This window comes from Dunckerocampus dactyliophorus, chromosome 10, assembly GCF_027744805.1.
Source record: "Dunckerocampus dactyliophorus isolate RoL2022-P2 chromosome 10, RoL_Ddac_1.1, whole genome shotgun sequence".
Lineage (NCBI taxonomy): Eukaryota > Metazoa > Chordata > Actinopteri > Syngnathiformes > Syngnathidae > Dunckerocampus > Dunckerocampus dactyliophorus.
The window spans coordinates 2,038,975-2,089,821 of NC_072828.1; the positions used below are offsets into that span (position 1 = coordinate 2,038,975).

General features: G+C 41.9%; 2 protein-coding genes across 5 annotated transcripts; one reads left to right on the forward strand and one right to left on the reverse strand.

Annotated features, from left to right (window-relative positions):
- Positions 1-7,952: 7,952 nt before the first annotated feature.
- Positions 7,953-20,127, forward strand: mydgf (myeloid-derived growth factor). 2 transcript variants are annotated; one of them, XM_054789521.1, is made up of 6 exons: positions 7,970-8,303; positions 10,044-10,094; positions 10,411-10,472; positions 12,891-12,972; positions 17,523-17,598; positions 18,763-20,127. In XM_054789521.1, exons 1-6 carry the CDS (start codon positions 8,118-8,120, stop codon positions 18,840-18,842), a joined length of 537 nt encoding a protein of 178 aa, XP_054645496.1. In that variant the 5' UTR covers positions 7,970-8,117; the 3' UTR covers positions 18,843-20,127. The 2 variants fall into 2 exon arrangements, with proteins under 2 accessions (XP_054645497.1, XP_054645496.1); XM_054789522.1 differs by lacking the exon at positions 10,044-10,094 and having other exon boundaries at positions 7,953-8,303.
- LOC129188664 (arginine-glutamic acid dipeptide repeats protein) lies at positions 17,080-48,575 on the reverse strand. 3 transcript variants are annotated; one of them, XM_054789518.1, is made up of 5 exons: positions 44,252-48,575; positions 31,424-32,292; positions 31,257-31,337; positions 19,504-19,594; positions 17,080-17,344 (listed from the first exon to the last, which is right to left on the reverse strand). In XM_054789518.1, the coding sequence occupies exons 1-2, from the start codon at positions 45,173-45,175 to the stop codon at positions 31,513-31,515; spliced, it is 1,704 nt and encodes a 567-aa protein (XP_054645493.1). In that variant the 5' UTR covers positions 45,176-48,575; the 3' UTR covers positions 17,080-17,344; positions 19,504-19,594; positions 31,257-31,337; positions 31,424-31,512. The 3 variants fall into 3 exon arrangements, with proteins under 3 accessions (XP_054645493.1, XP_054645492.1, XP_054645494.1); XM_054789517.1 differs by lacking the exon at positions 31,257-31,337; XM_054789519.1 differs by lacking the exons at positions 17,080-17,344; positions 19,504-19,594; positions 31,257-31,337 and adding an exon at positions 23,783-24,406.
- Between the last annotated feature and the right edge of the window lie 2,272 nt (positions 48,576-50,847).

The window sequence follows — 50,847 nt, forward strand, 5'->3', positions numbered from 1 at the left end:
AGGCTGACACGCTACGGCAAACCTGTCGATCTGGAGTTCCTGCCGCTGCGCCACAGTTATTATTAAAAGATACATTTTTCCTGCAATTGGTTCCTGCTTTGTGCATGCTGGGGGCATCGCCACAATGCCAAAGCCAAGACGTGACAGAAAGAGCAAAAAACAAACCCTAAAGCAGGGGCGTCCATTACAGTGTTCCCTCGTTTATCATGGGGGATAGGTTCCCAAAATAGCCCGCAATAAGTGAAATCCACGTGATTATATATGGTGATATATGTTTTCAGGCTGTAAAAGCCCTCACCATACACTTTATACACTTTTCTCAGACAGGCATAAACATTTTCTCACATTTCTCTCTTGTTTAAACATTAAAAAAAGTTCAAACCTTCATTTGAATTTTAATTATCAATCTACAGCTCGGACACAAGAATTTATAAAGCGACTCACCCGTATTTCACTCATGTGACCGCGCCTTTTCGCCCTGGCGTTGTTCCGCAGTACTGTAGCATTTTTGTGTCCTTGTTAAAACACATTGCTGCAGCACTGCTCCTGTCGCAGTCCTCCTCTTCCTCCTCCAACCGAAGATTTGTTTATTCTGTTTATTCTGTAACTTCTACATTCCTTCAGCATGTCCAAAAGTCCAACCTTTTGTGTGATGGTTAGCATCCTGCTGTGCCTTTTGGGCGCAGACTATCTTGTCGACAGTGTGGGTTTTGTTGGGGAGAAATTTGCAAGCATACAAAGACTGCAAGCTAGCAAGCTAGCGATGACACAGGAGACACGCAGGGCGGCACGAAGGAGCCAATCAGGACGCAGAAGACAGTGGGAGGTGCAGACAGACAAGAGAGGGAGGAGTGAGACACTCCGCTTCCCACAATACCATTCTTCTTAAATACGCTGTAAAAAAAAAAAAAAAAGAAGCACTAAAAAAATTCAGTGAAAGGTGAACCGCGACAGAGCGAGGGAACACTGTACGTGGATCGCGAGCTTAGCTTGGGTCGATGGCGTAAACGTCACTTTGCAGATGTCATGTGACATCAGTCGGCTGACATTAAGCTCCCCTCCTGATTCGCTCTTGCTCCCCCGCGGCGTTTCAAGCTACACGCGGAGATGCAACTTTCATCTTTATTATTCTGCTTACTGAGCGGCATGATGCTTATGTCGATAACCAAAGTTATCTGTTCACCTGTAGCGGCTAGTTATGTAGAAACAAAAAGGGTATGGTTTGCTGGCTTGGCTTCGCATCCTGAAGTCCACTACAGAAATGGGTGTTTTCTACTCGTCCGCTTTTGAAAATATTATTTCATGATGAAATGGAAAATGCACCCGTTGCTGAAACCTTTTGAATATGTTGCCTTGACTTCGGCTGCATTGTCTTTTGCATCATCCTTTTCATTTCTTGCACATGGGTAATGTTTGCTAGCAAATGCTAATGCATGAACCGTGTGTCTAGTGGACGCTACGTAGCTATTTTGACTGAGATATTGCCAGGACTCAGGTTATGTAAACAACTGTTGAGGAATTATGTGTCATTATCTTTACTGCCATATTGAATAGAATGATGATAGCAACTACTTTGACTACCTGGAAAGTTTGAAAATGTGAATGTGGAATACTAATCATTCATATTCCTAAGTTTACTGGTTAGGTTTTAAATACGTTATGTGTCTTATAGACAGAAGCAGATCACTGAAAAAGTGCTTGCATCCCTGATATACATGTGTAACTTCTTTTTTATTTCATAAATAAAGTAAATATATGTATTTTTGAGGTAGATCTTTGGGACTTGGTCATTTTAAAAGTCACTCGCAGGCTGAAAAAGTGTGAGCACCCCTCCCCTAAAGTTAGGAAGGTCTTTACAGGAAGGACGCAAAACTGGACAAAAGCCACGTCATTTGTGGACTGTGAAGAGCGGCGCGGGCGATGCACCTTTCCCACTCAACCACGTATCCGTTGGGCCAAACGCGACAGGATAGCGCTTCCACGTTGCGGCGTAATATCCGTCCTAAATAGGATGATTAATCGCTGGCGTAAGAGAACTTTGAATGAAGAGCGCACGTTCTATGATGACAGTTCCCATGACAACACAAAACCAGACAAAGTATGAAGACCCCTTTAACATGTATTAGGGTTAGGATCGGGATTCAGGTTAGGAGTTCGGGTTAGGTTAGGGTTAGGATTACTTTTTTGTACTTATTTTGTACTGAAGTACCCCGTCCTTATGTTTCGGAGCGGTGTATTTTGCACCGCGGGTCACTGCTGGATTCCAGAGTTGGAACATCACACTCCCGTTGGGCATGCAAATGCAGTTTCCTCTCGCAGGATGTCAGGGAAATGTATTTGTCCAGTCACGCTGTGCTCGCACCAACACTAACTTCCTCTCTTGACGACAAACAAACCATTTCGGATAGGCAAATACACCACACCGCTCTTTTTTCTGACGTTCAGACAGAGCTCTTGACTAATGACGCTCATTTCCCAGACTTTGGGCACACACCGGGGACGTGAGGAACACGTCAGCGTGTCTGTGGTGATGTGTCAGCACGAGCACATACAGCAACACCTGTTTGCAAAGTCTTCAACGGCAGCAGACGGAGGAAACCTTCAATTTACTCACTCGACTTTGCCAACAAACACAGGAAAATAACTTCACTCTGCGTGTCAACACGCCAGGCCGAGGCAAATCATCATTGCTACTACACATCCGCAAATAGGACTACGGCTCCAAGTCGTTATCAGACCGAAAATACATCTTTCAATCACGTGATGCCACGTTCTTCATTCATAATGTGTGGAGAGCTTTATTTTCATCCACATTTATTTGGATTTTGCATATGTGTAAGCACACAAACAGCATAAAACGCACGCAGCAGGAAAATGCTGTCATCACTGCAGCAGGATCAAAAACAAACAAAAAAGGAAAATGCTGCAAATACCAAAAACACACACACAAACCTCCAAAACAGGCCAGCTGCGCTAGCAGAAAATTCCATCCCCAAATGTTCTTCATTGGATTTAAATGAGGGGAACACGCAGGATGGTCCAAAAGAGTGAGCTTATTCCTCTGGAAGAAGTCCTTTGTGAAGTGCAGCGTTGTCCTTCAGTCGTGGGGGATGCCCCCTGCGACATCTCCACATAGCCCGCTTCCGTTTGACGCCCCTGCACAACCTGAAGCTCCATTGTTCCATTGAAGGATCATGATGGCGCCCCCTCCACTGTGCTGTGTGAAGAACATCTCAGGTGGGATGTCCTTGTCATGCCAGTAACGTGCTTCAGCTGCGGCCCCCACGACCCAACCTCAGATAAGCGGTAGGAGGTGGGTGGAGATAAAACTTTCTTCCACCTTTCAATGTCCCATGTTTGGTGCTCTCCTCCGAATTCCAAACCTTGAAGGAGAGGAGGCCTTTGAAGACCTTTTTTGTTCTTGAAATCCTTGTCTGATGGTGAATGGACTGCACTCGGCACCAGCACAACCTTCATTTGGGCAGAGGATCGTCCCGTGTCTTGACAAACAACCAATGGGATCCTCCGGCTCATTTTTTTGGGTCTACCACTTCACTTTTTTGTTCCAAGATCCTCAGGATGTGTGAAGAAGGTTGAAATGACTGTCTAACTGCGTCCAGCCTCAGCAGCAATGGCGCGCTGCACAAAGCCTTGCTTATGCAGCTCAGGTCAAAGTCGAAGTCTTTCAAGACAGACAACTCTTTGCCTGGCTAACTTCGCTTTGTTTCGTCAAGTTATTGTCTTTATTTTTTGGTCCAAGATGTGCAATTGAACAGAAGTCGAGGAGTCCGAGACCCGAGTAACCCTATGCTCGTTTTTGTCTTTAAAAAAAATGTTAGCTTTCACATGTGACTGTCAGACAATGTTGAAGGTTCTCCGTTGGTGCCAAACATATGTTCACATGTCACACTTGGCCGGGGGGCTATTTTAGGGCTCCAGAGATATCCAGTATATGTACGTAGTCACACATGTATTAAAAGACATGGCAGGGGTTTGTGTCTCGACTGTGCAAGGAGGAATGCACATGTGGGCGCTAGGTGTTGTTAGTTAAAGCCAACATGTTATATCTACAGCATGTTACCGTTCTTGTTTTGGAGGAATCTTGTTTGCAGACTGTCTGCCAAGTCTGCCAAGTCACAGGTTACTGTGTGAAACATGTCGTCAGTTGAAGTCATTAAAGGAAGAAGACATTAACCCGAGGGCGAGGACGTACAAGTATGCAGGAGAGGTCCTTACCATCAGTCACGAAAACGTCTTTGAATGCATTCATGGGCAGCTCTCCTGCTTTTAAAAACATTTGTCAAAATATGACATCTTAAGTCTTTAAAGGCCGATATCCATATACGCACATGGATTTCCACCTTTAAATGATTTAAAATTATATATATATATATATATATATATTTTATATAATTATATAAAATAAAATGTATTTTAATATTCTATATTATAATATACTTTATTATTTATTATTTTATATGGAAGTCTATTGACAAGTGCCAGTAGTGTGATGGGAAGATGGAAAGAGTACTTTGAAGAGCTGATGAACGTGGAAAATTAGAGAGAACAAAGACTAGAAGAGGTGACTTTTGTGGACCAGGAAGTAGCAAAGATTAGTCAGGATGAAGTGAGGAGGGCATTGAAGAGGATGAAGAGTGGAAAGGCCGTCGGTCCTGATGATACACCTGTAGAGGTTTGGAAGTGTCTAGAAGAGGTGGCAGTAGAGTTCCTGACTGAGTTGTTCAACAGGATCTTAGATGATGAAAAGATGGCTGAGGAATGGAGGAGAATGCTGGTGGCCATTTTGAAGAACAAGGGAGATGTGCAGAGCTGTGGCAACTCCAGAGGAATAAAGCTGATGAGCCATACAATGAAGTTATGGGAAAGACTAGTTGAAGCTAGACTAAGGACACAAGTGAGCATTTGTGAGCAGCAGTATGGTTTCATGCCAAAAAGAGTACTACAGACGCAGTATTTGCTGTGAGGATGTTGATAGAGAAGTACAGAGAAGGCCAGACAGAGCTGCGTTGTGTTTTTGTAGATGTGGAGAAAGCTTATGACAGGGTGCCCAGAGAGGAACTGTGCTATTGTATGAGGAAGTCTGGAGTGGCAGAGAAGTATGTTAGAGCGGTGCAGGACATGTATGAGGACTGGAAGACAGTGGTGAGGTGTGCTGTAGGTGTGACAGAGGAGTTCAAGGTGGAGGTGGGACTGCATCAGGGATCAGCTCTGAGCCCCTTCTTGTTGGCTGTGGTGATGGACAGACTGACAGACGAGGTTAGACGGGAATCTCCATGGACTCTGATGTTTGCAGATGACATTGTCATGAAGGTTAGCGCAGTAAGACAGAGTACATGTGTGGGAATGAGAGGGACCCAAGTGGAAGACTGAGCTTACAGGGAGAAGAGATCCAGAAGGTGGAGGATTTGAAGTACTTAGGGTCAACAGTCCAGAGCGATGGAGAGTGTGGAAAAGAGGTGAAGAAGCGTGTACAGGCAGGATGGTACGGGTGGAGAAAAGTGTCAGGTGTGATGTGTGATAGAAGAGTTTCAGCTACAATGAAAGGAAAGGTGTAGAAAACTGTGGTGGTGTTTGGTCTAGAGACAGTGTCCATGAGGAAAAGACAGGAGACAGAGCTGGAGGTAGCAGAGATGAAGATGCTGAGGTTCTCTCTGGGAGTGACCAGGAAGGATAGGATCAGGAATGAGTACATCATAGGACAGCACATGTTAGAGGTTTTGGAGATAAAGCCAGAGAGGCCAGACTGAGATGGTTTGGACATGTCCAGAGGAGAGATAGGGAATATATAGGTAGAAGGATGCTGAGTTTGGAAGTGCCAGGCAGGAGGCCTAGAGGAAGACCAAAGAGGAGGTTTATGGATGTAGTGAAAGAGGACATGAAGGTAGTTGGTGTGAGAGAAGAGGATGCAGAAGACAGGCTTAGATGGAGGCAATTGATTGGCTGTGGCGACCCCTGAAGGGAAAAGCCCAAAGGAGAAGAAGAAGAAGATAATATATTTTATTATTATATAATTAATTAATAAATAATGTAAATATTATGAATAAAGTAATTAAACATAAATATAATATATACAATAAAATATATATTATTTATCATATAAAATGAAAATATAATTTAATATATAAAATAACATTATATATTATAAAATACATATACTGTATACGTGGAATCATGCCTCACAATCGTGTGAAAGTTGTTCCGTGAACTTGCAGCTTTTCTCTCTTGCAGTTTATTGGGAGTTTGTGTGTGTTTTTGGACATTTGTGGCTTTTTTTTCATTTTTTGGCATTTGCGTTCTGTCGTTTGTGGTTACGGATCATTTCTGTGTTTGGAGCGTTTGGACGTTGCTAAAAAAAAACAAAAAACGATGACACATGAAAGAATTACTCAGATGGCACTCGATGCTGTTGTTCACTGCAAAGGACACATTTTCTGACCAAAAAAGGTTTTATATTCTTTTCATCCTAGTCAATTACTTAAAGCAAAAAGAAAAAGTAACTTTTGTTTTTCTAGTTCTCAGACGCACACCTGTCAACATTTACATTATAAAATAAGGGAAAATAAGGAAAACATAACGTAAATTCTGATCTTCTACAAAAATGTCCACCAGCATGTAAGGCCGGACTTTACCGGCTACAGGATGTGTTACGCCGATCTTTCCCGAGTGTTGCCGAGTAGACCGGAAGCTGTGCTCCTTCAAGGGAGGATGCACTGATCTGTATTATATATCTGGATACATCATACGTCGCACGCGCCCGTGCAAGCCGCTGAAGCCACAGAGAGGCCATCTTAGCACTCACATGTCGTACGTAGCAGACTACATTGGCACAGCGTACATAGTGTACAAAGCACATGAAGAGGCTAACAGAACATCTATATTTGACATTAAAAAGCGGGGAGATTCTCCCATTCCTTCAAGTAACGCAACCTTGGTCCCTTAAAAACCATTTGATACGTTATTCTCTATCTTTTGGCTATATTAAATGTACTTTTTCTCTTCCAATTCTCATTGCCTTTGGGACAAAATTCTACTGTGCACCCTGGCTCAGCAGTCCCCTATAGCAATGATAGTTTTACTCCTCTAGAAAGAGATTTTCATTTGAACTGCATATCCTATCCTTTTTTACACTAAAATCCATGGTCATGATCCTTTACTTTTTATTCTTACTTTCATACAATTCACTATGCTCTCGTCTGTACAAAATATGAATCATAAAAGAGAGTGACTTTGGACAAGTTTTAAAATCATTTAACATTTAGCTGATTTTTATTTTTTGTTATGAAATACAAATAACCTCTTTTCTGATAAAGAAATATATTTTAACAAAAAACACAGGAATAATACGTGATAACCATAACGTGTAATAACCATAAACACGAACACACACACACACAGACACACACAGAAAAAACAACAATACTGAAACAAAACCAAGCTTGCTAACTGCACTGTATACAATGCCTGGTAAGCATCATGGAAGCACTGAGATTCTCATTCCTTCAAGTAACGCAACCTTCGTCCCTTAAGGAAATACATATATCCTGATATAACAAAAAAGTACGTACATTTCCTCTTAGCTATTATAGAGCTATATAAACCTATCAATTCTGGACATACATTTAATCAGAGGAATTTTACACGATCGAAGCTGCACATGCAGGCATCTTAAGTCGAAATTTGTGTCCAATCCGAATTAATAAAAGTTCACCACGAATGCGAAAGCTTGCCGGAGAAGTGTTTCTTGCGAGTAGCAATATGGCGGCCGTTTGCCTTCACAAGTCATAGCCAATGAGCTATACAGATATATTTTACAGATCAGTGGATCTTTCCCGAGTAGACCGGAAGCTGTGCTCCTTCAAGGCAGGATGTTTTCCCGGGAACAATAACAAATTATTTTAAAAAAGGAGGGAGGTGGGCAAAGATGGATAAAATACGATAGTTTTTGGTGAAAGCGGGACGATTGACGCGTATGCTCATAAGGATTAAAAAAAATGTAACTGCGTTGACATTTTTCGTCAGTAGATGGCGACATTGTACAAAACACAGTTTACGAGCCGCCAAGAACACACAACAGAAGAAGCCACTGATAACATGGGATGCTTCAGAGTCACACACTCACACAGTTAGGAAACATGGCAAACTTGTGTGCTCATAAAGTAGCATTTTCGCTCATCTTGTTGCTCATGTCAACTTTCCCGGCCCAAGCTACGGAGGAGCAGACGAGAACGACGGAGTTTGACGTGAGACCAGGTGGAATGGTGCAAACATTCACCGACTCTATTGTAAGTGTTTCTTTTAGTAATGCATTTTACACAGCATGCGACACAGCTAATGCATCTTTCATGCACTTAAACCGAAACAATACGGCTAAAAATACGTATCCTTATGGTTCTTTTTATGGCGATAAGCTTCTCAAATGATCAGTTTTCGGTTGTTGCGTTCTTGCGCTGTCCCGACAACAGCAATTTTATTGATGGATTTGGTTTATTCTTCAGTTAATTCGTTTGTAGATTTTGTGTATTCTTCAGTTAATTCGTTTGTTGATTTAAGTGGCGTGCTTTCCAAATAGCGTACATATTTTAGGGCAAACGAGTTTGACTCTTGGCAAGCATAAGTGTGAAGACTACATTCCGTCCCTCGTAGATGACGTCACAGCCAGTGAAGGGCTGACACGTCGCTGGCTGCCACAACGCCGCCATTGATTGGCGGAGGAACAGGAAGAGCAAATGTCTATTGGCGCTGTTATTACGTATTGTACAGTATTTAACGGTAATTTAGTTATGCTTTGATACATAATAACAATCCTATCATCCAGATTACTGGTATTATTGCTGGAATTTTTTTGTCTTATATTTTTTTAAATGTTGTTATGAAGTGTTTATTTAAATCTTTTGCAATTTTTTTTCACTGGATTTACAGCTGTGTTTTTGTTGATGGTGCAGTGCCAGAGTAATATGCACTGTTCATTTCATTTGAAATATTGGAGCCATTTTTCAAAAGACATCCCTTTCAGTAGCGGCCATTTTAGGCCATTTTGACAGATCTTTCAAGGCACACAGAATATTGTGTTGTATGGTTATATAAACATGGAACCTACCACCCACCTCTTGTGCAAAAAATATAAAAGAGTAAAAGTATAAATACATTTTTGGGATCGGGTGTTCAGGATTATAAAAACGTATAAATACTTCTTTGGTATTGAAAGAGTTAAGTCACGACCCACTTTTATTGAAGTAATCTTTAATTTTTATTTATTAGTATTCTTTTTTTTACACTTTTATTGAAGTTGTTTTTATGTTTATTTTAATCAAATTTACACTTTTTTATTTTTATATTTATTCTTGCATTTATTTATCTGTATTTCTTCTACTTTTTATTTAATTGTTTTTTGTTGTTTTTTTAATCGCCTGTCATCTTTTGTCTAAAGTGCCTTTTTACAGGAATTTATTAAGGCATTTTGCCAAGGAAATAAGGAAGAACATGATAACTGCATGCATACTAATAATAATAATAATAATAATAATAATACATTCCAATTAAATATGAAAAACAGCACAAAATCAGATGTTTCACTTGAAGTCAGGCATGAGTTGTATATTACCATTGTATATTTCTATGAGTATATTAAACATGGAAACAGATATGTGGGGAAAGCAGTGGTCCCTGCATGAATGCTATTTTTGTCTGCGACCCACCACTTTTGAGTCCTGACCCACCAGACCAGTTGAGGACCACAGCTTTGCATGATAGCTCTGAGGATTTGTTTTTTTGCACGTTTGCTGGATAAATTGCTGACTTTATCCGTGCAAGCAGCTGTTTGTCAGTAGTTGTATTAGTGTTGTTCTGTATGAAGTGTATTTTATCATTGTGTTTTGTATTTGATGATTTGTGCACTTTGTAACAGCTTTATGTCTTGATGATGTTGCGCTAATCTCTATGAATTTGAAGCATTGCATCCCGTGTAGTATACTGCTGAATGATTTATTTGCACATTTCATGGACAAAGTGCTGTGTTTCTACAGGGAGGGTATGCGTGCTCCTTCCTCTGCGCTGCGCAAGGGGGAACCAACGAGGTGAGCGCTGCACAGGTGTTGCCCGTCACAGGAAGTTGCAAGAATGTCTCTTCATTCGTCACACAGCCTCATTTTCTTTGCGTTGCTACGCGACGCTTTTCTTTGGCCAAGCAAAATACTTTGTCGTTTAACTCAGAGCTCAAACCTTCGTCCCATCGGGTCAGTTGGGATCAGGACCTGCATGGCCAGATTCCATGTTTCGTTCTGATCTAATGAGTGCATGGAAACAGATATGTGGGGAAAGCAGTGGTCCCTGCACTTGCAACATGTGATGGATTGTTCATTCACATCAACACTTTTATATGTCTGTTTGCAGAAATGGCTAATGAGTGTGGGCCTCAGCGATGACGACAAGCTGTTTTCTTGCTCTGTGTGGAGGTGAGGCTAAAATGCACACACGCACACACTTGAGGGGGGGGGGAATTCTGCTGTCCCTACAACTAGGAATGGCCATCTGTCTACATTTCATTGACTTGTCAGGGTTTCCGCTACATGTAATTGATTGTGGCGCGTCGCCACAACAAAATAAAAGCCGTCACACCTTTAAAAATGAGTTTTTTTTTTGTTTTTGTTTTTTTTTTTACTTTAAAACAATTTAAAGTAATATATTGTGTGAATGGATAAATATGTTATATACTGTAAATTCCGATGTATGAGCTGCTACTTTTTTCTCAAACTTCGGTGTGGCTAATTTTTGGCTAAAACGGCTAACAAATGAGCGGAATAACGCAGCCTGAAGGGCTTGTGGCATGGTGAGGGACGTCTACCCACAGCTGGTGTCATGCTCTTCTTCAGTCTGAATCAACAGCGCCTCTCCTGGTTGCAGCTAAGTAGCGCACTCCATTCTGATGTTGCGGTTTGTTTTTTGTATGACTGAAACATATCTGCTTGAGTCGATGTCGACATGTGCACTGTGCACCTCTTGCTTTGGATTTTGCGGCTTCACTCTATCACGGTTTTAAAGAAATATGTTAATTAGTAAATCATTGCTGTTTTGAGGTTGAATACGGCCTGTTACTGGATTAGTCAAAGGATATGCATATTTAAGCAGCCTAAATGTTTATATAACCATACAACACAATATTCTGTGTGCCTTGGAAGATCAGTCCAAATGGTCTAAAATGGCCGCTACTGGGGATTGTCTTTAGAAAAATTCATTTCCAACTATTTCAACGTTAAATTAGTAAGTTTTCTTCTCGTAATTACGACTTTATTCCCATAATATTTTGACTTTTTAGTGTTCTTGTTAAATTACATTCTTAGAATGTGCCGTAGGCCAATTAAAAAAAAAAAAAAAACCTGTGCCACAAATGTCCTCTGGGCCGCACTTTGGACAGCCCTGGTTTATGTTGACATGAGCCACCCAGTGATAATATAATGTGGTCCTATTTGTCAGATGGCCTGCAGTTTGTATCCATTAGTAATAAAGAATCCAGACACGTGAAGGTCAGTCATGGTATCCCACAGGGTTCTGTGCTAGGACCTGTATTGTTCAGCCTTCATATGTCCCCCTTAGGCAATATCATTAGAAAACACTCCATTAACATGCACTGCAACTGTACTTACCAATGAAACCTCACCAAACTGGTCTGCTGTCCAAACTCCAGGCGTGTCTTAACGACATAAAGAAGTGGATGACGTCAAACTTTTTATTGTTAAGCTCAGATAAGACTGAAATCATAGTCCTTGGTTCAGGGACAAGATGGCAAATGATATTTCCGCCCTAGATGGTCCTGCACTCACCCCCCACAATGCAGTCAGAAACCTTGGTGTCATGTTCCATCAGGACCTTCCCTTGAGTTCCCAAATAGGACAAGTGTCAAAAACAGCATTTTTCCATTGACCAAACGTGAAGAAAATCTACCAAATGCAGGAGAACTTGTTCATGCTTTGGTGACCTCCAGGTTGGATTGTTGTAAGTCTCTGTTAACTGGTTGCCCTAAGAAATCCTGAAAGACCCTTCACTCAGTCCAAAATACTGCTGCACGGTTCTTAACCGGAACTGGAAGAAGAGATCATATCTCACCCGTACTGTGTTAGCCTCACTGCCTCACTTTCTTCCATATAAAGCACTACACGGTCAGGCACCAGTATATCTGAAAGAGCTCCTAGAACCCTAGCAACCCAGGAGAACTGACAATCACTTGCCACTCTGAGAATTTCAGAAGTAGAACAGGAGGTAGAGCATTTAGTTATCAGGCTCCTCTGTTACGGAACCATCTCCCCGACTCAATCCGCTAAATGCCAGAGAAAACCCACGCACACACGTGGAGAACATGCAAACTCCACGCAGAGATGCCCAACGGAGATTCCAACCCAGATCTTCCCCACCTCCTGACTGACAACATGCTAACCAGTTAGCAAGGCCACCGTGCCGCCTGTTAGTCTTCTTATGTTACAATATTTGCTGGAGGAATAAAAACTTTGAAGCATCAACTGCATTAAAACACTTATTTTATTATAAAGGGGGGAAAAAAATTTAAAAAGTCTCCACAAAACATGTCACACGCAAAACACTGAACGCGCACTTTAGCACAGAGCGGAAAACCGGGCTTGCCAAAGTAAGTTGATAACCACCGTGGCGGGACCAAATAAGTCTGATAGTGGATGTCGGGTTTTGTCGAGTTGCATCTTCAGCACCAAACCCGGGTTTGTGGAGGCACTTTGGCCGTGCACCCCCCCCCCCATGTGTGAAGCGCCATGAGATAACTGCTGCTTGTCATTTGGCGCTACAGTATAAAAATAAATTGAACGGAATATACATGACAACTAATTCCTATGTTTTCCCCTCTCAAGGCCTACGGGGATATCATACCTGTTTTTCACTCAGTTCAAAATGGAGTTGGAAGGAACCAAAATTGAACATGCAGATGCTTTCGTAAGTATGAACAGCTCCTTGCGTGATGATGTATTATTGACACAAGTGTTTGGACTGGAGTAGAACGTGCGCTGCAAAAACAGCCGTACTTGAAAGAAGCCCAAATGATCTTAAAACGAGTCGTTTCTTATTTCAAGCAAACCATTCTGCCAATGGGGTAAGCAAATGTTGCTCGGCTAGAAGTCTTACAACTGGAATATTTTCTCTTGTGACTATGAAGAATATAATGAGTCCTACAATCACATAGCTAGATTGAAGTCCAATGTTCTCATTGCAAGGTAAGAAGTAAGCCAAATGCTCTTAGAAGATTCTTAAATGGAGATCAAACGTGCTTTTGTGAGGCTAGATTTTAGCAAAAATATGTTTCCATATTCTAGATGTAGGAGTGTTATTCTATTTTCTTACAATTTCTAGAGTCTGCAATGAACCTATCATGCATGTGGAAGGAAGCCAGGGGAGAGTGTGAGTGCCCCACTAACATACTAACCACTCGGCCACCATGCAGCTAACATCTTTTCTTGTCGTCAAGTTGGCTATGTTGGTTACTTGTGTTCAACGAGCAGGAAGCAAATGATATGGATGGAACTTTTTTTATTTAAAAAGAGCGTGATTGCATCTAAGATTCACTTCATTTCGGAAAACCTATTGTCATAAACAATATCACAACACTAATTGTCATAACACTACTTCTTTTTTGGCATGATTTGCATGTCAATTCATTTTTACGTTTATAAACTAGATAAAAAAAGAGAGGTAGCCTTTTCTTGGATCAAGTTTAATCATTTTACACAGATTTTATGACTACTGTAGATTGAATTGGTACGCTTTATGAAATTTGCTGTGCAGTCTTCACTTTGGTCCGAAGTCAGCCAATCTTTACATTTATTTTCTGTGTGCGAGTCCATAAATTTAGAAATTTTAAAAAACAGTTTTATTCTTAAATTAAGACAAATCATCCAAATACGGTTTTCAGCTCATTATTAGAAATAAGAACTGCTTTCTTGCAAAAAATGGCTAGCTATACTTTCTTAATATAAGATTATTCTTCAACAACAAATTAAGAAAATTTGTCTTAAATGAAGAATAAAACTGCTTTCTAAACTTGATGAATTTAAGAATGTACTCAGACTGAAAATATATCTGCACAAAGTAAAAACTACATTTGAAGAAAGTGGAAAACTCCCATTTTAAGCAACCATTTCTTCAACATTTGCTGATTTGGCACCAGTGTGAAGGCTGCGCAGCAAATTTCATAGAGCGTACCAAGATTTATTATATTCAGTCTCGTCGTAAAATCTGTGTATGCGTCACATGATTCAACTTGGTTGAAGAAAAGATGACTCTCTTTTTATCTAGTTTATAAACATAAAAACTAGTGACTTGACAAGCAAATCGTGCCAAAGAATTCTGGTAGTGTTTATGTGACAATAGGTTTGGAATCTTGGATAAAAAGTTCCATCCATATCATTTGCTTCCTGCTCGTTGAACAGAAGTAACCAACGTAACTAACATGCTGACAAGAAAAGATGTTAGCTGCATGGCGGCCGAGTGGTTAGTATGTTAACCCGTACAATCACGCAACCTGGGTTTAAATCCCCGTCGGAACACATCTGTGTGGAACTCACACGCTCCCCCTCCCGTACTGGCTTCCTTCCATATGCATGATCGGTTCATTAGAGAAATTGTAAGAAAATGATCTTGCATGTCTGGAAATATGGCAAGTGGCAAATAATTAGCAGTGCACATGTTGGCTGTTTGATGTCAAATGCACTGTGGTGGTGAATAGAGGCAGAAATCATACAAACTACACTCCTGGCCAAGTCTATCAGGCCATCAGAACAGAAGCCACAGTGCGCCCCCGCCTGGTGATCGTAGGTATTACCTTTTTAAAGTTGCACCTCCTCAGCCGCTTTTCTCCTGGCACACACACACACACACACACACACACACACACACAGACTCAGTCACCGCTTTAACAAAGATACAAGCCCTCGCACGTTTCCCCCCTCCCGCTCCCCGTCAAAGTGCTCGCTCTCGGAGGAGTCGAGGAAAGTACCGAGTCGGCACAAGTGTCACATAATCAAAGCGGAAAGTGCACCCGCGGATGAACATTTTTTCTTTTCTTGTGTAGCTTGCAAATAAACAGACTTCTGAGTTGGCCGCACAACAAGGCTGGGGATGTCTCTGCCCCCCACCGCCCACATTTGGCCACGTTTGCGGTTTGACGCGTGCACGCACACAATCCAGTCAATACAAGAAGAGCTTCAAAACGTCAATAATACTTTTTTTTGACAGTGAGAGAGACATGAACAGGTACAGTAGAGCCCTGTCCCTCCTTTGGCATGATGAGATAGCGGTCTGAATCCATGACCCTCAGGCTTTGACCCATGTGGCTGAGTGGGGGTAAGATTTCTACGTGCAAAAAAAGACAAGAAACGCACGGAGGGCGCGTATGCAACGTGCCGATTTTTGAGCGGCAGAGGTTCAAACAAACTCTACGGGCGCTTTCACTTTTTTCAGGTTGCACGTTTGTACGGTTTGTACGTCTCAAGCTAAGAAGTTTTATATATTCCAAGAAAAAAGTGCATCTCAGCTTTATCATGGAGACAAAAAAAGACTATGATTAATGTCAACTTCAATATTTACTCTGTTTTTTTTACCAATTTTTTAAAATGTTTTTTTATTATTTTTTTTTTCCATTTTCCAAATATTTGACTTTCTTCTTAAACAATCAAAAAACAATCCAAAAAAATTCCAAACTATTATGACTTTATTCCCATATAATTACAACTTAATTTTCCTAAAATTACAACTTAATTCTGTTTTCTTTGTTTCTCAGAATACAACAACTTAAAAAATATATTTATACGGTATATAACAAACTCTTCCCTCACCCTCACCCACCCCCCATCTCCCCGGGGAGGGTGGGTGGCTGTTCATCTCCAGCTCGGGTCCTCTACCAGAGGCCTGGGAGCTTGGGAGTCCTGCGCAGTATCTTAGCTGTTCCTAGGACTGCTCTTCTGGACGGAGATGTCTGATGTTTCTCCAGGTATCTGCTGGAGCCACTTCTCCGGTGTAGGGGAAATAGACGGCAATGGACACGATATCTATATCTATATAGATATATAGATATAGATAGATAACTCCATAATAATAATTACTATTATTATATAATATATATAATCTTAATATTTTTACTTTATTTTTGTAAAAAAAATCCATTTGTGCGGCAGTTTTTATGAACTATTTCAATTTTAAATTTGTACATTTTGTTGTTGCAAGTATGACGTTATTCCCATAATATTTTTACTTCTATCGTTTATTTTTCTGCAACCAAATTTTCCTTCATTAGTGTTTTTTTTTATCTGTCATATTATAATTTTAAAAAAGCATATTTGTCTTTAATATTTCATCTCTCTCTCATAATATTACAACTTTATTCTCACAAAATTGTGACTTTGTTCCTTCTTAGTATCCGACATTTTTCTCTTGATATTTTTAACTTTGTTTGTCAAATTACAGCTGTTTTTTTCCCCACTTCTGCTGAATTTTATTTTATTTTTTTACATGTTCAATTATTTAAAATTTAAATTTGTACATTTTCTTCTCATAATTATAACTTATTCCAATGTTTTGACTTTATTCTGTTATTTTCTGCAACCTAATTTTCCCCAAAATTGCAGCTTTATTTGTCATAATATTATGACTTCAAGAAAAAAAAGATGCTTTTTTAAAATTTATTTTAACATTTTGCTCTTGATATTTTGACATTATTCTTGTAAAATTACTGCTGAATATTCCATTTTGCTGTTTTTTGTATCAAAATGTGCTTGTTAAGTGTGCTGCGTGGCCACAAATGGCCCCTGGGGACACTTTGTTGGACGGCCCTGCCCTACGGAATGCCGCCCTGGGGCAATTCCATTCCCAGGTGGCCCGTAGCTGGTGTCAGCATGACTCACAGTAGAATGCATACAGTACGTGTCCGCTGTGCGTCTTATCTTTCTGCTTCCGTTGTGTTGAGTTTCATCCGAGAGCACTTTTGTACTGCTAAGAATCTATTTCACACATCACTAAAGAAAGACGCCACTTACCACCACTTTGCTTTCGTTCTTTTTATTTTGAATGCACATTTTCCACCCCGCCCTCTCTTTTTTTTATTTTCTATAAATGTTTTAATCCCCCTGCGTATGTCCCGGCCTTTAAGTGGCTACAACAAATGCAATCAGGCACAAGAGGGAAACAGTTGCGTTTCATGGAAGGAAGCTTTCTTTCTGCCTGAGCGATGGTTGTGGACACGCCTCCTTCCTCCGGCAAGGTGACACACACACACACACACACACACACACTGGTGGCATCGTGTGTGTGCGCTGTGCTGCAAACACAGAAAGAAATAAGCTTACTAATAATTGTGGCAAAAAGAACTACTCAAGCAACCCTTCACAGCATCCCCTTCATCTTGGCTCTCCACTTTCTTCCTCATCTTTTTCCATCATGCTTTTATGTACAAGGTGTGTGTGTGTGTGTGTGTGTGTGTGTGTGTGTGTGTCCAGTCTCAAGCAGCGGTGACACCAGGACAGGGTAACGTGGCTCTTGGTCCGGAAGAATACACCGTAGGAGAGTCCACAGGTGAGTTTAATCAACGTAAATTTAAATTCAAAATGAAAAAGACGCCACAGGCCGAACCACAAGGCAGCAGAAACGTGACATTTCTACTGGTTTCATCAAATCCAAACTGTATCATGTGATTTTTGGACTTTTTTTTCCCCCCAATTTGTTAAAAAGTCTGGAACTAATGTAATGTACTACTGTAGTCGTATGGGGTTACAGTTTTACATTTCCAAGTATTTCTATGAAGCAGGAGAAGCATGTGATTTCCCCCAGCCAATCAGCAAAGAAATCTTAGGATAATATAAAAATGAAAATATAACATTAAAAAAGTAGCGTACTGTACTGGTATGTCCTAAAAAGTATTTTTTAAGTATAATAATAATAATACTATAGTTTTCCGTGGTTACTCTGAGATAGCAACATTTCCAAATGTGATGCTAATATTTCATTGAGTGCTGTGTAAAAGTAGGAATGAACAGAAAGTTGTCCACAAGGTGACGCTGTTCAGTCATTGTCGGACTGCTCGTAGACGTGTGCCCTCTACAGGAACGCAAAGGAATTGCTCGCCAAAGCTAAACGCGATTACATGAATTCATAGGTCCTTTTTGTTATTTCCAGTAATAAATTTGTAAAAAAAAAAATTGTTTGAAAATGATTCAGTTTTTTAAGTTGTTTAATTTTCCCATTTTTAGTGGCAGCTTTTAGTTTCGGTGCTTTCCCAGCTATGTAACATTCAATATGAACTAAGTGCAAACGTGGTCGTTTAAAAAAAGATCCATCCATTTTCTATGCCGCTTATCCTCACTAGGGTCGCGGGTATGCGTCAGGCGAGAGGGGGGTACATCCTGGACTGGTCACCAGCCAAATGCAGGGCACATATAGACACACAGTTTAAAAAAAAAGTTATCTATGAAATTCTTTTAAATTAAAAACTTGTATTTATAATCTGCATGAGATGTTGTGACTCCCTTGCCTCCTTTTCGTGCGTAGTGACGTACAGTGGTGTGAAAAAGTGTTTGGCCCCTTCCTGATTCCTTTTTTTTAATTGTTTTTTTAAAACACATTTAAGTGTGACAAACGTGCAGAAAAATAAAATCAGGAAGTGGGGCAAACACTTGTGTTGACTGTTGAGCAACGATGCCAATGGTCCATTAAGCAACTCTTCCCCCTGCTGACCTCTAGTGACCCACACGGATGGAAGGTTCAAAGCTCAACTGGCCAAGCTGATGGTGGTCGGACGCACGCGGCACGAAGAGCTGTGAGCGAGCGAGTGAGCCATCTTTCCCGGCTGAACGCTTCTTCTGCATTTCAGCTCGCTCGTACACGGTGGATCCATCTTCAGAGAGAATTGCTGACATGACTTTAAATAATGGTGGTGATGATGACGGGATATTTGACCCTTCCAAACAATATCAATATCCTTTTTATTTCCTCCTCATGATGATGCTTTTTCATGAAAAGGCCGTTTGTGGATCTTCCGGTGTTGTAATCCACTGGGGCTGTTCCATAAGGGAATATAGTATAGAGATACACACTCTAGATTGCATATTTACAGGTCAGGGAGTACTGTAATTCTCAGCAGCATCACATTCCTCTATCTGACTTTATGCAAGCATATTAGGATGCATCACAAATCACCTCTACTTGCTTACTTTCTCGGGGGTGTTTTTAGCCGGAAGGGATACTTGGAACGGGGAACGGCTTGTTAAAAATGATATCTGAAGAGGAGTGGGTGTGTTTTTGATCAATCTTAACTGTGAAATTGATTGTTAAAGGTTCGGAAAACTAACAAATGGATCGCTTTCATCCTTGTCACGATGTGTCCAAGCCTGTTGCTGGCATCCTCCAGAGTCAATACAGAATTGAGCATCATTTCAGGTCCCTGTTGAGAGATAAAAAGCAAAACACATGTGATGTTTGTACCTTCTTGGCTTTGTTCTCATCCCGCCCAAGAGGCCCAAGTAGATGGGGAAACGGGGGTCCTAACAGGAAGTAAACCACATCCAGGTGATGGCTGAAAAAGAAACACACACACAAAGATACTCTTTAAGACGATTTTTTTGCCGGAGCTCGCACAACTATGTGAAGCTACGGGACACGCTTCCGGTCAAAGCTACCCGACACCGAGAAAAATTAGGTGGAAATTTGTCATTCGATTTCCATCTTTATACTGTAACTACAGGAGCAAGTTTTCAATTCCGTGATGGTTTATTCAGATCGTCTGGTGTTGCTGGAAACACAACTTTTTGTGTACTGGTACTGGAAAGGAAATCCATTGATTAGCCATACATCGCATGAGTATCAGAAACTCAACGAATGCGCTGCTCCTAATTTGAAGTTTCAACGCAAACATCCGCTCTGAACACGGAAGTACCACGCTCTTAATGTATTAGCAGGGTTGCGAGATCTCGGAAAAAAATCTTTTTTTAGCCATCAATTTTTTTCTCCATGTTCCCTCGGTTGCTCCGTAAAATATGTAAATGGTTGCTTTTTCTACAATTTCTGTTGTGATTCCTGAGAGGTGACTCAATAAAGTTGTTCTGAGAATTCCTGTATTTGTGTTTGTCAGTGAACGTATCACACCCATTATGATAGCTGTGCATCACTGATCAGTGGTGTGCATAGTGTGTCCATTTTAGTTTATGTGGGCTGGCCATAAAGTGTCCTGGTTTTACTTTACATTTTAAATTTCAGTCGGCTGTGTAAAGGGGCTAAACGGTCGACTAAATAATCTCTTTTTCGATCGTTGTTTTTAGCATTAGCACTGCGAGTCCACGGCCGTCGTCGTCTCGGTGACTTTTACAGTCGACAACACGCTTGAGGTGCTCAGTACCGACACCTACAGGAGGTAAGTGGAACAGCAAGAACCTTAACGTGTACTGTATTTCGTGACGTATATTATGAGCTAGTGATGTGTGACACCACCGATTTCATTTCCGATCCGATGCTGAGTAAAATTCAGTCTGGTATGGCGATACCGATACTAAATTTGCCTTAGGTGTCTGGTAAGCGTAAAATAGGAAACTAAAAATTCTTTATGCTAGCATAAAGTATACAAGACTATTAATGAAATTTATTAATTTAATGTCATATAAAGGATCTTTGACTAGTGTTTTTGCAGTAAGTCCTTTCAAACAGAGACACTCTCCTGTCGCATAGAGGATCTTTGCCTAGCGGTTTTGCATCACATAGAAGATCTTTGACTAATAGAGTAGGTCCTTCAGATCAGGCGCACTCCTGTCACATAGAGGACCTTCAAAACAGAGGTGGACTCCTGTAGCATGGAGGATCTTTGACTATCGTTTTTTGCAGTCGGTCGTGCAAAACAGAGGAGAATCCTTTCACATAGAGGATCTTTGACTAGCATTTTTGCAGGAGGCCCTTCAAAACAGAGGCGTACTCCTGTCGCATAGAGGATCTTTGACTCGGGTTTTTGCAGGAGGCCCTTCAAAACAGAGGCGTACTCCTGTCGCATAGAGGATCTTTGACTCGGGTTTTTGCAGCAGGTCATTCAAAACAGAGGTGCACTCATTTCATATAGGTCTTTGACTAGTGTTTTTGCATCACATAGAGGATCTTTGACTAGTGTTTTTGCCATAGTTCCTTCAAAACAGAGGCGCACTCCTGCCACATAGAGGATCTTTGACTAGGGTTTTTGCAGTAGGTCTCTCAAAACAGAGGAACATTCCTTTCACATAGTGGATCTTTGACAAGCATTTTTGCAGTAGGTCCTTCAAAACAGAGGTGCACTCAATTCATATAGAGGATCTTTGACTACGGTTTTTGCATCACATAGAGGATCTTTGACTAGCATTTTTACAGTAGGTCCTTCAAAGCAGAGGCGCACTCCTGTCGCACAGAGGATCTTTGACTAGCGTTCTTTGCTCAAGCTCCTTAAAAACAGCAGAGTCCTCCTATCAAATAGCGGACCTCTGACAAGTGATTTCTGCAGAAGGTACTGTACTTACAAACAAGAGTGCTCCTGTCATAAAGACAATCTTTGACTAATGTTTTTGCTAGCTCCTCTTCCTCTCGGTCCATTTTGGCAGTCGACACAAGGCGCACTAGCGACACCCTCAGGAGTAGCGTGGCACAGCAGTAACATGACTGCGAGGTTTGCTCCATGTGAGTTGGAATTAAAAAAAAAAAAAGGTAAGCATAAAAACAGAGCCAGTGAAGCGCTATTAAATATTCCCAACATGTCTGGAGAACATTTTCACATGTGCCTAAGATAAAGTGTCACGTTACGCTAATATATTCCTCATTTAGTCTGGGACGCAACAACAAGCGACAGTTACTGTGCCGTTCAAATAAATGTTTGACTCTATTAGCATACATTGTCCTGGGACGCTTAGTTTTTTTTCCATGAGATAAAAGGGCTTTCATTGTTGCTTTGCAGGGATGCACTCAATCCTAAGCAGTACATATGGGAACGTATAGGACGCTGATCTTTGCGGGCTTATGGAGATATCGGAGTCAGGGGGGGATTTATTCATTTTATGTTAAGCCAAGAGAAAGCAGCTCATCTTGATTGTCCTCCGAGCGCCACCAGTGGATGTTAAACACAACCTCATGAGCCAGCGGCGTCCAACGCTTTTTCCAGCGAGGGCCGCATTGTGGAAAATCAAAGGATGCGACTTTGCCACTTTCGTATTTTGTAAGATCTGCTGAGAAGTTATATCTTGTAGATGTTTCAAGAAGAAACTGAATCTCAGCTTGGTCATACAGGTGAAAAAGACTAATATGAACTCATTCAATCCCAGCCATTTTACAAAAGACAACCCCTTCAGTCGCGGCCATTTTAGACCATTTTGACTGATCTTTCAGGGCACACAGAATATTGTGTTGTATGGTTATATAAACCAAAAGACACATTAGACTCCCGTTTTTCGTCAGAAAAAAAAGTTTGTTTCTACCTTTTTCCGTTCTTTAGTAATCAGCAGTAGAACATAGGTAACTTTCAGGAAAATATCAGTTCCCAATTAAAAAAGGGAGAAAAAGCAGCTTTATGTGAAAAGATACATTTCAAGCAGAACTTCCACTTTGACACAAATATTTTTTGTTTTTGTGACATCTGTAGGATAATATCGTTTTACGATCTTGTTAGCTGAGTGGGTAAATAATTATTACAAGTAGATTTTAGAATAACTATTTGCATTGATGTTTATTGATTGAATTATTAATTGAGTGCCTTAAAATAGGTACAGTATAGATATAAATTATTTAATCAAGTAATCTATTAACCTAGTGAATGATTACAAGTAGTATAGAAATAATGCTTTATTAAATAATTAGCTGAGTAGATGAACAACTGTTTAAGTGTGTCAAAGGTAAAACAGAAATAAGTCAGTGCTCACACATAGTGAAGGCCAGCCGGGACCAGCAGCCAGATATGGAAACATGAACAAGTCAGTAAAGCTTGAGATAGATGGGGAAGAGTGTGATGTTTATGCTACATAAGTGTTAACAACTCAGCGACTACCACCTGCTGGCGTCACACAACTTCGTCAACGAATCCGTGAGAAAGTTATCTTTGGAGATCTTATAAGTTATCTTTTTGTTTCTGCTGTTTTTCCCCAACTGTTTTAACTTTCTTCTTATAGATTTTTGTCTTGTAATTCTGACTTTATTTCTGTAATATTATGACTTTAATCTTGTAATATTCTAACTTTTTCAACAACCTAATTTTCCAAAAACGAAAACTTTTTGTTGTTTTTTTTTCAAATAATATTCTGACTTAAAAAAAACATATTTTTTCTTTAATATTTCAACCACATGTTAATAAAATTACATAATTTCTCTTCATGAGTTTATTCTTGTAAAATTGCAGCTTTTTTTCTCGTAATATTTTGAATTTATTCTCATAAAATTACAGCTGTTTTTTAGTTTCTGCTGTTTTCTTTCCCCCCAACTATTTTAACTTTCTTCCTGTAGATTTTCATCTTGTGATGATGACTTTATTTCCGTAATATTATGACTTTAATCTTGTAACATTCCAACGTTTTCCACAACCTAATTACAACTTTTTGTCATTTTTTAAAATGATATTCTGACTTAACATTTCAAAAAAATTATACTTCAACCACATGTTAATAAAATTACATAATTTCTCTTCATGAGTTTATTCTTGTAAAATTGCAGCTTTTTTCTTGTAATATTTTGACTTTGTTCTCATAAAATTACAGCGGTTTTTTTTCCTTTCTGTTGTTTTTTTTTAACTATTTCAACTTTATGTTCTTATTATTCCTATTATTATTATTATTATTTCATCTTGTAATTAGGACTTTATTCCCATAATATTTTGACTTTATTCTTGTCACATTCTAACTTTTTCCGCCACTTAATTTTCCAAAAATTGCAACTCTATTCGTTGTCTTGTAATTTTTTTGATATTATGACTTTTCTAAAAAAAATATATTCTTTAAATATTTCAACCCTATGCTCTTCCTCATAATATTACGTTATTCTCATAAAATTATGACTTTATGACCGTAATCTTTGAAAATGTTCTTCTTGCAATATTTTGACTTTATTCACATAATATTATAACTTTTTCCGCAACCTAATTTTCCCCTTTTTTCTGTTTTAGTTTTCTTGTTAATTTATACTCTTAGAATGTGCCTTTGGCCGATAAAAAAGCAGCCGTGGGACGCCAAAGTTCCCCCGGGCTGCACTTTGGAACACCCCCGACATGGCCAGTGTGATAGAAGTAACTTGCAGCCAAGGTGCGTTGGTCCTGCTGCGCTGGTGTGGTCTTTACGATGCTCCAGGCTGCCATGATGTTGTCATCCCCAGTTTGCCAACTGATGAAAGGTCCATACTTGCTCTACCAAGAGAATAAAGAGTCCATTTTTTTGTGTTTTGATCCGTTGGACGCTGGCAAGAATGGGGGGGGGGGCAGACGGCGATGGCGTGCAATAAAAGCGCGCTCATGATGTTGCTGCTGGGCAGACATGACTTTGTTTGCCAGCTGCTCCGCCTCGCTGCTCCTCTCCAAAATATCTCAAGCGGCCGCCATCTGATAAAGCGCCGTCGTGAGATGCCGTAAATACGCTCAAGCTCCACATTTGATGATTTTAGCTGTGAATCAAAGGTCACAACAGCAGATTGGTGGCACTAAAATGTCGAAAATAAAACATTTCCGATTCATTTGCCGCCATAGCAATGTCAGCCAAACACAGCAAGCAACGGCAATACCCCGGTTGGCCTCCGGTGGGCGCCATTCATACCTCCAAAAGTATTTACACCTCCTGTGGCACTCAGGAGTATTACAATATGCAAATGAGCTGCCAAGACTCTTTGACCCCGTGTCTGCGGCCTCCGCAGGCGCAGACTCATGTCGAAAGTGCAGACTTCATACTGGGCGCCCGCTTTGAAAGCGAAAGTAAACAGGAAATGAATCATGACACCACTTCCTGACTGGTGGCAACAAAGTTACTCATCAATCAAACAGAGCATGAACAGCTGGTCGGTTGCAAAGGGAGTGCGGGAAGGAAAGCCAACACTGCTCAGAGCAAAGAGGGGTCTACAAAGTGCGACCTGGGGGCCATTTACGGACGGCAGACAAATTAAAAAAATGTAATTTAACAACAAAACCAAAAATAAATAAATAAACCAGCAAAATTGGAAAAATCTGCAGTAATTGTATAAGAATAAAGGCAAAATATTCAGTTCTAATCTAATGTGAAAAGGTTGTAATTTTACAACGATAACATAAAATTATGACATCATTTTTAGTAGCATAGAATTCAAATGTTAAAGAAAAAACATTTTTTTTAGGTTGCGCAAAAAGTTTTAATGTTACAAGAATAAAGTCAAAATATTATGAGAATAAAGTCAAAATTCTGAGAAGAAAATGTACAAGAAAAAAGTAGAAATGGTTGGTGAAAAAAAACAACAGCAGAAATGGAAAAAACTGTCATCATTTTATGAGAATAAAGTCGTATTGTAACAAGACAAACCATTCACCATTTTACCAGAACAAACCCGTGATATTGTGGGGAAAAATAATGTCAATTTAGTAGAACAGAGTTGGAATAGTCAAGAAAAATTGTTTTATTTTTTTTTAAGTCGCAATATTATGGGAAACAAAGAATAAAGTTGTTATTTTTGGGAAATCAAGTTGTGGAAAAAGTCATAATATTACTGGAATAAAGTAAAAATATTCTGGGAATAAAGTCATGATATAGAAACAAACAAAAAAAAAGAATAAAGTTATAATTTTTATGAAATTAGCCTGGGGGGAAAGAAAGAAAGTTGAAATAGTTGAAAAATATAAAAAACAACAGCATCAGAAATGGATAAAAACAGCTGTAAATTTACAAGAATAATGTCAAAATACTAAGACAAAAAAGTCATATTCTAACGAGAAAAAAGTCACAATTTTACAAAAACAAACTTATAATATTATGAGGAAAAATAACATTTTAGTAGCATACAGTTGGAATATTCAAGAAAAAATGTTTTTTTTTTAAGTTGTAATGACAAGCAAACAAAACAAAGAATAAAGGTGTCATTTATAGGGAAGAAGTCACTTAACTGAGATGAATTGAGATCTATCAGTGTGGAAAAGGTTATAAAGCCATTTCTAAAGCTTTGGGACTCCAGCCAACCACAGTGAGAGCCATTATCCACAAATGGCCAAAACATGGAACAGTGGTGAACCTTCCCTGGAGTGGCTGGCTAACCAAAATGACCCCAAGAGCACAGCGATGACTCATCCTAGAGGTCACAAAAGACCCCACAACAACATCCAAAGAACTGCAGGCCTCACTTGCCTCAGTTAAGGTCAGTGTTCATGACTCCACCATAAGAAAGACACTGGGCAAAAACGACCTGCATGGCAGAGTTCCAAGACCAAAACCATTGCTGAACAAAAACAACATTAAGGCTCGTCTCCATTTTGTCAGAAAACATCTTGATGATCCCCAAGACCTTTGAAAAAAATACTCAAAAGTTGAACTTTTAGAAGGTGTGTGTCCCATTACATCTGGTGTAAAAGTAACGCCGCATTTCAGAAAAAGAACATGATATCAACAGTAAAATGTGGTGGTGGTAGTGTGATGGTCTTCAGGACCTGGAAGACTTGCTGTGATAAATGGAAGCATGAATTGTGCTGAAGGAGAATGTTGGTGACCTCAAGCTGAAAGCAACTTGGGTTCTGCAGCAGGACAATGATCCAAAACACACCAGCAAGTCCACCTCTGAATGGATGAAGACTTTGGAGTGGTCTAGTCCAAGTCCTGACCTGAATCCTATTGAGATGCTGTGGCATGACCTTCAAAAGGAAAAGCCTCCAATGTGGCTGAATGACAACAATTGTGCAAAATTCCTCCCCAGCGCTGGAAGAGACTCATTGCAAGTTATCACAAATGCTTGATTGCAGTTGTTGCTGCTAAGGGGGGCCAACCACTTATTAGCTTTAGGGGGCCATCACTCTTTCACACCACTGAATGTAGCTTGTTAGCATATCTACATGTGTTGCTTTCCAAAATATCAAAGTGGCAAAGTTGCGTCCCTTCATTTTTCATGATGTAAAAAGCTTTGAAGTGATGCTAAAGTCTCCTAAAGGCTGCTAGAAACAAAAAGGAGGTAGAATGTTAGCAATGAATGAATAAAACATTTGCTGTGCTGCATTCCAATCACCCTTTCTTGCCCTCACGCAAGTGACCCCCCCACCCCCCGGTTTTAGACAGGAACAGATGGAGCGTGTGGTCCGGGTCAGTCCGAGCGCAGGCAGCAAAGGAGCTAGGATTTCAAACACCAGGGCTCCTGTGAAGGACCAATGAGCAGCCGTGGCCGGAGTGACCCTGTCAGCTCTCAGGGACGTTGGACCTGCTTTACGTCGTATCTGGCCTGGATTTATCCACCACGACCTTTTTCTCCACTGCTGGGCTGAAAGCTGCAATTAGTTCCCATCAGAAGCCGATCCCCAGCAAGCATCATGTGCTCAAAGCTTCCCGTTTTGGAAATCATGACACCCCTTTACATTCTCTAATTGGATCTTTTCATTTACTCTCCATTGCTCTTTAAGACTGCAAGCTGTGAGCAGAGTGAGCATCTGCAGGGGGGTTCTCGTTACCAGAACATGAACCCAGACAGATGTTCTGATGGCCCGTGTATGTTCAGTCCAAGTACTCTGGAGATTTGCAGCGCCTTTTGGCGCCTTTTGTCATGTAGATGATCTTTGGCTGCTGTTTTTGCTCTACTTGCTTAAAACCACCAGAGAGTCACCATTGGAGGATCTTTGATGAGCATTTTTACTGTAGATCCTTAAAACCACCAGAGTGATTCTGTCATATAGAGGATCTGCGAGTATTTTTTTGTTTTGCGGTAGATTGTTAAAAACAGTCAAGCTCTTCTTCCGTCTCTTTGCCGTAGCGCCTAAAAACTCCTCCTGTCGTATAGAGGATCTTCGACTGATGTTTATGCTTAAAAACACCAGAGTGCTCCTTCAAATAAAGGATCTTTGACTAGTGTTGTTGCGGTAGATCCTTACAAACCTGTCATATAGAGGATCTGTAACCGTTTTTTTTCCGGTGGATTGTTAAAAACAGTCAAGCATCTTTTTGTCGTAGCTCCTTGAAGCTCCTCCTGTTATACAAAGGATCTTTGACTGCTGTTTTTGCTCACAAACACCAGAGTGCTTCTGATTTAGAGGGAGGATCCTTTGATTCGGGTTTTTGCGACACTTCCTTAAAACCACCAGTGTTCCTGTCAAATAGAGGATCTTTAATTAGTTTGGTTTTTTTTTTGTTTGCTGTAGTTCCTGAGTTCTCCCGTCACATTTCGAGGATCTTTGATCATTTTTGTTGTAGCTCCTTAAAACTGTGCTTATGTCAAAGAATGCAATTTTTTGTGGTACATTGTTAAATAAAATCAGTCAAGCTGTTCTTCCGTCTTTTTGCCGTAGCTTCTTAAAACTCCTCCTGTTGTATAGAGGATCTTTGACTGATGTTTTTGCTTATAAACACCAGAGTGCTTCTGTCACAGAGAGGATGCTTTGATTAGGGTTTTTGCTGTACTTCCTTAAAGCCAGCAGAGTGCCCCTGTTATATAAAGGATCTTTGACTAGTGTTGATCCTCAAAAATAAGTCCTTAAAAATAGAAAAGTGCACCTGTCACATTTAGAGGATCTTTGACAAGCATTTTCGCACAAGTCTTTAAAACTCAAGTGTTCTCTTGGCATATAGATGATCTTTGACTGGCCTTCTTCCTGTAGCTCCTTAAAACCACCAGAGTGCTTCTGTCATATAGAGGATCTTTGATTAGCTTTTTTGCTGTAGTTCCTGAGTGCTCATGTCACATTTAGAGGATTTTTGACGAGCATTTTTGCACGAAGTCCTTCCAAACAGAAGAGCACTCTTGGCATATGGATGATCTTTGGCCTTTTTGCTGCAGATGTGTAAAACCACTAGAATGCTTCTGTCGTATAGAGGATCTGTGACGACATGTTCTTGCTGTAGATTGTTAAAAACTGTCAGAGCTGTTCTTCCGTCGTTTTGCTGTAGCTCCTTAAAACTACTCCTGTCATATAGCGTTCTTCTTTCATGTATAGCAACGTTTTTCCTTGTGAGAGCTACTTTTAGAAAATGAAAATGGCCACGATCTACTCATTTTTGTAGAAATGATTTTCATAGCTTATTTCAACACAAACAGATCAAATATGCTTGTTTTACCAGAACATTCACAAAATGCTGGTGTCCACGACTCACATTTTATGTTTCACAATACTTTTCTTTCTACTGTTCTTTCATTATTAACTGAAAGCCTGAATGAAAAGCAGGCTTGTGGGCACCTCATGTGGTCGTGGAGGGGCCACCTGGTGCCCGCGGGCACCACGTTGGTGACCCCTGATGTAGAGGATCTTTGATTTTGCTGTACTTCATTAAAACCACCAGAGTGCTCCTGTTATACAAAGGATCTTTGACTACTGTTGTCCTTACAAACACTCCTGTCATATAAAGGATCTTTGATTATTATTATTATTTATTTATTTATTTATTTATGTTTTTGCTGTAGTTCCTTAAAACCATGAGACGCCTCTTGTCAAATGGAGAATCTTTGACTAGCTTTTTTGCAGCAGTTTCTTAAAACCATCAGAGTGCGCCTCTCATATAGAAGATCTTAGATTGGTGTTTTTGCTGTGGTTTCTTAAACCCAATAGAGTGCTCTTGTCAAACAGAGGATCTTTGATTAGTGTTTTTGCAGTAGGTTGTTCAAAACTCAATAGTGCGTCCATCATTTACAACAGGGGTGTCCAAAGTGTGGCCCAGGGGCCATTTGCGGCCCTGGGCTGTGATTTTATCGGCCCGCAGCACAGTCTAAAAAAGTAAATTAACAAGGAGACTTAAAAAAACACAACAGCAGCAAAAATTGAAAACTCAATCAAAAGTCTAAATATTAAAAAAAAAGAGTTGTAATCTAGCAATGAAAAAAACTGAATTTCACAAGAATAAAGTAAGTCAGGAAAAATGTCATTTTAGTAGCATGAAGTTGAAATATTAAAGAAAAAAGTAGTGTTTTTTTTAAATGAAAAAACAATGAATAACGTTGTAATTTTTTGCAAACTTAGGTTTGGGAAAATTTATAACATAGGAATAAAGTGAAAATATTAGGAGAAGAAAGTTAAAATATTCAGAAAATTATACATAAAAATCAACAGCAGAAATGGAAAACAGCACAAATTTTAAAGAGTAAAGTCAAAATATGAATAAAATATAGTTTCCCAATGAGAAAAAAATTGCAATTTTACGAGAACTTACAATAAACTTGTAATATGAGGAAAAATACCATTTTAGTTGAAATAAATAAAAAATACATTCTTTTTTTAAAAGATAAAAAATATGGGAATGAAGTTGTAATTACGAGAACAAAATTTCCAAGAGGAAAGCTGAAATGAAATAATTGTAAAGTTAAAAAAAAACAGCAGAAATGGAAAAAACAGCTGTAATTTTACGGGAATAAAGTCAAAAAGTCAATCAAATGAGGAACACAAGTTGCAATTTTACAAGAATAAACTCGTTTTATGATGGAAAAAAAGGTCATTTTTAGTAGCATTTCACCGATATTACAAAGGTGAAGTGCAGTTTTTTTCTTGAGCTACGTGTAGCTTCTTAGCATATCTCCATGTGTTGCTTCACAAAATATCAAAGTGGCGTTTGCATCCAAAGTTTGGGCACCCCTGATTTAGAGGACGTTTGCTCAGCATTTTTGCAAAAGTTCCTTCAAACCACGACTGTGGAGTGATCTGTCAAATAGAGAATCTTTGACTGGCTTTTTTGCAGTAGTTTCTTAAAACTTCAGTCATATAAAGCATCTGTTGTTTTTTTAAAAAATATCGTTATAAACAGCGGAACCAGAGCGCTTCTGTCAAAGAGAGAGGATCTTTGACGAGGGTTTTTGCAGTAGGTGCTTAAAAATAGAAAAGTGCTCCTGTCACATTTAGAAGATCTTTGAATTGTGTTTTTGTGGTACAATCAGCAGTGCTTCTGTCACATAGAGGAGCTTCGACAAGCTGTTTTCGCTGTTGGTCCATAAAACCACTAGAGTGCTCCTGTCACATAGAGGATCTGTGAGTACTTTTTTTTTGCGATACATTGTTAAAAATAGCACAGCGCTTCTGTCACATAGAGGATCTTTGATTATCGTGTTTGCTGTAGTTTTCTTAAACCCACCAGAGTGCTGCTGTCATATATCGTAGAGGATCTTTGATTAGTGTTCACACGGTGTAGAACGTGACAAACCTGAAAGTGCTCCTGTCAAATAGAGGATCTTTGTTTAACATTTTTGCAGTAGGTCTTTCAAAACAGAGGCGAGTCAAGCCGTTCTTCCGTCTACTCACCTCAAGTCCACATCTGTCACCTTGGAAACTTGCTCAGCTCAACTCGGCCGGCCTTTAAACGCTCCGATGTGTTTTGGAGCGGCGGCGTCTCACACCGTGGTTGACAACAGTCTTCTCTTCTCGGGGTATGGAGGAGCCTTCCGGGGCTCCTTGGCGGCCTGCGGGGGCTGTGAGAGTCTGTGGTGAGGGTAAGGCGGAGGCTTGCGACCTCTCCGGCCTTGCCCTGACGCCGCTTTGGCGGTCGCTGCGACAGGAAGCCCCGCCGAGGACGCTCGTCTCTCTCCGTCAGCGTGGGACGGCGTCTCTGAGTCTGTGGGGGGGCAGCTGGCAGACGGATGGCGGGATGTCACGGACGCACAGAAGCGCACGGTCGCAGGGTGGTCGATAACGACAGACGGGCAGAGGACAGCCGTCGGGTGAGGCTTGGGTGACACGGGGGAGATGGGGCTGACCATGACGGAGGACGAGCCGCCGCGGGAGGAGGGGCTGCCGGGCGGATGGATGTTCACCGTCAGAGGGGAGAGTCCGGGGGTGGGTGGCCGGACAGGGAGGCTTCTTTGAGGGGACGATGAATCGGGATTATTGACCAACGTTAGCAGCCCTCCTCGTTTGGGAGAACTTCCAAGACCAAAGCGAAGAGTCCGGGTGCAGAACTCATTTGGTGGAGACCTACTCCCATTGGGGGGATCTCTCCTGAGGGTGGCTCCTCGGTGGTCTTCAGACTGTGAGGCCCTCGGATGGGTGCTGATGACCGTCACCTCGTTGGAGCTGGAACCTGAAGAGGAACTGCTGTCGCCTCCTCCTGCCTGCTGCGGATCCTCTTCATCCAGGTCTATGCAGGAGGTCAGGTAGTCTATCTGCTGCACCACCTGGACACCAACAAACATTGCCGTAACTGTGCAGTAGTTAGTGGTACATCACAAATACTGTATAGACCACCTGAATATAAGACAGCAACGTGTGTGAGTGACGGGAAGAAATACTCGCTTGGGGTTAAATCCATTAATCTGTCGACCTCAAATGTAAGACTTTTTAAAGATAAAGATGCTCTTGTATTGTGTGTGTGGAAGGCACAGGTGGAAAAATGGCGGGTGTTCTGTTCAGGAAGGATCAGTATGGAAAAGAGCTTTATTTCTTCCAGTCCAAGGCACCTAATCATCACTTAAGCACAGATCATCCATGCAAAAAGTGGATTATGTGCTTTAAGGTCGCCAAACTAATGCTTCTATCTATTTACTCTTTGCTACTACTATGTAAAGCGTAGGTCACAACCGGTCGTACGCGCAAAAGAAGCTACAAGCGCGCGTTTGACGTCCTGACTGGTGAGCCGCAGACCGGCCGCAGAGGTTCTTTGTCTTGTCAAACAAACTCTACGGGCGCTTACATTTTTTTCAGGTTGCAAGACAAACTTACGCACTGTGCGTCTTCGTGTGTCGTCCGTACGCCAGCCGTGTGTCGTCTGTACACCAGCCGTGTATCTGTTGTACGTTTTGCTGGTGTCAGGTTCGGGCACCCCGCATACGTAATTAACGTGGCCAACGCTCGTTCATATATATTATATATTTCTTACGTTCTCTGTGTGTGTCAAGTAAGTCAGTCGTGCGTTGCCCGTACGGCGAGAGATAGAGTGGATTGGCTAAACCTCGTTGGCAGCTAATCGCTCTCTCCAGTGCTGGCATTGCAATTACTTGTGTCTCCTCCTGTTTGAATTCCATTGTAAACTGTCCTTGAGACTCCTAGACACAAAAACGTACACACTTTGAACGCCTTCGTGCGTCGTCCGTACAGCCAACGCATGCCTTTCGTATGATTTGTACGGCGAGAGTGCATCAATTTGAACGAAAGCTTTTATATGGTTTCTTGTATCTTTATTTGTATTTATTTATCAATGTATGTTTGTTTTTTCCTCTGTTTGCAATGTCTCTATTGTTATATGTTTATGTAAATATATATTTATATTTGATTCCTGTTGCAATGCGACTTGAGCAGATATGATGTATACGCCTGTGATGCATCTGCAGATGTGCTCAATGGACACCTCGCGCGTAGTTCTTGCAACCTTCATACGAGGCCCGAGTGGAACGCAAGGTCAGTACTTTTATGGCAAGTTTGACGGACGTTGGTCTTCCTGTAACAGTTGCCAACCAGTGCATGTTGGTAAAACCTCACTCCCTCGGCCTTAAGAGCTGCGCTGAACACGCGGTCAGCGCTCTCCGCCCCCATTACGAAGGGCCTGTGCTTGAGCCCCAGTGTGAAGCAGGCGGGTTACATTACAACTTCCTTGCTCTGGCCGCACAAATGAAGCGACAGCCATACATCCGAGCAGCCTCAGATTTCGTGAGTGGTACGCACGTTCCACTTAAAAATTATTTTGACAAAAATATTTACATATTTTTTCAACATTTATGAAGGAAATACCCTTGACGGCGTGCATGGAGTAGACCTTCCCACCTGTTTTTAACCTGAAATCGTGGACATCCGATTGTTGACACGCTTTAAGAGTGAAGACGCCTCCCAAACCTGCTAAAACGGCAAGGAAATCGGCCGCCGAAACCACCGCTACTAGCAAGTTAGTGCTAGTAGCTATTAGTAGTCGAGTCTCTTTACCAACGACTGGAACAGGTGGAAACCACCTGCGACGCGCTCCGGATCGACAAAGCTAAAAGCGTCATTATGCGTTACAGCGGAACAGCGCCGCAGTAAGTGACGCCAGCTTGCGCCTCCCCGTCCAAAACCTCCAGCGGAGCTTGACATGCACCTGCCAGAAATTCTAACCTTGGTTTTTGAGCCGTATGATCCGGTTGTCGACAGCAAAAAGTTTTTGTTCAACCAACTAGTCCGTTTGCCCTGTAGTGTTGTCATTCCGCCCACTGGAGTGACCAATCAAAGCAAGGTTGTCAGGTCTGCGAGATGATGGAACATAGACCAACGTGTTAGAGGGAGTGCAGTCTTCATCAATGTGTGCTGGACACCCTTTGATCTCCTTGAAAGTGGTGCTTGGAGTGCATTATTCTAACGTTAAATTAGCTGAAACCTCTCTATCCGTATGTGACAGGTGTAGGCTGGCGGGTGCAAGGTTGATCCACACGTCATGGCTTTGTCCTAGCTTCCCCATACCACGTATTAGAAATTCAAATCGCTCCAGATCCCCTGGTATTGACATTTCAGGAGGGATACGGTGGCCCGCTGGGGGGCACAGCATAGTCGCTTTTACTACACGGTTGGCACATCGCCTGATTCTCTTGCGGTGGAGGGACGCTGCCTCACACACGATCTCCCACTGGATCGGGGATGTGCTAGTGAACCTAAGGCTTGAGAGAATTCGCTACACGCTGCATGGAACCTAGGTTTTCGTACACCACGGCTTGCTTCGGGTCCGTTTTTGGACAAAAATTATTGACAAAAATATGCCTCGGTTTTTCTACGCTGTCTCTATTATCGTACGCTCAAACACAGCATCCACGTATTGGTGCCTTATTCTCCGTGAAGAATAGATAATAGTTCGTTTAGCGTTGGGACGCTATAGACAGATTCCAGCCAAGGAATCCTTTGATCATCTTTTTTATATGTGTGTGTGTCTGTGTGTGTCTGTGGTTTATTTGTTCATAGAACACACACAGAACGACAAACAACGATGTATCTGTGGAGAGTGGTTCTTTTTGAGTTGGGACACTATAGACAGATTCCAGTTAAGGAATTATTTAATCACCTTTATTATGTGTGTGTGTGTGTGTGTGTGTGGTTTATTTGTTTTTGGAACACACGCAGACTGATGGACAACTCTGTGTCTGTGGATAGTAGTTTGTTTAGAGTTGGGATGCTATAGACAAATTCCCAAGGAGGATTTGATCATCTTCGTCATGTGTGCGGTGTGTGTGTGGTTTACTGTATTTGTTCATGGAACACTCAGTGAACGATTAAACAACTCTCTATCTGTGGATTGTAGTTCTTTTACAGTTGGGGCACTATAGACAGATTCCCAGCAGCGAATCCTATGTTCATCTTGTGTGTCGGTGTGTGTTATTTCTTCATAGAATGTTCACAGAATGATGAACAACTCAGTTTCTGTCTCCTTGCTTCCTCCTAATAAGCACCGTGCGCCGTGTGCTGATGAAATGTTCAAGCGCACTGTTTATTCCTGAGTGTTCTGTGTGGTTTTTCTTTAATTACGGCTGCAAAATAACCAAAAAAAGTTGCCCGTTTCAGCACTTTTGAAGGTGAGAAAGGCTGTTGAATACTTGTACAAGACAGAACTTGTAGCAAAGTGGGAAGGTAGCATGTGTTAGAAGATTGTAATGTCCCTTAACACACAAGCAGGAAGGGTTTAAGGGACACACATTACACATTTTTGGCATGTTTTTGTGTATGCGGTGAAAATCAATGAAACGAACTTTGAAAGAACAAGTCAATATGTAATTATGAAAATGGACCCTTTTCTGTTGATTGTAGCCGTGCTGTTCTATTTGTTTGTGCTTGTGTGTTTTTATTATTCACACCACACGCACTGCCCTGACCTTTACATGCAAGTATGTCACGTAAGCTCGCAAGCACGAGTGATTACTCTCACGAGGAATGGGTTTTTTTTCCTCCTTTTAAGTGCATAGGCCAGTACAGTTTCATGTAAATGACTTGGATTAGAGGCCAGTGTTTGCAAAAGGGCACGTGTGTGTGTGTGTGTGTGTGTGTGTGTGTGTGTTTATAAGAGGCACGCAGACTCATAATAATGGCTGATGCAATGATTGGAGAAAATTACTCAGGGGAAAATATGTTTGACCATCTCCCTCTCCACCTGTGCACGGATACCAACCCTGATCCGGAACACAAGAATTATTTGGTTTTCTGTGTTTAAAAAAAACAACGACATCCTGGTTGATGTCAAAGGATGACCTGTTTTCTTTTTCCTCATCTCACGTCGTGGCGGAGGCAGTACTTTGAAGTGCAGAGTGCGTGCACGCGTGTGTGTGTGTGTGTGTGTGAGACACTGGGCTGGTGCAGCTTGTTAATGTCAGGAATCACCAGAGATAAAAGCGCACACAGGACCCCTGATTTGATGCTGCTTTCCCCAGGAGTGTTGATTAAAAACAATCATTGCTGACTCCTCCTGTCTTCAAGCTGATGAATGCTGAAATATGTTGGAGTTGGCAAGGAAACTTTTGGCTTCGTCTATACGGCGAACTAAGTTGCAGGAGTGGTGGGCTGCACTAATGTTGCCTTTTTCAGTGGTCGTCTAACACAGTCAGTGTTGTAATTGACACAGAATCAACTGCGAAGTAGCACAGTTATGGAAATTCACCAAAGTTTGAAAGGGCATCGGACCTGAAAAATGTTACGAACCCCCAAAATCCTCAAATTCACCTGGTAGCACCTCTATTATGACAGGATGCACGTAAAAGTCTTAAGAACCCATTTTGGTTTGGGAGAAAACCAGGGGTCGTACTTTGACGAACTATTCCTAGGGACTTTGACCAAGTGAGGCCAAATCCAAATCACGAATACTCGACAGATGGGCGCTGATATATTGCGAAGGATTTCAGCCTACGGCGTAGGATGTGGGCGGGGCATGGAGACAAACTTTGATGGTCAAGCTGATGATTGAAATATTAATAAACTCAAGAAAGTCAGATCTTCATCATAATTGATACGCATGAAGAAATAGCTCACTTGATGAAAAATTGCAAAAGATTGAACGATGGATGGAACGATGGATGGAACGCGAGATCGGCAAGCGAATTGGTGCGGCGTCTGCAGTGATGCGGACTCTATATCGGTCTATTGTGATAAGAGAGCTGAACTATGGTCATGAGATTTGGGTAGTGACCGAAAGGACAAGATCGCGGGTACAAGCAACCGAAATGAGTTTTCTCCGTAGGGTGGCTGGGCTCTCCCTTAGAGATAGGGTGAGAAGCACTGTCATCCGGGAGAGACTCTGAGGAGAACCGCTACTCCTCCGCATTGAGAGGCGCCAGATGAGGTGGCTCGGGCATCTGGTCAGGATGCCTCCCGGACGCCTCCCTGGGGAGGTGTTCAGGGCAAGTCCGACCGGTAGAAGGCCTCGGGGAAGACCCAGGACACGTTGGAGAGACTATGTCTCCCAACTGGCCTGGGAACATCTTGGGATCTGCCGGGAGGAGCTGGACGAAGTGGCCGGGGAGAGGAAAATCTGTGCCTCCTTGCTTAGGCTGCTGCCCCCGCGACCCGATCACGGATAAGCGGTAGAAGATGGATGGATGTTTTTTGTATTACAATTGTAACAAAATATATATTTTTTCCGTAATATTTCAACTCTGCGCTACTAAAATGCTATTTTTCCTCATATTACAAGTTTATTTTCTTTTTTCTTGTTAGAATATGACCTTTTTCTCTTTATGTTTTACTGTAAATGTTCTTCTGGTAATTTTGACTTCATTCCCATTATTATTATATAATATTATATAATATTTACATATAATAGTTATTATTATTATTTATTGGAATATTTATGATAAATTATTATAATATTTATTATTATATATTATTAAATATTATATAATATTATAACAACCTAATGTCTTAGAAATTACAAGTTTATTCATTTTGTTTGTTTTTCATAACATTATGACTTTAAAAAATGTAAGTTGTTCTTTAATATTTCAACTTTAAGCTACTGAAATGACGTTATTTTTCCTCATAATATGACAACGTTATTGTCATAAAATGATGACTTTTTCTCGAGAGAATACATTTTTTTCTCTTAATATTTTTACTTTATTCTCGCTACAGTTGTTTTTTGCTGTTGTTTTTTTTTCAACTATTTTTCCAAAGTTCTTCTTGTAAATTTCCTTCTCTGAATTATTTCCAATAATATTTTGACCTCATTCTTATAACTTTAAAACTTGTTGGCAACCTAATTTCCCAGGAATTGCTACTTTATTCATTGTTTTGTTTGTTTTTCATAATATTACAACTTAAAAAAATGTAAGTTGGTCTTTAATATTCCAACTTTAAGCTACTAAAATGATGTTATTTTTCCTCATAATATCACGACGACAACTATACCGCAGCATAAACAACACAGAAAAGGGTTGTTTTACATCAAAATAACAATTTATTTACAAATATAACACCATTAACTATTTACAATTTTCACATTTGGAACTGAGCTATGAGCGTGCATGTGTGTGCATATGCGCACACGCATGTAATTTTATTTACGCATGTAAATGAAAATGTCCCTACAGTGCTTAACCTTCTGACCCCTACACTCCTCCAAGCTCTCTCACTTCCTCCTTCCTGTCATGTGTGATTTTTTTTTTCCGTCTCCATTATCCATGCCAAGCTCTTATCAAATGCACTTCTGCCACCTTGTGGCCGTTTTTATGGCTTAAGTTTGCTCTGAAGTGAATCCGTCAGGGTGGAGTTGCGTCGTCACCTCTTTTTGCCTCTTGCGCCAAAAAACGTAAAAACGTATAAATACATCTTTGGTGTTGAATGATTTGAATATTTTGAGTGTATTCTCGTAAAATGTGTTTTTTCTCGTTATTATGACTTTATTCCCATCATATTTTGACCTGATTCTCGAAACATTCAACCTCATTTCCCAGAAATGACAACTTTATTTGGTGTTTTTTTTTGTTTTTGTTTTACTTGTCTGGTTAAATGACCATTTTAGAATGTGCCACTTTGGACACCCCTGCAACGACCTGTATAGTGCGTGCGGATTACCAACATCCTTTTGTGCAGCCACGCCGGCTATCGTCCGTTCCACGTATCCCAAGAACGGATTGCTCGCATTGGCAGGTTTTGTTTGGAGAGTTTCTGGAGTAGTTTCCACCAAATAACACGCACCTTTAACTCTGTTGTTTCTTTGCGCTGCTCTAAGCAAATGAGCAGACAGTAATCCAATAAAAGTCTTGGCAAAACATCGTCTTGCTACTTTTTGCTCGGTGGCTGTCAGAAGGGTTTAAGTTGAACGCGGCTGCAGGCGTCATTAGAATTCAGGCAGTAATTGCTTCTTAAATCAAACTGAGGGACAGGGTTCATGCAACAGAATGATAAAACAAGGCTTTGAAATGAAAAGAAGACGACAAAAAAGTCTTGGTCCTCGTGTGTCTTTGATGTGTCAACTCTTTGGGGAGCGTTTCTTTCAAAGTGTCAGCCTGTCGCCAACCGCCGCGCTCCCTCGTCAAAGCAACACAAGCACACGCAAAACTTCTCCACACGACATTACCCCGAGGTTAATGCGTGAGCTCCAGATGCGGATGAAACGCAGATAACGTGGACGTAGACGGGAGCGGCATCTGTGCAGGGGGAGGGGTGCGGGGATGATGAGGAGAAGCAGGTGGATGCTCGGCCTGACGTCGCTACGTATCATCACGCCAGGCCTGTGAGCGCGTGTGGCAAATGAGGCGTGACGCGCGTGTCGTTCACGTCCAGAACAAACACACACACACACACAAAAATACGCATGACTTGAGAGCAAACACGGCGCAGCGCCGGGTGATGGCGAGAGCGGAGTTGCAGGAATAATTTGCAGACTGTGGTGGATTCACGCGAGCCTCGATGCTGACTCGCTAATGCATATTTAATTTAGCTGAAGGCGGACGCTTCCACGATGAAAAGTCATATAAAAGTCTGACAAAATGCACCATTTTAGGCTGGGAGCCGGCCGAATCAAATCATGTTTGATGCCCGCTGTTATGCAATGCATCATAACGTGGATTCGCAGGGGTGACGGTGCGTGACCCTCGGTGAACGGCCGTAAAAATGTGAGATACTCTAACTCCAACTTTGACCAAAAGAAAGGAGAGCTGGAAAAGATAAGTGGTCTCATATGGTATGTATGGCTGTGTATATTACATATGGCTTTGTGTACATCACATGTGGCTTACATCGTCTTGAGCAGGAGCGCCTAAGCCAAAAGTCCAAAAACGTGATGCTTTGGTTTTCTTCACCTTTTACTACGGGTGTCACGAGACACTCAGTTCACGAGACGAGATTTTAACATTAATTTTACGAAAAGTACAGTACCATGAAAAACAAATATATATATGACAATATATTGCCATCTACTCATGTAATTTCTACTACGTTACACTCTTCTGCACTCTGTGTGTATGCTAGCAGCCCCGCCTCCACCCGCCAAGATAAAGAGACCGTATGACTGACAAAAGGGCTCACTCCGTTCATGCCGCTGTTCTATGGAACAAGCATGCCAAGGCGCAGAGTGAACTCTGAGACGAGGAAAACAGACACGCATGCACATGGCAGTGTACTGAGGCTGGCAAAATTATCCTTTTGATTTTCATTTATTTTGTGATTAATTAATTAATTTTTATTGTCCCAGGCCTGAATGGGAATTCTTGTCATGTTTTAATCTTGCGAGATCTTGTGACACCGCTACAATTTAGTGATTGACCCTGATTTATTTGTATTATTTTTGCGTCTACAAAGTGGAATACGGTTGAAGTACGAACATATTTTCATCAAATTTGAACCGTATCATGAAAATATTGATAACATTTTGGTCATAGTGATGTATGGAACATTTCAGCTCTGCGTTTCAGAAACCTAAACAAAACAAATATTGACATACAGTGGTGTGAAAAAGTGTTTGCCCCCTTCCTGATTTCGTATTGTTTTTTTGCATGTTTGTCACACTTCAATGTTTCAGATCATCAAACAAATGTAAATATTAGTCAATGACAACACAACTCAACACAAAATGCACTTTTTAAATGAAACTTTTTATTATTAAGGGAGAAAACAATCCAAAGCTACATGTCCCTGTGTGAAAAAGTGATGGCCCCCTAAAGCTAATAAGTGGTTGGCCCCCCTTAGCAGCAACAACTGCAATCAAGCGTTTGTGATAACTTGCAATGAGTCTCTTCCAGCGCTGGGGAGGAATTTTGCACAATTGTTGTCATTCAGCCACATTGGAGGCTTTTCCTTTTTAAGGTCATGCCACAGCATCTCAATAGGATTCAGGTCAGGACTTGGACTAGACCACTCCAAAGTCTTCATCCATTCAGAGGTGGACTTGCTGGTGTGTTTTGGATCATTGTCCTGCTGCAGAACCCAAGTTGCTTTCAGCTTGAGGTCACCAACGTTCTCCTTCAGCACAATTCATGCTTCCATTTATCACAGCAAGTCTTCCAGGTCCTGAAGACCATCACACTACCACCACCAGATTTTACTGTTGATATCATGTTCTTTTTCTGAAATGCAGCGTTACTTTTACGCCAGATGTAATGGGACACACACCTTCTAAAAGTTCAACTTTTGAGTATTTTCCCAAAGGTCTTTGGGATCATCAAGATGTTTTCTGGCAAAATGGAGACAAGCCTTGATGTTGTTTTTGTTCAGCAATGGTTTTGGTCTTGGAACTCTGCCATGCAGGCCGTTTGTGCCCAGTGTCTTTCTTATGGTGGAGTCATGAACACTGACCTTAACTGAGGCAAGTGAGGCCTGCACTTCTTTGGATGTTGTTGTGGGGTCTTTTGTGACCTCTCGGATGAGTCGTTTCTGTGCTCTTGGGTGATTTTGGTTGGCCGGCCACTCCTGGGAAGGTTCACCACTGTTCCATGTTTTGGCCATTTGTGGATAATGGCTCTCACTGTGGTTGGCTGGAGTCCCAAAGCTTTAGAAATGGCTTTATAACCTTTTCCACACTGATAGATCTCAATTCATCTCAGTTAAGTTGTGTTTTAACAGGGGGGGGGGCAATCACTTTTTCACACAGGGCCATGTAGGTTTGGATTGTTTTCTCCCTTAATAATAAAAAGTTTCATTTAAAAACTTCATTTTGTGTTGAGTTGTGTTGTCATTAACTAATATTTACATTTGTTTGATGATCTGAAACATTTAAATGTGACAAAAAAAAAAGAAATCGGGAAGGGAGCAAACACTTTTTCACACAACTGTATACTCCAGGTATATCAACTATATATTATTTTGTAAAGTATGTTTGTAGTACGTTGGATCCCCGTTTTTTTTGGGACGAATAGCTGTGTGCAAACCTTCCTGCTAGCTTGATGTTGACATTCTCCTCTGATTTTGGATTAACATTTACAAAAAAAGTGAGTGTTGTAATGTTTAGATGAGATTCAGCGCGGGAACCCTCCCCTTTCTCTCTTCAATCTCCAGTTTTAATCCAGGTTTAATCCCTAAACACACTTATTAAACACATTTTAAGTATAAAATGTTTGCTAATCAATGATAATGTAAGGTGATCCATGAACACATGGAATGGGAGTCGCATGCAGCCTTTCTCCTGGTCGTCAGGCTAGCGCTAGAAGCTAGCAGGTCTACATAATCCACACTGCTTGCCTGTTGTCATTCCAGTAACTTGCAAGTCTTGAGGCCCGACTGACTGTGGAAGCTATAGCTAACATAACCAAACAGACTCTTCTCATAGAAAACAGCTATGGTGCATTCAAGGACTGCCAAACAAAGTGTGCAATCTTAATGCTAGTGAAGCATAAAGGCGTAAACTTGTGAAAATTGTGGGCTTTTTCAAAGAGTGGTACATGTATGCTGTACATTTCACCTGTTTACAAATGATTACCCACGTATGGTGAATGGTGTGTTTTCTGCAGAACAAAACGGCCTATTTTGGGCGTAAATATAAAAAATGACAAATATTTCCATCCATCCATTTTCTATACCGCTTCTCCTCTTGAGGCTCGCAGGGGCATGGTGGAGCCTATCCCAGCTGACTTCGGGCAACAGGTGGGGTACACCCTGGACTGGTGGCCAGCCAATGGCAGGGCACATATAGACAAACAACCATTCACACTCACATTCATACCTATGGACAATTTAGAGTCTCCAATTAACCTAACATGCATGTTTTTGGAATGTGGGAGGAAACCGGAGTACCCGGAGAAAACCCACAAACTCCACACAGACATGCCCAAGCGAAGATTCAAACCCAGGTCTTCCCGATCTGCTGACATGCTAACCACCAGGCCATCTACATTTTTCTTAACTTAAGAAGCCAAAAACTTACCACTTCCACACGGGATGGGAGGATAACTTTTCTTCATGTGGGACATGCCATGGCTGACTTCATGCAGTGTTAAGCTAATGTCATCAATGCTGTCATTACTGCCGCCTAGTGGCCAGAATACTACATATCACTTGTATTTCAATATGTTTGGACTAATAATAGACCACAGTCTACCACCAAACAGCCATCATTTATTCATTCATTACGTTGCGAGCCAATAAAAAAATGAGATGTGGTCCGAAAATTGCCTCCAGGCCGCACTTTGGACCTGCCTGGTCTCGGCATCAATGCATGCAAACCAACGGGTGGCGCCAAACTACTTCTCCCCAGAGCTTTTCTTCCCGTCACTCACACACACCAGTGTGTTACGGCGCTGACTGAAAGATGGAACGACTGCCGAGCGGCTAAGAAATGCTAAAACTAATACCAGTTGTGATTGAAAACACAATCACTTGTCGTTTTATGTCTTGAAGGTATTTTTGTCCAAACACAAGCCTACAAGAAAGCGTCTTATATTCAGGGTCAATGCGGTATTTTGTTTATTATGTTTTCGTATAACGGGAAGGAGAAGTTCAGTAACACACTCAAATAATACAACGGAATAAAACCAAAATCAAGTCAAACTAAACTCGCTCTTTAAGACGCCTGACAGACGGGAGCAATGCTGTCACCTAGTGGTGTTTTATGGGTATTGCGGCAATTAGTGCAAATGTAGTGTGTGCTAAGTGCACTGAGTTCATGTTAATGTTATTTGATGTTTAATGAAGCGTATTTCTCATATTGTACTGACGTTGAAGGTTCTATTCTATTTCTGCGGAGTGATGGAAGAAAAAGTTCTTTACCTCCCTCATCTCCTGCTGAACATCCCTCAGTGCGGCCAGAACCTGCTCCAGGTTCTCCACCACCCTCTTGAGCTGCCTCCGTACCACCTTCCTACTGCAGCCCGCCCCCTTGGCGTGGGACTCCTCCTCAGTCTTTGCTCTGTGCCGGAGCCACCTGGTCTGGTTCTGGCCCACGGCCGGGACACGTTTGGAGCCGTGTTTCCCCGGTCCTCGCAGAGTCGTAGTGAAGCCCAAACCTCTGTGAGGAATCTCGGTGGGGAAGATGACTCCGTTGATTCCTTCCACAGGTGGTGCTTCTCTGAGCACAGTGAGGTCTCTTTGGCTCTGGCAGTTCCTGCTGATGTAGCTGAAGCTGGATCTGAAGCCGCCGTGGCCCTCTTTTGGTCCCTGCGGGTTAGAAGTGAGCCAGACGGATGACCGCAGGTCTCGCTGATGAACCGTGTAGTCCCAAACGTCCTCCCTTCTGTCCTCCACGCAGACCCCGAGGGGCACCGTACAGTTTGGAGCCTCAGGCGTAGGCGCCGGTCCATGGTTCTTAACCGAGGATCCAGACCCATCTCGCTGAGGAGTAACGGGATTAGGTTCCGCTTCCGCTTTGGACTTGGCCGGACTGCCGTCCTTCGGCTTCCCCAGAATGTGATGCCCCCTCAGCACCACCGGCAGCATCCTGGCCACCCCCACCCCATTGCACCGCAGCTCGCTCTTCTTTGCCTTGTTTTTCCCCGGGATGGAGAAGATCCCGATGCCTCTGGTCCTCTCCAAGTTGTCGTGGAGCTCGGGATTGGATTTGTACGGTCCGCTGAGCCCCAGGTCAGCGGCGGCGTGCTGGGACTTGAGGCTGTTGCGCAGCCACGGGATGAAGTGGGGGGCGTGAGGCTTGAAGGCTCTCTGCTCGGCCGCCGGAGCTCTGCTGTCAGAGAACATGCTGACGGATGGTGTCCACCACAAGGTTCTGTTTCCATAAATCTCCTCCCACTTTTGCCATCAACTAACTCCTCAGTCTGTCTCCCCCCCTCCACAACTTTTGCCTCCAAGCCAAAGCCTTTGCTTCCTCCTCTGCCTCTGGAGCTCCTCTTCTCTCTCGCAGCCCTCCAGCGCCTCAGTGGCTCACAGCAGAGAGATGCTTCTGGTCTCTACGTCCCTCTCTCTCTCTCGCTCGCCCTCTCTCTCCCCCCCCCCTTCGCTCTGCACTGCACTGCCTCCAATTCCCACTCTTTCTTCCTCCCACTCCCTCTCACAGCTCTAACTCCTCATCTCTCCGCTGTCAGTCCTTTATCGTCTGCTGTCATTGGAACCGTCCTGCTCTCTTTTTCCTCGCCTCTGCAGCTCAACTCCAATCAGGACGCCAGTCTCATTAATCCCTGGTTAGCCGCTACGTATGCGCGCCCACGTGATTCCCCCCGCATCCCGGCTGCGTCCTCATCTGATTACTCCTTACCCGGCTCAGCCCCTTCACCATTAAATGCTGCTTTGGCGACCGGGGGGGGGGGTTAAAGGAGCAGGAGGTGGAAAAAGGGCAAATAATTGCAACCTCCAGGCTGAATCATCAGCAATTTGAGTGAATTAGAAGCTGCGGCTGCGATGCACAGTCTCACCTTACATGCCCAACTCATTGCTTTCTGATTGGTTATCTTTATGCATTCGTTTATCTTTAATGCCTGGATTTATTTATGTTTATTTATTATTCACCAGGCGTGTCACGAGATTTTCACGTTACTTTTAAGAAAAGTACAATGAAAAATATAAAAAAATGACAATATATTGCTATCTGCTAACATCATTTCTACCACGTTACACTCCCCTGCACTCTGTGTGTATGCTAGCGCCCCGCCTCCACCCACCGAGGCAAAGAGACTCTATGACTGACAAAAGGGCTCACTCCGCTAAAACCGTTGTTCTACGGAACAAACGCGCCTTGGCAGTGGCAATATATTGAGGCGGGCAAAATGATCCAGTTCATTGTCATTTCTTGTGTGATCGATTCATTACTTTATTATCGTCCCAGGTCCAGTGCCCACAAGACATTCTTTTAATCTCCTGAGATCTTGTGAGACTCCTCCTGTTTACCCATTTTATTTCGAATTTTTTTCAACACTTCTTTTGTCTCTCCCTTTTTTTCATCTCCGTGTGGGCCGGTGGTGCGGCCCGGGGGCCACTCGTGGCCTGCAGCTCGTTTCTTCTTGGCCTTTGTCTTGGCTTTCTACTGACACAATGAAACAAGAAAACTTAAACCGAAAAACAAAACAAAAACTACAGCAAAAAGGGAGAAAAGGTTGAGATGTTGACACACGACCCACGAGACGAGATGATGCGCGAGATTTAACGTCAATGTTGAGAAAAGTACAATGAAAAAATATGACCTGACGGACAAACGTCAAAAAACAATGCAGGTGCGTTTTGAAATGTTTGTTGCCCCTCAAATTGATGCTAACCGATATGATTGAGGCCAAATAAACAACTGTAGTGATAATATATCATAACAATGCAATATTTCCTTTAAAATGTCAACTTTCATTCTGTAAAGTTGTCGAAATTGGCGTTTGTGACCTGTATTTCCTCGCAGGCCATCCGTACTGTCAAACGTTTGCAGCATTTCTTGGAATGCTGGCTTTTCAACTGTACTAAAGAGCAGCGTTTCTTTTGCCATGACTTTCTGTGAGCGCGCAGTTTTGCACAGTTTTGCGCGGTTCCATTTGTATTTACTGTGCTTTGCCGGCCAAATGAGTGTTGGCTGTCGGGACAAAGGCTCTGCATTTCCATGTGTACAAGTTGGGAAAAGCGGGTGGTTTGGATATGTTTGAGGTGGGCAGGTTCACTTTCTTGCCTTTTATGTTGCTACCACTGTCGAATAAATTCCACATACCGGCTCGTTCGTGACGATGCGCTCACCTTGCTCGTTATTAAAATTCCCACACGGGGGCTGTGGCATTTTGCCTTGCACGCGTCTTTTTCCCTCCTAGCTTCTGCTACCTTGCATTGCTCCTCATGAAGCTCCACTCTTGCTGTGCGTGTATGCTAGCGGTCTCGCCTCTCCCCACAGAGACAAAGACTCTGTTCAGCATCTCAGTGCTGAACCGATGCACAGAGTGAGCCGGGAGCCGGGAGGCGGGAGACGAGGAAAAACATGGCGATATATGGAGGCGGGCAAAATGATCCAGTTCATTTTCATTGATCGTCTCGCCACGTGACACTCTGAAATACTACTACGAATAATACGTATAAAACAAAGCTGAGATGCAGTAGAACCTGGTTTATGTCGACAAACCATCTACGTCCACCAACCTATGAAATCCTGGCCCATTGTGTTCTCCCGTGCCCGCTTCAGTCGACATCAACATAAAATGTTGTCGGTGTATGTTGGCACGCGTCCTGGTAGCGTTGGCGTCATGGTTGCCTCCAAGCCACATGACTGCTGTCTACTCACACGGCATGAAAGCATGCACACAGCCACTTCCTGTTCAGCGCAAAGTAAGCATGGATTGAAAATGCACCCTTTTGTTGACATTTAAACACAGGAAGTGCGAGCAATGGCGCTAATCAAGCTGCGCTTCTTCCCATTCCTTTTGGGCGGCCTTGAATTGTGCGCGTAAACCTGATGTTTTCCCACATTTGTTCCGATTAGAAGCTATTTTGGGCTTTGCTGGCACCGTCCTTGGCAGCGCGGATGAGGTTCCTGGCGTCTGACAAGCCCAAAGATGCCTCCGAGGTACGCGGCTGCTTGCACGGGTCCCGCTCCCTCTTCTCTCCCTGACAGTTTCCGCTGTCACTCAGCAGCCAGCGAGTCAAAGCTCGTGTCATTCCGCGATTCGGCGCAGCCGTGCAGTCCTCTGCTCGCCTTCATCCTGTGACATGGACAGGTACGGGGGGGGCAGACAGACGCGCGGACGGGTGTAATCTGCAGGCTAAGAAGATTTCCGCCTGCATGTCGAGCGACCGCTGTCAGCCAGTAATGACCGCTAGTCCGGGTGGAGGGGGGCCAGCAAAAACAATAAAGAGTAAGAGAGCGGCTTCTCTTAATCCTTTGGAGCTTTGTGACTCCGCACGGCACGCTGGCCAAACCAAAGTCTGCACTCGAGCACGCTTGCACTCCTGAAGCGAATGCCGGCGCGCCGCCTCGTCACAATCTATGCCTCGTCCTCCGAGCTCGAGTTCAGGCCTCAATGTCGTGCCAAAGTCAAGCGGACGCAGCGCCCGATGACCAAGCGAAGCAAAAGGGACAGATCACAGTGCTTCCGAAAAGGAGACGGAAGAAGCAAAGTTCCATCCATCCTTCCTCGTCTCCGTGTCCCCCCCCACTTCCTGTCTGTAAACGTCACCGGTTTCTAACAGGGAGAGAAAAGCAGAGGGAACATCGACGCTTTAATACAGATGAGAGGTGACTAATAAAAGAAAGAAATCATACTAGGGCCGCACGGTGGTGTAGTGGTTAGCATGTTGGCCAACACAGTAACAGCCTGGAGATGGGAAGACCTGGGTTCGATTCTCCCTTGGGCATTTCTGTGTGGAGTTTGCATGTTCTCCCCGTGTGCGCGTGGGTTTTCTCCGGATACTCCGGTTTCCTCCCACATTCCAAAAACATGCATGTGAGGTTAATTGACGACTCTAAATTGTCCATAGGTATGAATGTGAGTGTGAATGGTTGTTTGTCTATATGTGCCCTGCCATTGGCTGGCCACCAGTCCAGGGTGTACCCCGCCTGTCGCCCGAAGTCAGCTGGGATAGGCTCCCCCGCGACCCTAATGAGGAAGAAGCGGTATAGAAAATGGATGGATGGATGGAAATCATACTACTGTACAATATACACATAATCAGTAAATAATGTAACCTATAAAAATATAGAAAATGAACAATAGCATCCAAATAAAAGCATAAACCAATAATAGATCATCTTTTACTGTGATATCATAAGACCACACATTAGACAACAATACCAGGTCATATCGGAAGAACATCACAAATACAAAGAATTGAAAATAGCTAACATGGAACATAAAACACAAACAACTCAATCAAATAGCAAATCATAAATCAAGTTCATCAAATACTCAGTAAATATGAATATAAGAATGTAATTGTAATAAGTAGAACTAGCAAGTACAAAAATAATATATAACATAATAATATATATATATATCATATAATAATATAAAATATCAAATAATAAAATACACTGAATTTAAAATATCAAATACAAAATATAATACAAATAATAAATCTAATAAAAAATCAATTGAACAATAACAAATGTAATCATTTAATAATAAAACAGGGTAAAATACAAGAATAAGAAATGCACTGAATTAAAAATACATCAAATAAAAACAGAATAAAAATAATAGAAGATAAAATATGAAATACATATCATAATTAAACAATAATAAATACAATACTTTAATATTATACCACAACACATTAAAATAAAATATAATATAATGATAAAATTAGAAATACAAGGACTTCAAAATATATCCAATAAAACAAGAAATACGCTGAATTGAAAATATCGAAAAAATAATAAGAAATAAAATAAAAATTAATCTAAAAATAAGAGTTGAACAATAATAAATATGATCATTTAATATAAGAAATCTATAAAATAACTAATAATCATGTCATATTAGATTATGAAATGGGAGGTCAACATGAATGTAATGATTGGATGATGATACATGTCAGGAAACGATATCAAACACAAGGCAACGTGATACAATAAGAAATACGGCGGTAGGATTGGGACATCAATGCATGAACGTAAAGAAAGCTAAGCAAATAAACGGACTAAAAGGTGCGTACGGCGTCAGTAAGTTCGGCATTCGGCAAACGTGGCTTTTTCTCTGCTTGGTGGCGTCCCTGCAAGGTCAACGCCTGGCGCCTTTTTTCAGTCCAAAACTCCACTGATCATCTTTTTGTGCTGTCGGCTGACGCAAGCTCAAGCGCTCAAAGGAGTTCCTGCTGTGACTAAAAGCCCTTTTGCACACCAAATGTAGCCGCACGTGCTCCCTTCGCCCTGCGGAGCACCGCTGCCACGCCGTGTTTGCCCGTCCTCGCTCTCTCTTTCTCCGCCTTCACAGGAAGTGGAGGAAGACGCCATCTCTGCGGTGGCAGTAAAGTTGAGCAAACACGCTCGCCAGCCAGCACACGCACACGCACGCGCACACGCTGCCTCCAGGAGGAAGTGGGCAAGGTGACAAGGAGGCGCTGCTCCTGCTGGCGTTTGCAAGGAGGGGCGGACCTCTTTCAGGCCTTCATGCTTCAGGAGCGCCAGATTGTCCTCCAAAAGTTGGACCTTCAAATGATTGCCTTTTAGGCTCCAAGGCCTTGAAGTGGAATGCTAACGCTAAACAAGCTATCACACGGTCACATGGTCACACGGTCACATGGTCACACGGTCACATGGTCACACGGTCACGCGGTCACATGGTCACACGTTAAAATTACCAGAAAAATCAAGTCATTAAATTGGAAAAGAGAAAATGAAATGACTTTAGTGAAGTACATGAATAAATACATGACAAACATGTTATTTTCACATCTGTTTCAAGAAAGTCGCTTTAAAAACACAGTAATACTTCCATGATAATACCACAGAAGGAGAT

Coding starts and splice junctions, on each gene's coding strand:
- mydgf (XM_054789521.1), top strand. CDS start 8,118: ATGCTTCAGAGTCACACACTCACACAGTTAGGAAACATGGCAAACTTG. Junction 8,304..10,043: donor AAACATTCACCGACTCTATT/GTAAGTGTTTCT, acceptor GTGTTTCTACAG/GGAGGGTATGCGTGCTCCTT. Junction 10,473..12,890: donor TTTTCTTGCTCTGTGTGGAG/GTGAGGCTAAAA, acceptor TCCCCTCTCAAG/GCCTACGGGGATATCATACC.
- LOC129188664 (XM_054789517.1), bottom strand. CDS start 45,175: ATGTTCTCTGACAGCAGAGCTCCGGCGGCCGAGCAGAGAGCCTTCAAG. Junction 32,293..44,251: donor TTCAGCAGGAGATGAGGGAG/GTAAAGAACTTT, acceptor GTTGGTGTCCAG/GTGGTGCAGCAGATAGACTA.